This window comes from Muntiacus reevesi, chromosome X (genome assembly GCF_963930625.1).
Source record: "Muntiacus reevesi chromosome X, mMunRee1.1, whole genome shotgun sequence".
Classification (NCBI taxonomy): Eukaryota; Metazoa; Chordata; class Mammalia; order Artiodactyla; family Cervidae; genus Muntiacus; species Muntiacus reevesi.
In genome coordinates, this window is record NC_089271.1 from 43,833,588 (window position 1) to 43,905,676 (window position 72,089).

At 39.6% G+C, this 72,089-nt stretch overlaps 1 long non-coding RNA gene across 2 annotated transcripts; it reads right to left on the reverse strand.

Annotated features, from left to right (window-relative positions):
* Window positions 1–10,003: 10,003 nt before the first annotated feature.
* On the reverse strand, window positions 10,004–33,811 carry LOC136154179 (uncharacterized). Of its 2 annotated transcripts, none has more exons than XR_010660498.1 (3): window positions 32,605–32,731; window positions 32,303–32,471; window positions 10,004–10,330 (listed from the first exon to the last, which is right to left on the reverse strand). It is a non-coding gene; the product is annotated as an uncharacterized lncRNA (long non-coding RNA). The 2 variants fall into 2 exon arrangements; XR_010660497.1 differs by lacking the exon at window positions 32,605–32,731 and adding an exon at window positions 33,676–33,811 and having other exon boundaries at window positions 10,006–10,330.
* Window positions 33,812–72,089: the final 38,278 nt, after the last annotated feature.

Below are 72,089 nucleotides of genomic sequence, written 5' to 3' on the forward strand. Positions count from 1 at the left end.
GAACTTGTACCTTACCAAAATGGAGGTATAAATGGCCAATGAACATATAAAAATCTGCTCTATCTCATTAATCATAATGTTAAATTCACCATAAATACCACTAAATACCTAGCAGAGTGGCTAAAATTAAGACTTACAGTACTGTGTTGATGAGTATGTGGAGCAATAGAAATTCCTGCACATGGTTGGTTGAAATGTAAAGTCTAACAATCACCCATAACAGTGGCATTATCTACTAAAGCTGACTTATCCAAACTCCATGACCTAACACTTCTCTTCCTAAGTATTCTCCAATAGAATGAGTGTACAAGTGCCATCAGGCTGTAAGTAAAAGAACATTCATAGCAAGGTTACTGGATGTACAACTGGAAATATCCAAATGTTTACTAACATGGATTAAAATGCAGCAATGAAAATGAACAAACTACATCTACATAAAGCATGGATAAATCTCACACTTTTTGAGAAAAATAAGTTAAACACAAAAGATTATGTGCTTAAAATTCCGTTTATAGAAACCTCATTAGCAAGCAAAACTAAGCTATACTTTTAGATTTTAGGATATGTTTCCTTTGGGGAGGGGAAGGGATGGTGAGTGGGATGGACATATTGGAATAGTGTTTCTGAGATACTGGCAATATTCCATTTCTTGACCTGGGTGATGGTTACACAAATCTGTTCAATGAGTTGTTCACTTATTTTATGTGCATTCTGTACTTCAGAATTTAAAATTTTTTTAAATGGGAAAAGATATGAGCAGGAAATTTGTATTAAACTCCCAAAACTCAAATGCATATGAAAAGATGTTCATAATCATTAGTAAATAAAGAAATGCAAACTGAAACATTATCACTTTACACCTTTCAGCTTGGCAAAATATCTCCAGTGAATCAATTTTTGGCAGGGATATGCATAGAATGTCTCATTCATTGATGTAGGGAGCAGACTGATCAGGCTATTCTAAGGGGTATGTTATATGTGCATGCAAGTGTGTGTCTGCCTGTGTATCTATTATGATCGAACAACTCCACTCACTATATATTCCAAATAATTTCCTACACAGATCCAAAAGGAGACATGTATTAGAATGTTTATTATAATGTTATCTGTGGTGACAAGAAATTGGTTCCCGTTTGGGGTCCATTACTGGAAATGGTACAGATATGTGTTAGTTGCAACATCATATCATAGAGTGTTATACAGAATTAGAAGCAACAAATTAGACAGCAAAGTGGACTGACCTTAAAAACATAGTGCTTAATTTAAAAAAGAAACAGAATGAGCTATAATATAGTATCACTCATGTAAATTAAAAATACCAGAACGCCAAAAAAAGATATATTTTTTAAGAATATATACAAATTAAACGATGTGTATTAAACATAGTTAACCTTGGGTGGGGAGTGAAGGAAAATGGGAGTACAGGATGGTGATAAAAGGAAATTTTTTTAAAGCAAGCAAGAAAGAATGCAAATAGCCAGGATCAGACACCAACTTAACCAAATTATCAAAGTTAACATCACCAGTAGTGGGACAAATTGACATAACGTGCCTTCTGATATGGTGGACCAAGGACACAATGTCACTTGTGTAGTATTCCTACCAAAAACACAGAACTCAAATTTAAGCAGAAGGAATGACCAGAAAAATCCAAATTGAGGGACCATCTACAAAATAACAGGCTTGTACTCTTCAAAAGTGGCAAAGTCATGAAAGACAAAGGGGAGGCTGAGCAAGTGTCCTGGGTTAAAGGAAACTAGAGACAGGACAACTAGAGACATGGCATCTTAGATTTGATCTTGAACCAGAAATAGGACAATGGTGAGACAAATTACGAAAGCTGAATAAGGTGTCTTTATCTTATCATATTGATGTTATTTTACTGATTTTTATAACTGTAGTTACATGAGATATTAACACCTGGGAAATCGAAAAGGAGTATGTGAGTGTCTGTATTTTTGAGATTTAATTTACATACCATAAAACTCATCCTTTTAAAGTATACAATTCAGTAGTCTTCAGTATATTTACAAAGTTGTGCAACCATTACTTGGACATGAATTTGAGAACATTTTCATCACTCCAAAGAAAATCCCTCTACCCATTAGAAGTCACTCCCCACGCCCTTCTTCCCCTAGCCCCTGGCAACCATTCACCTACTGTCTGTCTCTCTAAACTTGCCTATTCTAGAAATTTCATACAATGGGTTCATGCAATATTCATTTTTTTTGGGGGGGGGGTGCTTCTTCCACTTAGTGTAATGTTTTCAAGTTTCATTCAATATTGTAGCAGCTATCAGTACTTCATTTCTTTTTATGGCTGAATAATATTCCATTGTATGGATAGACCACTTTTTGTTGATCCATTTGTCAGTTGATGGGCATTTGGGTTTTTCCCATCTTTTGGCTAGTATGAATAGGAATAGTGCTGCCGTCAACATGTATTTGTGTAAGTATCTGTCTTCAATTCTGCATATGTACCTACGAGTGGACATGCTTGGTCATATGTATGGTGACTGTTTTAACTTTTTTGAGGAACTGTGAAACTTTTCCAAAACAGTTGCACCATTTTAAACTCCCACCAGCACTATCTTTACATTTTTTTAGGCTTTCTTAGTGTGAAATTGTTTCAAAATGGAAAGTTAAAAAATAATCATACAGTGGGTGCTATGTCTTCTCTAGGAAAAGTCAACATACCAATGTCCATCCTTTCTTGGGTACCAGAGTAAAAGATGAGAAAAAATGAGAGAACAAGTTCTTGGTTATTTGCACTTTTATTCTTGCTTTGGGGATCAATTCAACGCTGGTCCATCAAACTTGAGAGGGAAATGAAAACTTGACCATGTAACTAGGGAGTTCTTCTTCACAATAGGCTCCACTGTCAACATTGTCTTGTTTAAGAATAGTCAAAGGGACTCAGAACATCACAAGTGTAAGAGTGAAGAGAGGAGAAAGAAAACTATCTCCTTGACAATTGTAATTTAATAAACATAATCATGTGTCCTAGAGACTTTTCTCACTCTTCAAAGGTTGTCAAGTAACTCAAGTAGAATGACTTTCTCTTAGAGGGCACAAAGCCCAGTGACTTATGTACAAAATAGACAATGGATTGGAAGTTAAAAGATACACAAACATACACTGTATTTTAAAAGCTTCAAGTCATTGACTTTATTTTTACTGATCCAGCACAGGGTGAAAAAAATACATTATATCATTACAATCAACTATTACATACAGACATATATCTTCGTGTTCCTTATATTCATTTTCTGCTTTAAATCTGTTAACTTGTATTCATTTAAAATTCATATTTTCTTACTAAAAGTCTCCAGTCCATCTAACCAAGGGTTTATAATATCTCCTTTAAAACTTATATTCTTTTATTATTGAGAATTTAATGGTTTAGATTGATCTTTTTTTTAACACTGAGAGATTTAAATTTATTTACCAGGAACAGACAAACAGAACATAATGGAAAAAAGTTTTCCAGAAGCTATTTCCAACATTCTTTTCTTCTTTTTCTCCTGAAAACTGGTGGTTTATCTTTACAAGTTCTTTTTCATTCCATAAGAAAGCTGTTCTTCTTCCGGTTTCATAAGAGATGGTGAATAGTGGCAAACAAACAAAAACAAAAAACCCACTTTACACTTCACATCAGGGAGCAAATGATGGGGTGGGATGTTGGGGCAGAGAGATATAGATTCTTCTGAGATTGAAAGTCATTGAAAAAAATTACGGGGCTGTGGAAAAAGAACAAAAAGAAACTGGGCTCCTGTAGGTGGTCAAGAAGCCAAAATGAGGAGGAATGGTGATGTAGCAGGGCAGAGTGATGAAGCCCATAGAGGCTATGCCTTCTGATAGTAAATAGGAATAGAAATCAAATAATAATACTAATAACATGCAGGTGACCAATCCTTGAGAGTTGAGGCAGAGAGAAAGAAGGGCAGCATTATACCTGGTCCCTGGTTCATTGAGCTTCCCAGGCTGATGTGTGACCATCTTGGTGAAATCATAACAAAATCACGTTTTGCTAAAACGATCAGCTTTCATGGGGTCCTTTCACTGCACTCTGTCCAATGATTAAGCCCAATGGTTTACGCTGCCTGCAAAAGTTATTCCAAAACAGTATAGGTGGAGCATTGATGAAAACAGCCATGAAGAAGGTGTTTCCAGGTAGCCTGAAACCCAGCAGACAATGTAGCTGTTGCTCAACAAACACAGAAATCTACATTGTATGCCAGGTTCATGCCCTAGACCTGGATGTTGGGCCTGTAAGACTTCCCACGTATGATTTCAATAGAATTGCCTGCTGCATTTAAGATTTCTGGCATTTTTCTTCTCTAACAAAGGGAAAAGACAACCACAAGTCAGAAATGCACTGCTGAGATGTATCTACTACAGGTGGAACTTCCTTAAAATAAAATCACTCATTATCAGAGAAATGCAAATCAAAACCACAATGAGGTACCATTACACGCCAGTCAGGATGGCTGCTATCCAAAAGTCTATAAGCAATAAATGCTGGAGAGGGTGTGGAGAAAAGGGAACCCTCTTACACTGTTGGTGGGAATGCAAACTAGTACAGCGACTATGGAAAACAGTGTGGAGATTTCTTTAAAAACTGGAAATAGAACTACCATATGACCCAGCAATCCCACTTCTGGGCATACACACTGAGGAATCCAGATCTGAAAGAGACACGTGCACCCCAATGTTCATCGCAGCACTGTTTATAATAGCCAGGACATGGAAGCAACCTAGATGCCCATCAGCAGATGAATGGATAAGGAAGCTGTGGTACATATACACCATGGAATATTACTCAGCCGTTAAAAAGAATTCATTTGAATCAGTTCTAATGAGATGGATGAAACTGGAGCCCATTATACAGAGTGAAGTAAGCCAGAAAGATAAAGAACATTACAGTATACTAACACATATATACGGAATTTAGAAAGATGGTAACGATGGCCCTATATGCAGGGCAGAAGAAGAGATGCAGAAGTACAGAACAGACTTTTGATCTCTGTGGGTGAAGGTGAGGGTGGGATGTTATGAAAGAACAGCATGTATATTATCTATGGTGAAACAGACCACCAGCCCAGGTGGGATGCATGAGTCAAGTGCTCGGGCCTGGTGGGCTGGGAAGACCCAGAGGAATCGGGTGGAGAGGGAGGTGGGATGGGGGACTGGGATGGGGAATACGTGTAACTCTATGGCTGATTCATATCAATGTATGACAAAACCCACTGAAAAATAAAAAAATAAAATAAAATAAAATAAAATTACCATGTTATTTTGAGAATGTCATTTAAAAGTCAAGAGATGAAATGGATGGATGGATGGGTAAGATAGATGGACAGGTAAGATAGGTAGTAGGTAGATGGATGATAGATAGATAGACTGATTTATAACCAAATGCTTGATAGATAGTCTTGTGAACAAATGATGGAAGCACATGGGAGAGAGAGAAAAAAAGATATATAAACAATCTATGGATAAACTATCCAGATTCCTCCCCTTCGTGGTGTTGAAATTCAATAGACCTTATCATTCATGAAAGCTTGATGGTTCCCACACTCCAGCTAATAAGGGAAGACTTACCAGTCACCCCAGAACTTAACTCTGTGTGTATACGTATGTATAAATCAAGGTAAAGCTTTATTATTGAGGACTTCTCAATAATCTCACTCAGGACACAGTAACTGAAGATAGAAGATGCCATCAGAGACCCAGTAGCCAGATGTAGCTACTGATTACAAAAGACAGGATCTACACTGGCTACTGAGCCCTTGAGGGTACCTACACATTCCAGCAGCTAGATGATATGCAGCCTTCAGGGTGGGGCTCTGTGGAAGGAAAGAAAAGACATCAGTCCTGGAAACTTAAGTGGAAATGGTATCAGGAGGTTTCAATTGCATATTTTCTTTATTGGCAGTCTGATTGACACTAATTCCACACATGCAATTTAACAGTCTCTAGGTTTTATTTACTTACTCAACATATATTGAGTGATATTGAGGTAAGTGCCAGATAGTCTCTCAGGTGTTAGAGAGTCAGCAACAAACAAAATAAAAGATGAAACTCCCTGCCCTTCTAGAGCAGGCATGATTGCTTGTGAGAAAAATCTACACTTGATTATGTGGCACATTTTTGCAGTAAAATGTATATGTGTGTGTGAATAAATGCAAAATATTTACATACATAAAATGGGAAAATATATATGCAAAACAAATGAATTAATAAACAAAAACGCAATTCACCATTTCATTGTGGCCTTGGAGAATTTTCATTAGCCTTATACCACTTTAATTTAGCAACGATGCATATATGTACAGTAAATTGCAGGAAAAACCATATCACTTCCTCTATATAGGATGATAGTTATTTCCACCAAACACCTAAAACACCAATGAAAACTGCAAAGAAGATACGTTACAAAGTATTCAAAGGAGCAGCTCACTAGTATGTCAGTTCCCAGCTTTCCTCCCATAATGAAAGTGTTAGTCACTCAGTCGTGTCCAACTCTTTGTGACCCCATGGACTGTAGCCAGGCTCCTCTATCCATGGGATTTCCCAGGCAAGAATCCTGGAGTGGGTAGCCATCCCCTTCTCCAAGAAATCTTCCCAACCCAGGGATTGAGCCCAGGTCTCCTGCATTGCAGGCAGATTCTTAACCATCTGAGCCACCAGGAAAGCCCCTCCTCAAATAATACCATGTAGGTATAAACAGTTAGAGGATAGGTGTCCTCCTCATTGATTGATTGATTCATTGATACATTCACCCCAGAAATGCCTACCGACTGCTTTCTTATTAATTTCTTCCAGGCACTGAGGATGTGACATTGAACCAAGACCCTGCACTCATGGAACTGAGAGCTGAATATTTAGAGTGGAGAAAGACAAAAAAGAAACTCAACAGGTATGGATGATCATTTCCATAAAGTAAAGCAACAGAGTGAAGAGGAATGTTCAGAAGGTAGTCACAGAAAACCTCATTGCAGATATGACATTTGAGCAGATTCTTGAAGGAGAACTGTGTACACACCTGCAGTGAGATAACATCAGAGAGAGAGGCAAGCTTCAGAACAAAGGCCCTAAAGTGGGAAGAAGCCTGATGTTTTGCAGAAGGTGTTCTTATATCAGCACATGACCACTGTAGCCAATTACTGTTTCCAACTTTTGGATTTTTGTAGAAAGTAAATGACTGTGCAACTTTGGTCCAAGTATACGTTTTAGAATCTGACCTTCTTATGAATTTAAAATGCTTTGGCTATCACTTGGAAAAGATTTAGGAAAGTTATCATCAACTGGAAGAAAGGATATACTTAGAACTTTACATTAGTACAATTTGAGTGGACATGCAGCTGGATGCAAATATTTATTGCCTAAAAAAGGTAGCTTTAAAAATGTTAGGCAACATTGTAACTCAACTCTACTCCAATATAAAATAAAAATTAAAAAATAAGAAATGTGTTAGGTATAAGATGACTGGTTTTCTGAGAGCTTTAAATATGTTAGTTTCAAGGGAATGATTTAACTATATAATCACAGATGTCTAATTTTAAGAGTGAACCTACTTGCCAAGTTATAATGATAGTGTTTCGCCAGGTGGTTAGCTCTTAGGAAAGAAGGATGGAATTTATAAAGTGAAGTAGGTTTTTGTTTTGATTGTTTTGTTTTCTTTTTAGATAAATTAAAAACAATTCCATCTATGAAGTATATTTTGTCATTACCTAAAAAGTCAGGGCATACATACCGAAGTAAGAAAAACAAATTGCTTGTACAAGTTTGGCTGAATCTTACCTTCAATATAAAGTAAAGCATTTATAGAACACACAAACTTGCATTTCATAAACCATTAAAACTAAATGTTCATAACTATATGAATAAGAAGACTAACAATTAAAGTGAGGCAAGGGTTTAGTTTGGTTAGTTTTAGCACCAAAATTCAAAGGATTATCTTTTATAAATTTTGGTGTATATTTAGATTAGAAGAATGGTACCTTTAATTCTCAAAGCTCACACTATTCTCCAAATCTTCCTAAATCTAAAGAACTATAAAGTTAAGACGGCCTTTTCCCCCAACTTTTAAGTTTATCTAGGTAATACAAAAAGGAAAAACTGTAGATAAAATTTAATGGAAGGCTACTCTATAGATTAGAAATAAAGTAAAGTGAAGTCACTCAGTTTGCAACCCCATGGACTGTAGCCTGCCAGGCTCCTCTGTCCATGGGATTTTCCAGGCAAGAATACTCGAAAGGGTTGCCATTTCCTTCTCCAGAGGATCTTCCCAACCCAGGGATCGAACCTGGATCTCCCACACTGCAGGCAGACGCTTTACTGTCTGAGCCACCAGGAAAGCTCTATAGATTAGTGTCAACCACTAACCAATAATACACATTTTAAAGATTAATAAAATACAGGGACTAGAATATATAAGGAATATACTGTAGCATAGACTATCAACCAATAATACATTTTATAAGTTTATAAATAAGTCAAACTAATCATGGCAAATTATACAATTCTATTATCTAACAATTAAGGAGACAACTAAACCCCAGGGACGAATAACTAAACTATAACCAAGTTAGTCACTGTTCAAGTCCTATTCACAGTGCAAAAAAATAAAACAAAGACAGTCATAAACCACAACCTATCCATACTGGATGAAGACCATTTATTTGAGGTATACACAATGGGAAAGAGCGTTAAAAGGGAGGAAAAGACTTATTAAAAGTTAAGCCTGCCACCTGCTGTTGGAAAGCCTGCCTGGAACAGGGATAAAGACCGTTTCTTGAAATGTTAACCTAGGATTTGAGACCAGGGGCAACCTATAAATCCAACCAAGAGGTCAAGACACCCACTGATGTTTAACACCAAGTTTCCCTGGAAATGAATGAAATGCTGCTTCAAGGGTTATTCAATGAAAAGAAGAGTAGACTTCCCGGTTTTTTGAGGGATTATCTGGATGATTCTACTTTGTCTCCCCAAAGTATCCCTAGGTTTACAAATTATAATTTGGGGAAAGAAATTTTGACCCCAAGTACTATATGTACAGGTAGTAAGTGAAGAGGGATGAACAATTTCATAGCACTGCTAGAACATTAGCTTTACCAAGTCAAAAACTGTAAAGTTTGGCTCTAAATTTGGCGGGGGCCAATCCTCATCCATGATTTTTCACATATTTTAGCACATGCACTAACAGCTTTCTGGAACTAAGTAGGAAGATAGTCGATTACTGCAGCATATTTATGGATTTGACAAAGCACACACCAGTATGTTACTAACAGAGTTTACTTCAAAAGTAAACAAAAATTGCCTCCCATGGAGTAGATCCCATGGTAAGTGTTCTTACCACACATATATTTAAAAAAGACAGAAGGAAGCTATGTTAGGTTTTAGATAGGTCTATTACCTGGATTGTGGTGATGGTAATGGGTGTTTGCATAAGTAAACTCATCAAGCTGCAAGCATTACATATGTGTGGTTCTCTGTACATCAATGAAGCTGTTTACAAAAAACAAAGAAACTGCCTCCCACGTGGTTAAGAACAAAAAGTCGAATTAACTCTAACTGTAGCCCAGGAACGAAAGGCACAGGGTGAAACTACGCCTGAGGAAAATCCCAACCTTTTAAATACAGGTGTCTAATTAAAGTAAGTTCTTGTGAACTCGGATTCCTTTTGTGTTACATTTGAGGATTGAAGCCAGGGTCTCACCATAACCAGCACATGGTTGCAGCCTGTCCAAGTCTTGCATACCTGAGGTCTTGTGACTACACTGACCAAAAACATTTAGACCAGCTGATGGTCACTTGATTTTCCTATCTCTTATTTAGTAAATTGCTCAGCAAGCAAGTCAACTTGGAGATTGCCGTGAACATTTTCTGATGTTCCTGCTCAAGACAAAAAAATCCTTGCCAGATAATTCTAGTCTGAACAGGCCTGTTTTGGCATGAGATCCTAAAACAAGCTTCTAAAGACGAAACCACTCACAGCCCATAAAGAAAGACTCAGACGAGTTTTTTAAAAATAATATTTAGCAATTAGGCACATGCCTTTAATCCTTCTCAACGAAAACCAAATTCTTTTAAACAACCATTCGATGAAAACATGAATCATTTTACTCATCAGAAGCACTCAGAGGAAAATAATAGTTTTCACCAAAGTAACTGCCTTTTTAAGGACAAGTTCCAGAAATTAATTGCTCTAAATCCATGTGCAAATATCTCTTTCTTTGTCACTCTCACTCTCTTTGAAAGAAACTTCTAAATTCTCTTCATACAATTGTTGGTGGGGTGCAGTAATGGTGAGGAAATTCTTATCGCTGAAAAAAAAAAGAAGTTAAATAATTTGCACCCTATCAATGATAACTTAAAAAAACAGTATCGAAGTAAGGTGACTGTTTTCTGAACCTGTAAGTAGTAGAGAAAAGCTCTCTCGTTTTTCAGAATCCCTGACATAGACTTTTAATCACAATTAACCCCTCACTATTCTATACCATTACTGGAGTCTTCCTAAAGTTGCCCTCATTTCTAAGCCTTGTGCTATTTTATAAAGGCATCAACATCACATATACCTAATACTTCATTTATAATCAAATCTCCACCAAGCCTCTGCTTTCACCATTATACAGAACTCCTTTTGTCACGAAAGTTCTCATGGTACAAAATTCTTCATTTGGTCTTCCTTGACTCTTCCCATCAAGTTTCACTCAGTTCAGATGGAGTAAGAAGCAAATCCTTGACCTCTGCATACTGCTTGCCCAGCTCCTCTTCTCCTTCTGCTGGGCCCAGCTCAAAGAGATTCCCGAAGAGCCTAGAAGAATTCTAAAAGGCTTTCCTGGAGTCCTCTGCAAAGTTAGCGACATGTCACTCAGGGCCAGCTCCCTCATCACTCAGTCTGTGTCTCAGGCAGAAACACAAGCCAAATGGTTCCTTATTTAGAAATATGTCTCCTCATTAGAATATGAGTTCTATGAGGGTAATACCTTTGAGATTCTGGAGTATTAGCAGATGCACCAGATCATAGTCATCTTTTAATAAATATTTGTCAAATAAAGAGACCCAAGTGAAATGTCTGGCACCTGTACTGATGCACTTCAAAAAACAAAGGGAGACCATCTCCATTTCAGGAAAATTCTTCTATTTCTTTATCCTTTAAACATCATTCACTTCCTAGCTTAGTTTTATGGTACTTTTCTATAATATTTGAGGGTGCCTATAGGATCGAGCTCTTTGTAAAGGAGGATATTTTCTGGAGAGAAGTGTGAACTAGTGAAGGGTGTGCCTCAAGGTGCACATTTCTATACAATCCCTTGTGTTTGTGTTAGTTGCTCAGTCAGGTCTGACTCTTGTAACCCTGGACAGGATCCTCTGTCCATGGAATTCTCCAGGCAAGAATACTGGAGTGGGTTGCCATTCCCTTCTCCAGGGGATCTTCCCCATTGCAGCCAGATTCTTTACCATCTGAGCCACCAGAGAAGCCACAATCCCTTGTAGCACAAGGAGAATAACCTTGTAGCACAGAAGAGTCCTTGGGGCTCAGGAATGCTATTCTGTCTTCATTCCATAGGACAAGCAAACTCTGATGAAATGGAAAAATTGAGACAATTGAATAGGTAATGGCAGAGGATGGGAGAAGAGGATAGAAGGAAGAACAAAGGGAACATCCAGAGGTTGCAATTCCTTTTGCTGTGATGGCTATGAAATGAAGTATACTGTGAGCAAATGAAGTCTCTTTCAAAAATCATACATGTCTATCAGCAGCTAACACTGAGCTTTAATTATTATGAGGTGTATGGTAGCACGCTGATTTTTAAAATTATGTGGTTTGTAAAATGGTTCATACCACAAAGGAAGAGAAGGGGAGACTATTAGATAAGTATGAAGATGTGGAAGGACTAATACAAATTATTAGAAAATGGTGGAGTGCAACTAGAGATTATCATGCTGAGTGAAGTCAGTCAGAAAAAGTTAAAAACTATATGATATCATTTATATGTGGAATCTAAAATATGACACAAATGAACCTATCTACGAAACAGAAACAGACTCACAGACATAGAGAACAGGGGGAGAGGGGAACCGATGGACTGGGAGTTTGGGATTAGCAGATGCAAACTATTATACATAGAATTCATAAACAACAAGGTCCTACTGTGTAGCACAGGGAACTATACTCAATATCCTGAGATAAACCACAATGGAAAGGAGTATTAAAAAGAATGTATATATGCATAACTGAGTCACTTTGCTGTACAGCAGAAATTAACACAACATTATAAATCAGTTATACTTCAACTAGAAAAAATAAATTAAAAAAGATTTTTTTTAATCTAATGTGTTGACCAAAAAAAGAAAGAAAGAAAGAAAATAGTGAAAGGCTGAATGTAGCATATTTCATACTGACACTATCTAATGACCAAGCAGTTACAACACCCAGGAGACATTCAGCAAAAAAGAACAGGATGAAAATGTGAATGCTACTTGTGCAACAAAGAGAAAACAGGAATGTGGAGATTTGTAGATTGCTCTGATATATGTTAAATAAAGGAAAAAGCGAGTAATTGGCTATTTTCAAACTTCTAGAGAAGGGAAGAAAGATAGCTGTACAAAGTCCAAACCTACACATCAAGTATTTGCTCAGAGTGGTCACCACCCAGGGGATGTGTGACCAGTTTCTCCAACTGGTGGTAAGGAAACCAAAAGTGCTTCAATGGTAATAACTCAGCACAAACAAAGGGCCTATAAAAGTCTTGCTGACAACATTTTTTCTCCCCCATTCTTCTCTTCTTATTAGTTGATGCTCACCAAGAAGGGTTTTTGTCAGGGCCTTTGACAGTATTGTAGAGCAAATGAGGGTGTTCAGAGAAACACTGTCGATCTAATTAAAGTCAGATCAAAAAAACAACAGAGGAAAATATCAACAGATCAAGCTCTCAGATTACAATTGAAGATGGATTTTTGAGATGGTCACAGAAATAGTCTGGAGTGGAAGAAGGCAAAGGGATACCAAAGAAGGAGGGCCACTGAAAAGTGACACAGAGGAAAGATATAGGTCAATACAGCTAAAAGATGGGTAAAGGAGAAGCCCAACACTGACCTACAACACTGAGACATCAATCAATGGGACAACAGCTTCATAGGCGTCCTTTGATGAACTAGGTAGAAGAGGAAGTTTATCAGATGGAGAAAACCGCAAGGATTCAGGAGTGACTCTCGGGTGTTTTTTCTTTTTTTTTAAAAAAAAAAGAAAAAGTGAGCATCTGGAGTCCAAGAGAAAGGGAAGATTATTCATAGGCCTGGGCAAAGTCAAGCAGTGAAGGAAGGAAGTCTTTCTTCCTGTGTCGGGTGGAGAGAGCAACAGTGGCAAACTTTATCGCTAGGTTGAAAGGGGAAATAACAGAAACAAAACTACTGTTTATATTGATGGTAAGTAACGCAGGGGAAATCTGGTTCCTTTTTCTATGAGTGAAGAAAGAGACCAGGAAAGGTACTTAGCACTGAAGGATAGTATAGCCTTGAAAAGACTGGCTCAGAGAGGACAAGAGAAAGTGTGTATGTTGTGGGGTATGGGGGACATGGTAATTGGGTGAGTATAGGTGGCGATGTGCTATAGAAGTCATTTTCAGTCAGAAAGGAACAGCAAAGGCCTCTCATTTAGAGAAGAGGCGGGGTAAAAGGAGCTCAGAAATGAAGGGTAACCCTTGAGGTCTAATGAGAATACACTAGATGTAACATGGCAATTCTAAAAGAGTGGTCAACCTCAGAGTTCGATGAGCAATCCAAACCACAAGCCCAAGCTTTCCTGGAGTATCTAGCCTGTGGCTATATATTCTATGGACATGTTGTTGTTGTTGTTTAGTCACTAAGTTGTGTCCAACTATTTTGCGACCCCATGGACTGTAGCCCGTCAGGTTCCTCTGTCTGTGGGATTCTCCAGGCAAGAATACTGGAGTGGGTCGCCATTCCCTTCTCCAGGGGATTTTCCTGACCCAGGGATCAAACCCTTATCTCCTGCATTGCAGGCGGATTCTTTACCACTTAGCCACCTAAGAAGCACCACATACATATTACAAGCCAGAAATGAACCCCATTTACCTGTTCCCTCTCCTGACTCCATGTCCCTAGCCCCATGTTTGATCCCCTGCCTCCCATTCCTTGCTGGTCGGCAATGGCATCGAACTCATTCAAATTTCTCACTGACAATTACTATTCATTCTGACACTCTCTTTTAAGTCCTAGCCTGATTATTGAACTTTTTATAGTCTGGGGAACAAACTGTAAAAGAACACATCCATACCACGATAATCCTTTTCATACTGATAATTAAACTCATCCTACTACTGGGAACACTAAAAGTTAATGCAAACCCTATGCTGATATAGAAGAGAGCTGTTAGGTACATACATCATCACTTTTCTTTCATGCCTGCTCCTATGGAAGCCAGGATGGGCCACAGAATCAGGGATGGAAAAAATGAAAGGACTTAAAAGGGTAGAATCTAGAGGATTTGGTGAAAAAAATTAAAACAAAAAAGTATTTCCTAGATTGAGTTTCATTATTAGACGAAATCTTACAGTCTTTGTGTGCTCTTATATCTCCAGCTTTTCTAAGGTTAAAGGAACCTCAATGAATTTTAAAATCATGAATAGAAAATTGAGAAGCCGGAATTCTCAAGACTCAGTCAAGAAAACATGTCATGTTTTGTTTTAGATATGCCAGTAGGGACAGACAGAAAACTCTTAAGAAAATTGCCATTTTACCAATATATCAAATAACAGGTTACAAAACAGCATTACTCAAAGTGTATTCTTTGGAGTATTAAACCAAGAGATGATTCACAAAACCCCCACAGTTCTTGGAATCAGATTTGGGAAATGTTGATGTACCATATGCCCCTTCTTGAAGTTTCGATACAAACATGAAAGGTTCTGAAAAGTCCTACAGGAAAGGAACCTATTTAATGTTGTTCAACCCAGTTTTCCCGAACTTATTGGACCACAGAATTTTTTTCCCGATCTCCTGAAAATCTGTTTTGTGAAATGCCATCCAAGACAGTATTAAAGCCTATATTGGTTGCCTCACAGTTTATCACAGGCTTCCCCAGAGGCTCAGCAGTTAAGAATCTGTCTACAATACAGGAGACGTGGGTTCAATCCTTGGGTTGGAAAGATTCCCTGGAGGAGGGTATGGCAACCCACCTCAGTATTCTTGCTTGAGAAATCCCATGGGCAGAGAACCTAGTGGGCTACAGTCCATGGGGTCGCAAAGAGTCAGACACAACTGAAGCGACTGAGCATGCACGCACACAGTTCATCACTTACTCTGGGGAGAAGTCTGTCAAGATTTGTGCCAAGGCAGCTGCTCGCAAACCAGGAATATGAAAAGGAAGAGGGATACTGAAGAGAGAGGGCCACTGAAAGTGACAGAGAGCAAGGAGAGATGTCAGTCAACACAAACAAGGAGAAAGGGGGTGCCAGGAAAGGGCCAACCTTCTTGGCTATGTAAACCCGCATGTGCTGTGCTTAGTCGCCCAGTCATGTCCAACTCTCTGCGACCCCATGGACTGTAGCCTGCCTGCCTTTAGCTCTGTATTGTCTCCTTTCCCAGCTACCAGTTTGTGGCTGGGACAAAAAGAATGCTTTCTGAGACCTTGGAAAGGAGAATTTAAAATTAAAGTAATCCAATGTACCAGATTTCATTTATTATGAAACATGGCATGGATGGATGGCACAGTGCAAATAGAGGAATTAAGCTCTTGTGTTCCCCTGATAGTTTTACAAAGCCACTTGCTCAGTACTGTGCCCTCAGTAATCAGGTCAGATGAAGGCAATCATATAGTAAACGTCAACACCCGCTGTGTGTACAGTACTGTCTGACTATCACAGCTCTTTCACATCTGAGTCTTTGACTCTTATAACAACCTTGTGAGGCCAGTGGTTGTGTTATTATCTATTTATAGATAGGGAAACAGGATTAGATGGGATCACAGCCATGAACACCTCATATACAAATAGATGGGACTCTACTAACTGCCTGACAAATTGATGAGCGAAAACTCCTGGCCAAATACTCAAAGACGTGAGTTTGGGGAAGTAGCAAGGTGCCACAGGGAGAATGGTGACCTCTGCCTAAGAAGATGGGGGCTCTGTGATCCAGGTAAACAGCTTGGCTTCACTGGGTCTCAGAATGCCTCCCAACCAAATGGGGATAATATTTATCCTACCTATAATGGGATCATTGAGATGACCCCAAAATTGAAATTTATGAAAGTACTATACCGATTTTCAAGCATGATGCAGACAGAAGAGATTTTATGTCTCTCACAAAGGTAGAATACGAAGGTAGCACCTTCCTGTCTTCGCAATCTGAACCCTGCTTCCGATGTTTTAGCCCTCATCATAAAGTGTGTTTAAGTTCAAATGCTAATAAACCAAACAGGCAGCTGTCCCCACAGGGCTGGACCAGATACCTTCTGAACCACTTGTTTCAATATCTTGTAAACAGGAGGAACTAAAGTGATGGCAACTATTATGTTCACAGTTTAACTTGGTTTCTCATCTATACTACAAGGTTATATTTCTATACCCAAATCATTAAAATTTCATCAGTTTTTTTTCCTCCTAAAAGATGCCAAGTTTTTATTTTATCAAGTAAGGGGCATCTTTAAATCCCTCCATAAAGATTGCTCCCTTTTTTAAATTGAGGAAGAATTAACACACAATAAACTGCACATATTTAAAGCATACAATTTGATGTTTTGGCATATGTCTGCACTCATGAAACAATCTCCACCATCAAGAGACTGAAATTATCCACCAGCTTCAAAGCTTCCTTGTGTTCTTTTGTAATCACTCCCACTTGCCCCACCAACTCCCCCACTCCAAACAACCACTGATCTGCTTTGTCATTAGAGATTGCTTTGCACGTTCTAGAATTTTATATAAATGGAATTATGCAGTATGTACTTCCTTGGGGGCTCTGCTTTTCTCATTTCTCATTCTACTTTTCTCATGTGAGGTAATCTGTGTTGTTCACTATATTAATAGCTCACTTCTTTTCATTATCGAGGATAATCTACCATATGTATACACCACAGTTGGTTGATCCATTCATCTGCTGGTGGATGTTAAGGTTGTTTCCAGTTTTTAGCCATTATTTATAAAACTGCTGTAAACATTCATGTACAAGTCTTCATAGAGACATATTCTTTATTTTCTCTAGGAGTGGACTATCTGGATGGAATAGTAGATGTGTGTTTATCCTTTTAAGAAACTATCAAACTGTCTTCTAAGACTTTTGTGCATTTTCACATTTTGACTTACATGTATTATAAGGATTCTAGATTCTCCAAAACCTTGCCAATACATGGTATGATCAGCCTTTTCAACTGCAGTCATTCAAGCAGGTGTGTAGTATCTCATTTTCTTCTTCATTTGCAAGTTCCTAATGACTAATGCTGAAACTCCAATACTTTGGCAACCTGATGCAAAGAGCTGACTCATTTGAAAAGACCCCGATGCTGGGAAAGATTGAAAGCGGGAGGAGAAGGGGACAACAGAAGATGAGATGGTTGGATGGCATCACCGACTCAATGGACATGAGTTTGGGTAAACTCCCGGAGTTGGTGATGGACAGAGAGGCCTGGCGTGCTGTGGTTCATGGGGTCGCAAACAGTCGGACATGACTGAGCGACTGAACTGAACTGAACTGAATGACTAATGCAACATTTCACGCAATGACTAATGACTACTGAACATTTCATGCAAAGATGGGCTCGATAAAGGACAGAAATGGTATGGACCTAACAGAAGCAGAAGATATTAAGAAGAGGTGGCAAGAATACACAGGAGAACTGTACAAAAAAGATCTTCATGACCCAGATAACCACAATGGTGTGATCACTCACCTAGAGCCAGACATCCTGGAATGTGAAGTCAAGTGGGCCTTAGGAAGCATCACTACAAAGCTGATGGAGGTGACGGAATTCCAGTTGAGTCATTTCAAATCCTAAACAATGATGTTGTGAAAGTGCTGCACTCAATATGCCAGCAAATTTGGAAAACTCAGCAGTGGTCACAGGACTGGAAAAGGTCAGTTTTCATTCCAATCCCAAAGAAAGGCAATGTCAAAGAATGCTCAAACTACCACACAATTGCACTCATCTCACACGCTAGTAAAGTAACACTCAAAATTCTCCAAGCCAGGCTTCAGCAATACACGAATCGTGAACTTCCAGATGTTCAAGCTAGTTTTAGAAAACACAGAGGAACCAGAGATCAAATTGCCAACGTCCGCTGGATCGTTGAAAAAGCAAGAGTCCCAGAAAAACATCTCTTTCTGCTTTACTGACTATGCCAAAGCCTTTGACTGTGTGGATCACAATAAACTGTGGAAAATTCTTAAAGAGATGGGAATCCCAGACCACTTGACCTGCCTCTTGAGAAACCTGTATGCAGGTCAGGAAGCAACAGTTAGAACTGGACATGGAACAACAGACTGGTTACAAGCACGAAAAGGACTATGTCAAGGCTGTGTATTGTCACCCTGCTTATTTAACTTCTATGCAGAGTACCTCATGAGAAACGATGGGCTGGAAGAAGCACAAGCGGGAATCAAGATTGCTGGGAGAAACATCAATAACCTCAGATATGCAGATGACACCACCCTTATGGCAGAAAGTGAAGAACTAAAGAGTCTCTTGATGAAAGTGAAAGAGGAGAGTGAAAAAGTTGTCTTGAAGCTCAACATTCAGAAAACTAAGATCATGGCATCCGGTCCCATCACCTCATGGGAAATAGATGGGGAAACAGTGGAAACAGAGGCTGACTTGATTTTTCTGGGCTCCAAAATCACTGCAGATGGTGATTGTAGCCATGAAATTCAAATAAAAGACACTTATTCCTTGGAAGGAAAGTTATGACCAACCTAGATAGCATATTAAAAAGCAGAGACATTACTTTGCCAACAAAGGTCCATCTAGTCAAGGCTATGGTTTTTCCAGTAGTGATATATGGATGTGAGAGTTAGACTATTAAGAAAGCTGAGCACCAAAGAACTGATGCTTTTGAACTGTGGTGTCGGAGAAGGCTCTTGAGAGTCCCTTGGACTGCAAGGAGATCCAACCAGTCCATCCTAAAGGAGATCAGTCCTGGGTGTTCATTGGAAGGACTGATGCTGAAGCTGAAACTCCAGTACTTTGCCACCTGATGCGAAGAGCTGACTCATTTGAAAAGACCCTGATGCTGGGAAAGATTGAGGGTGGGAGAAGGGGATGACAGAGGATGAGATGGTTGGATGGCATCACTGACTCAATGGACATGAATTTGGGTAAACTCCCGGAGTTGGTGGTGGACAGGGAGGCCTGGCATGCTGTGGTTCATGGGGCCACAAAGAGTCGAACACGACTGAGCAATTGAACTGAATGACTAATGCATGCAGGTAGCATTAAAGTGCTGGATTTAGGCTCCAGTCTCTTCGGAGGTTATTTTTTGGGTCTTCCCTTGTGGCTCAGATGGTAAAGAATCTGTCTTCAATGTGGGAGACCAGGGTTCATTCTCTGGATTGGGAAGATCCCCTGGAGGAGGGCATGGCAACCCACTCCTGTATTCTTGCCTGCAGAATCCCCATGGACAGAGGAGTCTGGCGGACTACAGTCCATGGGGTTGCAAAGAGTCTGACAAGACAGAGTGACTAAGCACAGCACAATGACTAATGATGCTGAATGTCTTTTCATGTGTTATTTGTCATTTTTGTCTCTTCTTTAGTGAAGTGTTTGTTCAAGCCATTTGCCCATTTTTTCTATGTTGTTTTTTTTTCTTATTATTAAAATCTTCAAGTTTTTTTTTTTAACAGTTGGTACAAGACTGGTAACTAAGAATTCAATCAAAATTTTACATAATTCATGGGTATCCATGAAGGTAAAAACTTGACAATGATTACTTCCTAAAGCCTACGCTGAAGTAAAACATTCTCTAAATGTTAGGGCAAACTTGAAATTCTTCTTAAGCTTGAAAAGAACTTAATTATTCTTTTTATCAGTATTGCTGCTAAGTCTACACAGGTTCAACTTAGTAAAAAAAAAAAATTGCATTTCCATGTACTCTACTAGTGCCCAAACCATCTTAGTTCTTCCTTTGTACATTAGCTGAAAATCACCAAATTTTGTCTTGAAGTCGAATTTCATACTTTGTACTAATTATGTTCTAATATCATAAGATTCTACTTTTCAGAAATGATGTTTTTATGTCAAATGTGTGCCTACATTCACAAAGTGACAAAGGCTAAAACCTCTGTCACACTATGCCAGCAGCCATAGCTAAAATGTGGTTTGCAAGCATGAAAATGAATTCTCCTTTAAGGTCTGTAGAGTAGGCTAGACGTGAGGGCTGCTACGGGCTTTCCTTTGAGGAAAAGCAAGCCCAGTTCTGCTGTGCAGGGCATCGGTTCGCAGCTCAATTGTTACAGTTGATGTGGGTTTCCTTTTAGATGCCTGGAAAATGACTCTGCTGACCACATCCACATTCTGAAATACTTTTTGAGAACTTGTAACCAAACTGCAGGAACTGACTCATTTTGCAGTGCCCAGCTACCACACAATCGTACCAGAATAGACTCCAGTCAAAAGCAGAAATAGCGAGGTCTCAGAACACAGGCAACAAATTGTCTCTTTACATGGTGGGGAGAGAGGGGGAAATCCCAGGGCACATGGGATGAAATGGCTCAAGCCCTAGAAGACCGTCAAGACGTGACCAGTCTGAGGGGAAAGACCAAACAGAACACATGACTTCATGGGCAATATAGGTGTTACCCTCAAAGCTTAAAGCCAGAGGCTGGTGAAAAAAGGACCTGAATGTCTAGGTCCCTATAGTGCACCTAGAAAGTAGATTCAGTTGAGAGAGATATGTGCAGGAGAATCTGCAGGAAGATAGTGTGTCTTGAATGCCCATTCTGAAATTCCTTGCTCAAGAGGTTAGGAGCCTGCCCCTCGTCTCCAAGGAGATGAGCAGGAATGGAATCCCAGCAAGGATGCCAGAAAGAAGTCAGGCCAGGACCCAAGGACACCAGCACTTAGGACCAGAGATTTGCTGGTACTCTAAGGTTCCCCTTCATCCTTTGTTATTTATTTCTACTTCTTTCTTTCTCAGTTCCCAATGTGGTCCATCCAACTGGGTCAGCTTCCTCGTGATCTGCTAATTCTTACTCCCTCTCTCAGTGCAGTTCCTACTTAAGGGGCAGGATGAAAAGGAGCACACGAGGCCCTCCTCCACAAAACACTCTATGTTCCCAAATTACTGATTTCTCCTCCCCACAAGGGAAACTGCCATTCTCTCAGTCAGTTTAAGCCAGAGGCAGTAAGGAAATCCGGTCCAGTTGAACTAAACTATAAATGACAAAAGCAGTAACTCTTTCCTGCAGGTGGGTCTGTGGCTACAAGAATACCAATGATAACCTAGATGCATAACTAACTAGTCGGGCTAGGGGATAAAATTTAGATGTGAAATCTCAGGTGGTGTAAAATAAGATAAACCTGGACAATACCTCCAAATAGCTACCAAGTACATCTGCTAAGCCCTGGTTACATGATTCAATGTTTGATAAGGCGACCTCTATACATACTTTATGTCTCATCTCACTTCACGCCTCTTAACAGATACAGTCCCAGAAAACAGAAATTGTGTCTACCTTATGCAAAAGGTAGAACTTTAGTATCAGATGATGAAAATAAAAGAATGACAAGGGGATGCAACACATTTACAGCAGTCAACGCTATTTTTAAGAAACTACAATTGTTTTTAACACAAATTAAAAGAAAAAAATGTAGACAGAACCCCCTTCTTCTCAACTGGTCAACTGGTATGACTTTCCCACAATCCTGTTCTGCCTCCAATTGTAAAATGAACATGTATGACACGACTTCTTAACCTATGTCAAACAGTAAATTTTCATACAGATTTCTAAGAGGTAAACTATCAATTGGTTGAACTGAAAACTAGGAGCTATATAAATCACTTCGAACATAGAATTAATTAAAAACCACACAGTTCAAAAGTCTAAACTATTTATCACTGAGTGTAAAATCAGCAAAGATAGGTCTCTTGGAAAAGTGAGTTTGGGCTAAGTATAAATGGAATTGAAATGGTTCACTGCTAGAAAACTGAGTACTCCATGCCTCTAAGGAATAGATGTGACAGGAAAAATTACCCACTTATGGATCTTCAGCTGATAAGGAGTTGATAGCTCAACTTTATCTTTCTTTACCAAGGTTTTCATATCATCATAATTTAAATGACAAAAGTAGCATTTCCCTACACAACTTCTACACACTCTGGTTATGAGGGACAATGGACTAGACTCTCTAGGATCTTTACAGAAGTCACCTGTCCCTTTGGAACACCATCTTCCTTCTCTTCAGTTACCATTTCCTATCTTGTAGCTCCCCAAGTGGCTCAGTAGTAAAAAATCCACCTGCCAAGCAGGAGATGTGGGTTCAATTCCTGAGTCAGGAAGATCCCCTGGAGAAGGGAATGGCAATCCACTCCAGTATTCTTGCCTGGGAAATCTCATGGACAGAGGAGCCTGGTGGGCTCCGGTTCATGGGGTCGCAGAGTCAGACACGACTCAGCAACTAAACAACAAGAACAACTTTCTTGCAGCTTCTTACTACGGCCAATAGGGCCCTACGTGATCTGCAACTTACTACATCCCACTCCTCAGCTACTACTTTCCCCCTTGCTTGCTGCTCCACACTGACCTCTTTATTGTCCCTTGAACACACCAAGCTTGTTCCCTCCTCCAATACAATGGTTTTGTTTTCTCTGCCTAGAATCCTCTTCTCTCACATTCACGCATGGCTCTCTCCTCGCTTAAACAATTAAGTCTGCACAAATATTGCAACATCAGAAAGAACTTTCCTGTCAGTTCTGGACGAAGTAGCTCTTTCTCAGACCCCTGGGTACTCTCTCTCTGTTGAAACAGGCTTTGTTTTTTCTCTCTAGCATCTTTTAACGCCCGGCATCTACTTATTTGTTCAATCACTGTCAGCCTGCCCCATCCATGCAATCCTGGAGCTTGTTCACTGTTATATTCCCAGACCAGGAACATCATCTGATATATGGTAGGTGTGCAATACATTTTGGTAAAATGAACGTTCCCCACCTGACAGCTTTGTCAACTGTTCTGCTATAAGCCTTACAGGGTCTGGTTGGCACCTGGAACAATTTTTGTTAACATCTTACCAAATACCCCATACTTCAAGGGCCAGGTGGATAGGAGCTATAGGAAAGTTTTCTTTTTTTTCCCCCAGCCTGAAGAGAAATTGTGCAGAGGTTTTGGGAGAAATAACAGTTTCTTTATAGTCTCCCTGCTATCCAAAGGTAGAAGATACGTGAAACTCTTTTCGAGTATCATTGCCAAACAGGATGGAGGAAAAGGTAGAAATTTACTATCTTTACCAACTTAACTTGTCCCAAACTGTCCTTAGGTGATCTAGCTCAGAGAGAAGAGCCTTGAGATTATGAGCCATCCTTTTAGAGGCTGAATGATTTTGCTTTTAAATTTACATTAAACATTTCCTTCCATTGGGCCATATATATCGCTGTTGATGTAGACTTTGCATGTCATGCTGAAAGATATAAAGCAATTTCATTGCCTTTCTTGCTATAGTCACACCTGTATCAGAAAACAAAGTTTGCGCCATTACAAATAATTTGAAGGGTTAGTTATGTGTGTTTTGAAAACTATGGAAAATAACACTCAGGTTTAAAGCACAAGTAAACATAATGACTGTCTTGAGAAAGAGTATTCCTAACTGTAGCACAGTGACAAGTAACACTTCTTTAAATGTTGGTAGTTTAAGCCCTCTTCTCTATCCTCATCTCCCCCAGAGAGAGAGAGTATCCCTCATTTTTCCCACCTTCACTTACAGATATTTTCAAAAACTCCTAATATATTTAATTGAGGGCAGGACAGGACTTCTGACATCAAAATTGATTTAAATTCTATTTTTAAATTATTTTCCAAGACACCATTGTGGAACCCTTTGTTGTCTCATAATTTTCTTCAGAGAAATGAGTCAAAAACTCAGGGGAATTCTTAGACTGGATTTACTGATGGATTTCCTATTATGAGCCCTTTTCCCACCACCATTAAAGAAGGAAAGAAAAATCATTTCTCTGCATTATTTTCCTGTCAGGAGCCCCTTCTTCCCCTTACTTTAAAAAAGAAGTCCAAGCAAGATGCTTAGATTTTGATGAATGTCAGTCTGTGAAATGTGCCTTGTCTCCAAGATGGCAAAGTATCAGATAAAAGATGTAGTCATTGAGGTGAAACAAATAAAGAGTGAGTTTGTAGTTACTCCTCTTCCTTCTCCTAATGGACCTCACTCTGTCCTTTCTTTCATCTGTCTGCAGGTAAGGACTGAATGAGTTAGATGAGAATACAGACAAATGAATGAATGAGTGAACAAATGAAAGAATAAAGATAGGTATGCTTTAATATATCCTCTTACAGGCAGGCTCAAACCAAGGCCAGGATAATTTTTAAAGAAATTTCTAAGCATGCTGAACCCACAGGGTAGGGCAGCCTGCCCTTGCCTTCTAAACCTAATTCTCAAGCTATATTTGAAGAAGGAGGAGATTCTCAAGGTGAAACTCCTTTCCCATATTCTGAAAACTAACTCCTCATCCAAACATGGGGTTTTATGCACATAGATGGCTTCTTATAAATCTTTGCTTAGAAATTTTGCCCCTCTAGATCGTTCCCAGAATGAGATGAAGATAAAAGAGAAAATACGAGTAATTACTAATTCTTACTCATTTTATTTTCTATGGGTGAATGCTATATCAGATAAAAGAGTCTTCAGAAAGGTTGACGAAAGTGCATCCTGAGGACCCAAATGCTCACACACTTCTCCCTTCCACCCCCACCTTCAAGTGAAAACATTAGAGAAAAAAATAGGGGAAGTTACATGAGTAAGTGTGTTAGTGCATGAGATCAACTGAAAACAAGGAATTCCCCTCTTGGACTTCAGTGGCCTAATTAAAACTCATAAAACACAAATGACTAAAACTGCTCCCATCTATTTGTGAAATAAGCAGCAAAAAAGTCAATTCTGTATTTCAATATTGAGAGGGCCAGGCCTGGAAGATGTGACACTTTGCAGAATAGAGATGAGAAGACCATTTCTGAGACTTTCAGGTTCAGTCAACTTTTATTCTGCTTTCTGTCTGAAGTACTTACCATCTATACTAGTGACACCATTTGGATATAGATTTTGGTCCCACAGCTTATCATCTGAGTGGTCCTAAGCACATTCCTTTACCTCTCTGTGCCTTAGTGCCCTCATCTATGAAATGGGCATAAGAATTGCACCAATGGATAGTCAAGAGAACTAAACAGGTTGATGTGGGCAGAGTCCTCACAACTGTGCCTACCCCAACCATTGGAAGTGTGCCAGAAATGGCAGCCACCATTATCATCACTGTTTCACTTCATCTGATGTGAAGAAAAGCATATCACTTAGAATGGATCCATAGACTTTGAGACTAAACTGAAGTCTGGTCCTAAAAGGATCTGGGAAGGAACTCAAGTGTGTGAAGTACCATCATTCCAGGAACCACCACATGTGCTTTATGTGTGTTCTCTTATGTCAGTCCGGGGAGCTAAATCCGTTCTCTGGGGCTTAGGGGCAGAAATGGGAATCTGGTTCCTCACTCAGCCAGTAAAGGGCCAAGTAAGCTTAAAGCATAAGTCTATTTGCTTCCAAAACCTGGGTCGCTTAGGAAGCAAACACATCAATGGCTGCTGTGAAAAGGCACCTTCTTTGGGTTATGGGAACCACTGTCACATACTTGATATCCACTGGAAAGTGTATGGATGTGTGGAGATTTTTTTCAGGTAATCAGAACTTTGAAAAAATCTTATAACATTTCACTGGGCCTGTACAAAATCACTGAGTTTCTCTCATTGTTATGAACTCTAATCTTGCTTTATATCTCTTACACAAATCCTAATTGAGAGAAGTCAATGGGTTCTCATTTGAAAAGTCTGTGTCCATCTGCTTTAAGAAAGGTGGGAAAACTAAGCTTTCTTCCAATACTACCACCAGTCATGGGCTTTCAGTAGAACAGGTGCTAAAGACAGAAAGACAGAAAGGGAAGATGATTTAAAATAAAACCTTAGCTTGCTTTCCTTAATCAATGACTCCATCTTCTACCTTAATCAGCTATATTTTGCTTTTAAGCAAGTTATTACTTTGATAGATTGACAATTTAAAAGAAAGCAACTAGAAACTATTTTGTTATTAAAATATAGCTAAGAAAAACAAAAGGTCTTAATTATATTGACTTAAAAGAAAATTTTATATTCAACTTTTATACACATCTGTTCCTTTAAGAATTTATATTCATTATCCTGACTGTAGTGATGATTTCACAGGTGTATAAATCTCTCAAAACTTATCAAGTTGTATGCTTTTTAAACTGCAGTTTGTTATATCTCAATTATACCTCAATAAAAATGTATGTTAAAAACCTTAAAAAAATTAAGAAAATCAACTCCATGAGAGCTCTAATGGTGAATATATATGACAACATTGTTTACAGTTAATAATATCTATGTATTTTTTAATTTTATATTTTAGACTATCCTAAACACTTTGGCATGTATAAACTAGAATAAATATAAGACTGAAAGAAAATAGGTTACACAGTTGAGAATTTAAGAACTTGAGGCAGGAAGTGTCCAAAATTAAATCATTTACGTCCTTTAATATATAGAATGATTATTCTATATTAATTAAAATTTTTTTTTTCAAAGAACAGCAAGTAGGCAAGTTTAAGATGTTTTCACTGTACAGTTCTCCAGTTCCTTATCTAAATTGAAAGTAGTTCATAAAATATAAAAGTAAAGTAATTACTTCTCCTTAGTAATTTAAAATTGTCATGATTTTTAAAACACTCAATGATTATATTCAAATTTGGCTAAGTTTCCTCTCCTAAATGAAGACACGGGTTCTCCAAATTTTGATTGCACAATCAAAACAGTTTAAGAAAAAGAAATTGTCATGGTTGCAAATATAAAAATGGTAACAGTAAGAAAAATCCAATGAGCAGAAAAAAATTCCACTATTTCTAACAGTCTGAGACTGATAGGAAGAGTGAGTTTGAGTAAGGACATCAAAGAGAAATAAATCTAAGACCCTTAGATTTGTTCCAAGAAAACATAGCTGCTAGTGCTTGACTGAAAGGCCAAACCAATAAACAAGCACAAATATAGCGTGTCAGAGGTAAGCGCTCAGAGGGAAATTAAGCAAGACAGTGGGATAGGGAAGTTGGGAAGTAAAGGGGGAGGTTGCTATCACCTTGGAATGAATTTTAACACTAGAAACACAGAGGTATTGGAAAGATACCTTATAACACTTCTTTGAGAAGTATTGTTAAAAGCATCCTTTTGTGGATACAGGGTCCTGCAGCTCAAGGTCCACAGGGACCTGTGCTATGTCCAACGTGGCTCGCATGCCAAGGAGCTCATTCCCTCTGAGGTGATCCATGCCCTTCTCAGAGCCCAGACCTCCTGGTGGATTAAAGGCCCAAGAAATGTCTCCAAAAGACTTTCCCCACTATTCAAGATCATTTCCTTGTGGGTGGAGGAAAGAGTTATTCTGTGCATCTCCATTTTTTCAAGATAAAGAAGTCAGACTGACTGCTGATGGAGCGCCTATTGGGAAGCCTGTAATGACATGAAGAGCCTCTCAGAGCCCTGGAATGCCCACCCTCCCACCCAGGAAAACCATTCCACAGCAGGCCCTTGGTAATGACCATGATGGTGATGTCATCAGCTGCCAATGATACCAGGTGCAGGGTGACCAGGAATAAACAGCTGAAACTCCCCGGTAACTCAATGGAGAGGTCCAGTGCCATATCTTTAAGCCTCCCACATACCTGAAGTGGATTCACTAAGAGCAGACTGCAGCTAGACTGCTTGCTTTCTGATCTTGGCTCTCATCACTTCCTGCCTGGGACACGTTGGGTAAGTTGCTTCACCTTGTTTCTCCATGTAAAGTGGGAATAACAGCCCTATCTGCTCTCTTCAGTTTTTGTGAGAATTACATTAGTTAATAGGTGAAAGCATTTTACATCAAAACACATCTACTGAGCATCTGCCATGTGCCAGACGCTGTTCTAGATGCCAGTGCCTGGTATATAATGTGAGCTCAATGTATACCAGTAATGAGAAGTCTACAAACCCTTATCTGACTCTCAGATTGATTATGATGATGGTGAATTTAAACCCCAGTACTTCATGACCAAACACGTTAATAATTTCTACAGTAAAACATACAAACATTATACTAAGTAGGATAAACAAAGACTATAAATAGCTTCATGCCAGTTTAGGTCAGGATTTGCCACCAAAATGTTTACATTCAAACCTTTTGCTTGTCAGATGTTTTAATTTCAGAAGCAATGGTGGACCTATATAAGGGGCAAAACCCATTGAAATCTGCTTTTCCTTTCTAACTTCTGGACATGCCGTGTGTGAAAGTGCTAGTTGTTCAGTCATGTCTGACACTGTGCAACCCTATGGACTGAAGCTCACCAGGCTCCTCTGTCCATTTAGAAACAAAGACCTGGGAACTAGGTATACTCATTGCTACCAAGGTGTCACTGCTTCTGTGTTCTCTCAGTGGATAAAGCTGGGCCATGTGTGTTTGCATGGGCTGTGCTGTGATTAGTCATTCAGTTGTGACCGACTCTTTGTGATCCCATGGATTGTAGCCCACCAGGCTCCTCTGTCCCTGGGATTCTTCCCATCCCAAGGATCGAACCCAGGTCTAGACATGCTAATGACTGAATAAATAGTCAAAACCATTTAGGAGCAGAAAATAGGAAGCCCTTCAGGCATGGGAAATCCACAACTGCACAATTAATCTATGCTAAATATAATTCAGGAAATCAGTCTAGAATATTCATTGGAAGGACTGATGCTGAAGCTGAAACTACAATACTTTGGCCATCTGATGCAAAGAACTGACTCATTTGAAAAGACCCTGATGCTGGGAAAGATTGAAGGCAAGAGAAGAAGGGAATGACAGAGGATGAGATAGTTGGATGGCATCACCGACTCAATGGTCCTGAGTTTGAGTGGAGTCTGGGAGTTGGTGATGGACAGGGAGGTTTGGCATGCTGCAGTCCATGGGGCCGCAAAGAGTTGGACATGACTGAATGACTGAACTGAACTGAACTGAAATATCGAAACAATCCTTCACCCCTCCAACAAAGTGTGCCATAAGCTTCTCTGTCAACCAATTTATTTCCGCAAATGGCAGGTCTTGGGTTTAGGTTCATATACTTAAAATTTACCACTATTTTAATAATACAATCCTATCTTTCCTATGGAAAAAAGACAAGTTATTAAATGATTTTAAAAGCTGACTTAAAAACATAGACCTTCAAAGAATACAGGATGCTCTGTAGTTAGTCTAGGGGAAATGAATAAACGTTACACCAAAGAGGTAAACTATCTTGCTACCAAAGGAATTTTCTCCACATTGCATTTAAAGAAATATTTGCAGCTCTTGAAGAGCTATACAATAACTGGTTCAAGATGTTCACACTGCTGGTCAGCACTGGATAAAGGACTTGCACAAACGCATGGAAACTGGCTTCTCTTGCCTCTTTGTTACCCCCATATGTTGTTATTTACCCTCCCCAACTTCTCTGACCCCTTTCCACTTATTTTATACTCAAGTATTGCTTTGTTCAAGACTTCTGTTTACCACTCCCATGGCGATCGGTACACAAAGGCAAGTCAGGAAAACATGGAAGGAACGGAGATACTTATGTTGCTTCATGGTTTTTTCCCCTTCTCATTATCCTCCTACTCAGTGAGACTGTAGTGGGAGGTCTGAATGACATTTGCAAACCGAGAACTTAAAGTTACATTTCAACACTCAGCCCCTCAGTTGTCATAGGAACAACACTAGGAGGCTTATCTAGGTTCTGACAAACAGTCACTTGTTCTGCTAGTGATTAAAGTTCCCCCTTCCAATCAAATATATACACACATACATATCCATACCTCAAAACATTTAGTTGGGTAGACCTGTATACCACACCAAAAATGTAAAATACAAGCCCAAAGGGAAAGAGTTTATATTCCTGGATTTGCAAATATCAATACTATTTGAGAGAAACTATTTTGAAGTCTGTCCCTTGACCTGAGTTCCTTCAGTTTACAACTTTACATACCCACATAGAGACATGTGTGTGCCATTAATATCTTTTAACAAGATATACAAAAAATTTAATACTCTCCATAATCCCAGCAGAGAATTCAGGGCAGTGCTCTGTTATTTATTTTACATGTATTTTTTAAAATTAATAAATGCTAACAGAAAAGAGCACACAGAATTAAAAACATGAAGATTTATTAGAGAAATGCTTCTGAATACACTTTCTAGCATTTACTGTTTCAACCTGCTTCTGTCATATTTTTGTCATTCAAAGCAATGGCTTCTAAATGGATGAGTAAAACCTAAAAATTATATAGAGGCTTTCTTTGCATTAAGCACAGCAGTATTTAGACAGATTATTAAATCATCATGTTTCTCCCAAGTATTTACATGAAATACAGAGCTGAAAACAATTGTGAATCACTAAACACAAGCTAGCAGTTGGATATAAATTACCTGTAAATATCTTAATGTCTTGTCACCACTTCTCTGTCTCTAAGACTTTGAAACCTACAAATCCATGTACTTCAAGAAAAAGAGTAGCATTTTTCTGTATCCTCAACCACACTTTAATTAAGTCAAATAAGCTGTAATATTAACAAGTTTGGATCACCAGTCTGATTTATTGGAAGACCTGCCCTTAATGACCACGCTTACCTTGCTTTTTATCTATTTCTTTGAAAATAAATACTTCTACAGAAGTCTTGAGAGCTACTAGTCTGAGAAAAATGATCTTAAAAACTCTTCAAGTATAAGCTGGAAAAAAAGACCAATTAACAGATCCCACTAGATTCATCTTTCTCCCTTCCACTCTCACCTCACTCTAGTGCCAACAAGAGAAACTGTAGAACTGCTATCCTGCTTTTTACTATACATTTTCCCCTTTTGAGTTAAGGATTTCAAGATTTTGAAAGTGAAAACCCAAAGTCAGAAACGCAGATTTAATTTTCATTTTGAAATAAGGTATTTTTGAGAAGTAAATTAATAATATTGTATTCTCTATAACCCCAAACTTACAATTCTGTCACTAATAGTTTTATTATACATATTCACATTCATAAAGGGAGATCATCAAAATAACCTACATGTTTACTGGCAGTTAAAGGACAAAATATTTTTCATCTGATTCTATAAGTGGACATCACATGATTACTTCTACAGACCAATAAGAAACTGGTAAAATCAGAGAGCCACCATCCATTCTGGATTTATTTTCTTATTTTATTCAACTTTTCCAACACAGTCATCCTTAAGAAGCCAAATCAAGAAACCAGACACGCATGCTTAATGTAAAATTGTGTTTCCTTATGGTTCATGAACAAGAAACTATTGTATATAATACAGTTATTCAAAGCATTATTGTATTTCTCTGGAAATTTAAACATAAGGGCCACTCAGGTTTAAAATTAGAAAAGTGAATTTGAGGTTTCAGAGGGAGACACAGGCACACCAGTAAGAACTGCTAATCATGATTTCTCAAAATGTCTCTCAAAAATAAACCATATAGAAATAACTACCCTTTCATTGTATTAATGTAATCAAATGGGACAGTCTTAAAATTCATGTCACAAATGTAAAATAAAAAATCTGTTACCATCTGCCTTTCATAATTGGTAGGAAATTTTTTGAATGCATTACTTAAACTTTCATGTTATAGAATTCTAACTGAATTCTGGACATCCTGGGGTAGAAGGAGGAAAAGGAGGGCAAGTTGACTAATTCTGAAAGCATCTCTTCAAGTATCTATCACACATACGGTTCAGACTAAATGGAAATCTATATCCATGGAATGCTAATGCCACAATTCTACCAAAAAACTCATTTTTCTTTTCTTTTCCCTCATATTTGGCTAAACTGGTAATGCTCAGCTCATCTTTGTTAATTACCTGGCTTCTTCTCAGCCTTTATGCTATATTCTCGAGCTGTTCCTTTTTAGAATTCCGCACTCTGTTTATATGTTCTTTAGCTCAACACAGTTGTTAGGGGTCTGTGAACAATTTTACAATTCCCACACACAGCATATGATATCTATTAGGGAGCAATGCCACTTTTCACTTACCAATTCTGGATAAAGCAGTATTTCCTGGTGACAGAATGCTGCTGCTTCCGTTCGCTAAAACTCCCTCTTCACAGCTTGATAAATCTGATTAGAAAATGTCTTTGTTCCAGATCACACGAGGCGCTTTTTTCCTATGAAAGTTTTCTAAAGAGTTATCTGCATTTCATTCCTGTGACAAAACGAATAAGAACAAGGGGGTGGGGGGGGGGGGACAGGGAGTAAGTCCACACAAGTTCCTGGCAAAGATTTTTAGCTGCATTTTTCTGAGTTTAATCAGTAAGCTACATTAAAGTGACAGTTACCAGTTCAGGGAGCCAGAGTTTGATCAAGGCAGCCACAACCAATTTGGGTGTCTTCCACTGATGTGCAGACCCCAAGGAAGTGGTCCCTTGGTCATCTATCACATGTGGCTGAATCACTGGACACCCATCGCCACCCCCGCCTCCTCCCCTCCCACCCCCGGCCCTTGTTGAGCAGCAGCTCAGGCAGGAGAGTGACTGGTCGCCCAAAGCGGGACTTCTTATAGGGACCCGCCAATTAGCTGCTGACCAATCGCAGGCAGCACCTAGTACCTAAGTCACGTGACAGGGCAGTCCCTATGACTGCAGGATTTCTGAATTACTGGGGTTACACAAAGGACACTCATTCAGGAAAAGAGGGGGGAAAAAAAGCCATAAGCCGAAACAGAAAACGCCCAGGCTGTGACAACTCCGGCTTTAAAATAGGGAACACCCGAGCCTCACACACACAGACAAAAAGCCACCACCAAGCCAGGATGGAAATCAGAGGAGTGCCTGGCACATATTAAAAAATAATCCCCAAGCCGAGGCTGAGTTTACAAACCCACTTCAGCTATAAATCTACTCCTCCTTCCCCTTTCTCTTCAGTCTCCCCAACAATTTTGCATTCTTAACTTCTTTATTCTAAAAAGCTCTCCGGTGAGCCTCCGCACAGCGGCTGGAGGAAAAAATGGGTGAGACACAAGAGCCCCCGCTCTTTTCAGCCCCTCCAAATACCACTAAAGGAGATTCAAAGTCTGCTGTGAAAAAGTTTCTTAAACGAAATACATTTATCTCAAAATGGTTGCACAGTTCAGACAAAATTAAACACAGTCAGGACCAATTTGCACCGTAACGACCAAATCATCAGTTTCCCCCCACCCCTTTCTTTCTCCCACTCTCTCTCATGTAATCATTTTGGACTGTTCACATTGAGAACATTCTCGTTAAGTAAATGAGCCCCCCGCTTAGTGAGCCAGCTACTAATTTATCTAACACCCCCAATGAAGTTCTCAATTATTTTTTATATCCTAGGAAACATTCAACTGTGAACACCCTACCATTTCATTATCCCCCACCCAAAATGGTACTTACATTTGTTCTTTGTTTAGTCTGTCCGGTTTCTCCCTCTCCCCTGGACATTTGAAGCCAAAATATGGACATAGCTTCAACCTTCAAATCTAAAAGGCCCTATTTTGATCGTGCAAGGCTGCAAGAGCTCCTTCTCCGAGGCAAGCCGGGAACACTGTGCTGCTTGCCATTCCCAATTTATGGAAGGAAGCGTATGTCAAACAAACCAGGTGATGACTCAGACTGCCTCCCCCAGCCACGTTTTCCCTAGAATGGGAGGGTAGCGTAAGTGCAGCCCATTTGGATGTGACTCAGTTTTATTAGACTGATGATTGTAGTTAATCTGACAAGCTCACATTTTTTTCTTTTATAACTTGTACATTTCAGGACCACAAGGCAGATTCTAAATGGTTTCAAAGAACTGGATCATGTAAAGGAGAAAGTCGCAAGATTATTTTGATGGTATGGTGAGGCTTTGGTTCTAGTCCCAAATATTTAAACCATCCTAATTATTTGTTGAAAATATTGCAACTGAGGCAACTGAACGTTTGAGTTCACGTGAACAGCAGTAAACAGGTTTTATAATTTTAGATCTACTGGAGACTTTTATCATGGAGGACTAGGACTCTTTGTATCCTGTGGATCCAAATTTAAGTCTGTAAGTCTACAGCCCACGTGGCATGTTCTTTTGGAAGTGGTCAGGGGCATGGGAGCCATGTTGCAACTTTCACTTTTGCATTTACTACGGTTCACATTCTAATCTGAGCCACTCACACACAAGCACATATGCAATATAACCACATCTTTTTCTCTCTCTCACACACACACACAAGCATCTGTACTGTTCTTAAATCCCAACCTGCCTACAAGCTGCAAAATAAAAACCTGAAAATCTTTCAATGTCATTTGAGAAAATTCTGATTAAATACATTGGCATGCCTGAAAGTCTTCCTCTTCAGCAAAAAAAAAAAAAAAAAAAAGTTTACTACCAAGATGGGGGTGGGATTACATGGAATAAATTGTTCCCAGGTATTACACAGACAGGAAGAATGCAGTAATAAAGAGTGCAAGTCCCCACACAAAAAATCTGGAAGCCTCGGTCTGAGCAGTTTAACTTCAGTTATCTCCTTTCAGCATACTTCCTTTAACCCTGACAGAGTTAGCAACTGCTCTGACCAAGGCTTGACATGCATTGCTGATTATGCCTTGATGGAGAACTAATTTTGTTTTAATATAAAAAAATACTCTATTTCTATAATATATCAAAATGTTCAAATATCTAATTTTCAAATTGGTAGAGGAAGTCAGAGAAAAGGTATATACCTTGTAAATCCAGTTGATTCAGGAGCTGACTATTCACATTACAGAAAGAGTCCCTGTACTCTTTTGCTGGAATAAATCCCACACTAAATTTATAGATAGAACTGACTTTCTGAAGTTAAATCCACACGAAACAATTTAGAAGTGCATTTCCAAATTGTACTTTTGAAACCTTTCTATTTTAACTATGTGCACATATTTCTCATTTGGTTCTTAGAACTTATATTTCCATAGGGATGTATTAATCTAGCCACTGACTTTTTTCTGAGTAAAATTTTATTGGTTTAAAGAGCCAGTTATCTTCCTACAATACATAAAGACCATAAAATCTATAATTACACAGTTTTCAATGGAAATAAACACAGCATATTAATAAAATTGAACGCCTAAAATTTGGGCATCTAACAGAATCCGTAACATATTTTTAAAGCCTAGAGCCAGACTTGCTAAGGTTTGAATCCTGGCTCTGCCATACGTAGCTGTGATACCTGGGTTAAAAATACACGTACAAGTGAAGGATAGTGCCTGACAAATAATATGTACTGTGTAAGGATTGGCTGTTTTGTTATCACTGTCATCCAATCTCTACGCTTTAACAGCCCTCTACACACCATCATTTTAGAGTAATACATAGTCATTTTAACATTTCTGCATGAGAAAAATACAATTCCATAACTTTTCTTAAAAGAATCACTTGACAAACACCTAGTCAATCCATATTTTCCTCCCAAAGTTTCAGTGATTTTAATATTTGTCTGGTTTTACATTTGACATCTGCTGGGGCCTTTCTGTCCAAACTTCTTGGAGTTTCCAAAAGACAGTGCAGAATCAGGCTGGGACCTGCTAGGGAGGACATTCAAGAAGATTTTCCATTCCAGTCAGCCCAGATGGGTCAAGACATGGAAACTCATCGGCCAGGAAAGAAGGTGAATGGGTCAAAGACTGGGGGAAATACTACAGTCCTGTGGGTGTGGAGCACCACCCTTGACATCAAAAAGGGGCCCCTAAACAGAGGCATGAGGAAGTGGTTTCAGACCCAGGAAAAAGAGATTCACTGTTTATTCTCTCTGCAGGGTCATGACATAAGACTCCACCATAGTTACCCTCAGGGAAAACCAAGGAGTAAGGGTGTGTGGGGGGTTCAAAAAAGAAACCTCAGCATGTACTCTCTCCCATGCTGTCTTTTATTAAGGAATTTCATTTCTTAAAGGAGAAAACTACATGGATTTCCATCTGAAAACTCTGTGAAGAAATTCAAGCATCCCACAAACCCTCCAGTAACAAAGCTAATCGTTTCCAGCCAGCATAGAACATATTTGAAGAATGATAAAATGGACAGCAACCAGACATCGCTGAGATGCAGGCAAGTTTTATAAATATGGAACTCCTCAAATATGGTGCTCGGCACTGCTCTGGGGGAAAAAGAGAAATAATTCTATGTTTTGTTGGAGGGTGAGCAACTGCTTAGACTTGTCTTTATCCAGGCAGTGTTTCTGAGACAGATGGTAACAGAATGGGGGGAAAGCCAGCAAAAATGGAGAGAAGGTGATTAGGATTACAAATGAGTGTTTGGGGGAAGGCTTGATTCCATTCCCCTCCATGCAGGAAGACACACAGAGACCTGATTCAACAATTTAGTTAAAGCCAGGTTTGGAGCTCGGGCACAGAGCTTCTTCTTGGTCACCACTCCTGTCTCCAGGCAATCTCTAGAACACCAAATGATCCAACTGTGTCAGATTCCTACAAACCGGAACTACAGGTCAGGATGCAGTCAGACAGCTTGAGTTCTAATACTGGCTCTGGGACTATATAACCTGTGGGGACTTAGGAAAGTGACTTCATTTTTCTCACAGCTTTGGTTTCATCTGGAGAATGGGAATAACTGAGAAAATATGAGGAAGGAGCAGAAATCACTGCATCCATAATATGTGCCACAATCATCAGCTCACTAAAGGGGAGGTTATCACCCCCAGTACCAATCTTCCATCTCCTCCGGGATGGGAGGGAACTCAACAGTCTTAGGCTTCTAAATCACACTGTTCATTTGAAGGCTGACAAAATGACTTTCTCACTTACGTTTTACAGTGATCAAACATCTTTAGTTCATGTTGATATCTGGCAGAAACCAACACAATACTATAAAGCAGTTATCTTTCAATTAAAAATAAATCTTTGGGATAAGTAACAAGGACTTAGCACAGGGAACAATATATTCTATATCCTGTGATAAGCCATAATGGAAAAGAATATAAAAAAAGAATGTATATATACATGTATAACTGAATCACTTTACAGCAGAAATTAATACAACCTTGTAAATCAATTATACTTCAATTTAGAAAAATCTTTAGATAATGGCTAGATTCACTTTTTGATTATAGCAAAGTGATATACTTTGAAATGAGAAGATCAGTTTTATATCCAGTGTATATAAAATTCCCCAAATAAGAAAATGTTCATAGATGCCTGCCTATGTGGCTATGTGTCTACCTCTACCAACATGCATGTGAACTATGTCTAGAATTATATAAGACACTCTTAACATCTCTTTATGAGAGTTGCCCTTTGTTCCATGCTTTTCCTATTATATAAGCAGCCACTCTGCCCGTCTTCCTGCAATGATTTCAGATCTAAGCAGTACACTTTGCTCAGAAAAGTTTTCATTAGTTGTCTTTTTTCCCCACCCATTTTAAAGAATGAACTGACTCAGTTTTTGATGGCAACGCCACTGGGTGGGAGTGAATATGGGAGTGGGCAGGGTGGGAGAAAGGGGGGAGGAGGAGGGGGAGGTGGGGGTAAGAGCCAAGAGCTGAATCACAGCCATGTGAGTAATCTCAGGCTTTTTTTTCCTCTTCCTAAGGGTATGAATCAAATTAAGCTTGTTTTGCTGTGGGTGAAGGAAGAGGAATATAATAGCGTGAATCAGAGCAATTATCAAATATGCGGCACTCACTAAAAATTAATTACAATCACTGCTTTCTCTCACATGTCTGCCAGAAGATGCCGGAGAGCTTTTGCTAATCAATATAATCCTTTACGAAATTTCTCAAGAGTTTGAACTTGATTCTCGCCCTCTTCTCTTGAAAAATTTCCTTTTACACATACATTGCAGACACAGGAATTATTTCGGAGCTTCTGTGAGATAATCTTTGGCCCTTAGAGATAAGTGTGAAAACAATGTGGCTAATACTGGGTAGAGACCAGGTTATACACTATCAAGCCATGAGGGCTGGAAGCAAAATTCTGAGTTTATGAAAACAATCACTCAGACGTGAGTTTAACCTTTCAAAAGCACACCGATGGGAAGGCTGTAAGCAACAACAAACCTGCGGTGCAAAGTGGGCATTCCTTTCATAATACTAGTTTTTGGTGAGAAAAGAGTTGTCATATGAAACTTCCGAACAGTCCTATGCTGGAATAAGTGGATCCTCATCCTTGTAAGAATTTATTAGGAGTGATATGGAGAAGAAGGCGGATGGAAACGTATGAAATCAGGTTGCTTTTTTTTTTAAATTTACATGGAGAGTAAGGACATAGCTCAGCTATTTACAGTCAGGATGCATATCTAACCAGACTTACAGGAAAGGCACTTCCTATTTCTGCCATATTTTTAACCCAATCTGTTTAGTAATTTGTGGAGTATAAATATTACCATGGGGAAAATTGCCTACCTTAAAAAAAAAAAAAAGGCTCCAGTGATGGAATATTTCCTATTCCAGGGCAGGTCTATGCTTTAGGAAGTCAAGAGGGCATATTTTGAACTTTACTGACAAATTTACATATTTTCCTACACCAATGAGCTAAAATGCATTGTCCCTTTGGGTTATCTATCCATGGTGGGTTTTTTTTTTTCCCCTTTTAAACATAGGTATGGACATTCTATAGATAGGCAAATGCTCCCAATGGATTTAACACTTATACAGAATATTCCACACACAGGAGCTCAAGGAGAGCAGTGTCTTTATCACACTGTCAAGTTTTCCAAAGTTCATTTCTATTTATGGGACAGTGTTTTTGTTCTAGCACAACCTTTCATAAGGTCACCAAATAAATTCTTTTAGGACCACTCTGAATAGGCAAAAGCTTTTATTAATAACTTTTCCATGTCTATGTGTTTCTCAATTTGGAAATTTTCATCTATAATGACAAGCTCTTTAGGGATGACAGTTGGTATGCCCAGTTTTACATATCTCCAAATCTGCTTATATAAAGGAACATTTTAGAGATTTTATTCAAGGTCTATTTACATATCTACAAAAATATATCAACACTGGGTCCATATAAACTGAGCTAGATTGGTTTTCAGACTTGGTGACTTGGCTTTCTACTCCCAGGCCTTCAAGTTCCCTGCCACCTGACTCCACAAGCTCACTATGTCACAGTATTTGACTTTCAAGTCAATACTCTTCCTAATTAAAATCTTTAGTTTCTTATGTAGTAGAAATAATATTCTCAAATCTAGTTTTCTCACACCCTGACCTGTGTCTATTGCAAGGGAAAAAGTGTCCATAAACTGCCAATTCAGATTTTAGTCCTCTCTCTTTAAATGATTGAAATAGTAACTGATCAGGGCGTCTCTGATGGCTCAAGTGGTAAAGAGTCCGCCTGCAATGCAGGAGACACCTGAGACACATGTTCGATCCCTGAGTCAGGAAGATCCCCTGGAGGAGGAAACGGTAACCCACTCCAGTATTCTTGCCTGGAGAATCCCATGGACAGAGGAGCCTGGCAGGCTATAATCCATGGGGTCACAAAAAGTCAGACATGACTGAGCAACTGAACACACAGGGTAACTGCAGAAGACACTGAAAAATCGATCTTATTAATCCTCAGAGTTTCAGTCCTCTGAAAAGAAGAGTCCTTGGAGTACTCTACATGGGTTTTTTCTGCTCCTTAATATACCAAAATGTTTGGGGTGAGACTGAGAGTGGGGTGGGTTACCATTCTGATGTTTTCCATGGAAAGAAACAGAATTTTCAAAGGCATAATTGATGCTAAGTGTAAGTGAACTTAAGACTTTGTAAATCAATCACCAACTATACTGAGGTGACCTGGTTCTCATCTAACAATAGGGAAGAAAAACGAAAAAGAGCACTGAAATAAACTTGGAAGTCAGGCATCCAGGCAAGGTCAGGGGTGGAGGTGGAGGTGAAGGTGCTGGTGGTGGTCTTGGCTGGGAGGTGATAAGGTCACGGAGTCAGTGAGGCAGAAAACAGGAAGTGAGTAGGAGGCTCAGGCTGGGGAGAAGGGGGTGTTGGGACCCCTCAAAATGCAGACCACCCCCTAGCTTGTGAAAGAGGAACAAATAATAGACATGGGAAAGAGAAACAAGAAAAGGAGGACACCGTTTCATGTGAAAAGCATGATTTTAATAGTGAGCTTTTGTTTCCAATCTAGCACTAAGTCCTCTTTGTCATTATTTTTCCAAAAATGTATCTCTTGGCTCTCTCTAATTTATCTGATCCATCATCATCCTCTCTCCAGGATGTGGCCAAGCTCTCAAAAACTGCAGCCTGTGAAGGAGCTGTAAGCAGGGTAGTGAGGGAAACTGCTTAAACTACTGCAGTATTAAAGGATTGAGGCTGATTAAGCGGAAGGAAGGAGAGAAAGCACTGAAGTAACTGTCTGTGGTGTGATGTGTCCGTAAAAAAGAAAAAACCCTACCATATGGAAACTGGAAGGAGGCCCTAAGCAGAGAGAAAAAGCCTTCAGAAGAGCTGGACTAGGAACCTGTCAGGGATGGTAAAGGGGAAGTCACCTTACTTAACCAGTGGTTGACCAGAAGTTCCTTCCAACTGATTCTAGAACTCCAAGTTGCTTTTTCAAGAGTTTTGCAGAGCATTTTAAATTGCTTTAAAACAATTCCTTAAAAGAAACCTTGCACTGAAAATAAAACAAATTGATGATGACCTTCTCTGTTGGAGAGTTTTAGCTCACAAATTAATTTAACCTGATGACTTCCTCTACAAGGTAACCATCAATGTATGACTCTCTCTAGAACATTGCTCCTCCGGTCTCACCTCCTGTGACCAGGAACACTCCTTAAGTGGTTGTACAGTATAACAAAGTTACTTTTCCTTCCCCAGCAGGTCATTGGAAGAGTGCAAGATGATCTATTACAAACTGTGGCTGTGCATTAAAAAGAATTGAAATAATGCCATTTACAGCAACATTGATGCACCTGGAGATTCTCATAGTAAATGAAGTAAGTCAGACAGAGAAAGACAAATATCACATGATCTCACTTATATGCAGAATCTAAAACAATGACACAAATTAATTTATTTACAAAACAGAAACAGACTCACAGACTTAAAGAATGAACTTATGGTCTGGGGCTGGGGGGAAGGTTAAGAGGAAGAAACAGATTGAGAGTTTGGGACTGATGTGTACACACAGATATACTTAAAATAAATAACCAACGAGAACCTACTGTATAGCACAGGGAACTCTACTCAATATTCTGTAATAATCTAAATGGGAAAAGAATTTGAAGAAGAACGGGTACATATATACGTATAACTGAATCACTTTGCTATACACTTGAAAATAATGCAACACTGTTAATCAACTATACTCCAATATAAAATAAAAACAAAATTTTTTAAACTGTAGCTGTGCTATAGTTATGATAACTGAGATGTCACCATGGTGGGAAGTTGGGTGATAGACACTCAGAACCCTCTCTCTATTATTTTTCTGTCTTCTTGGGAGCTTGTAATTAATTCAAATGAAAAAGTTGAAAACCAGAAACATGCAACTGTCTGAAAAAATTTATCTTCAAACCAATCATAACCAACCAAAGTCAAATTTCACTTCTGGATAATTGTTCCCAAAGATGCTAACTCTCTACTTAATGCTGGAGAAAAAACATTCAGGGGGAAAACCAAGAAACCAAAACACAAGTTTCTAGCCAAACTTCTCCCTTTTTGTTTAATGTATATGGAAGAGTAAATTTGGCATCATAAAATCTAAAAGGTAAACTAATAACTATAAATGACAAAAGAAAGAGAAATTGGTTTTGTAAATTTAAGATCTAGAAAAGAGATCCACTCTATTTCATCCAACCTGACATGTCGTTGATTGTAAGACACTCAATTCTTCTATGCATCATTAGGTAAGAGACGAACTTTGTCTATTAACTATGACACAATCCCTTAAACATAGTCCTGAGTGACAGTCAAACTAGCTTTTCATTGCTTTGTTCTGTGAGGTTTGGCGATTTCTCCTGCCTTCAGTTACACAGCTTGGTGTGTAACTGGCAGTCCTCCTGCATGTATCTCAGCAACAAATAACACAGCTTCAACTACTTGTATTTTCCTAGTTGTTGCTTTGAAAGAAAATGTGGGATTTCAGTCATTTATCCAACAATGAACATTTGCTTCACTAATATCAAATTTACTCCCTGCTGTTCTCATGCCTTTCTTTCTGGGTACACAATAACATTTTGTCTCAGTGCCAATAACATTTTATTTTATTAAGTGTACCTCCTTTTTGAGGCATGGCTGATGTATGTTTCTGGTGTACAGCACAGTGATTCACAATATTTAAAGGTTATACTCCATTTATAGTTATTTTAAAATACTGGCCATATTCCCCTTGCTGTACAATGTATCCCTGTAGTTTATTTACTTTATACAAAGTAGTTTGTACCTCCTAATTCTCTACCTCTATGTTGCCCCTCTCCCCTGTCCTTCTCCTCACTAGTAAACACTACTAGTTGTTCTCTATATCAGTGAGTCTATTTCCTTTTCTTATATTCACTAGTTTGTTGTATTTTTTAGATTCTACATATATCACTGTGTGTGATAACAAACAGCATTTGTTTTCCTCTGACTTACTTCTCTTAGTTTGATAATCTCTAGGTCCATCCATATTGCTACAGATGGCACTATCTCATTCTTTTTTTTTTTTTTTTATCTCATTCTTTTTTATGACTGAGTAACATTCCATTGTACATCTTTATCCATTCATCTGAAGGACAATAAGTGTACTCTTATTTAAAGTGCATCAAATGATAGGTACCCTCAGCCATATACAGAGCCAATAATATACAAGACAACTCAACTAAGTTGTTGGCCATGTGAAAAGCTATGGCCAACTTTGTAAATGCATGGGCAACAGTAACTGCATGGCAGATGGCACATGGGACAGACTGTCCATTCTAATAAGTATTCCAGTTTTAGAAACAGTCAAATATGAAGGATAGGTAGAGGAGGTCTCTTGGAACACATAAAATTTTGTAGATGCTGTAGGTCTCCTTCCAGCCTGGGAAAATCCTCATTTCCCATAGCCTGTTTCTGACTGCCTTGTTCAGATGATTAATTCACTTGCTCATTTAAAAAAAAAAAAAACTTATTGAGTACTCAACTTCCAGGTACTGGGCTAGGTTCAAGGGACAGCAATTAACATGAGACAAAGTCTCTGACATTGTGGAGTTTCCAGTCCAGAGGAGAAGGACAGACAATCAAATAAATGCAAAATATGCCAGCAGGTGATGAGATCTCTGGTAGGATACAGAGGACCAACAATCCAGGGGTGCAGGTGGGGGTGGGAGTGTGTGGTTGACTCTTATTTTGTTTAGGGTGATCAGTGAATAAGTCTTCTTGGATCAAGAAGGTATTTGAACAAAGTTCTGAGAAAAGGGAGGAAGTGGGTTCCATGGAGACCTAGGCAACAAACGAAAGGGCAAGGCAGAGGAGAGAACTTGTACAAGGTCACTGATATAGGATTATACCTGGTCAGTTAAGGGATAGCAAAGAGGCCATGGCACTACAACGGAATGGGTAAGGGAGAAAGACAAAGGAGATGACACTGATTCAGTTGAGCAGGAATGAGGGGAGTAAATGACATAGAGCTTTCTAGGCCATTATCTTTCAAGGACGATGGTCTTTACTCTGAGAAAAAGAAATACCTAGGAGGCTTTTGGTCAGGAAGAGTGGAAAGATGGAAGAGGTACCACCTGAGGCAAGGATGGAACAGAGTGCTTAGTTGATTAACCCAGATGAGATAGATGCCAGTAGCCTGGCCTAAGTGATATTGGTGGGAGATAAAGGTGACTGGTCAGATTCTGGATACATTTTAAAGGAAGAGCAGACAAGATTTGCATACTAAGTCACTTCAGTCCTGTCTGACTCTTTGCAACCCTATGGACTGTAGCCCACCAGGTTCCTCTGTCCGTGGGATTCTCCAAGAATGCTGGAGTGGGTTGCCATGCCCTCCTCCAGAGGGTCTTCCCGATCCATCTCTCACATTGTGGGAGGATTCTTTACTTTCTGAGTCACCAGGAAGCCCACTGATGGGGGATATAAGCTAAAGAGAGGAGTCACTGACTACTCCAGGGTTTCTGGCCTAGATAACTGAAAGAACAAAACTGCTATTTCCCAAAAAGAGGCAGGCTGGGTATGGCTGGGACTAGGGAGGTGTGTAGAGAGGGATGAAGAGTTGGGTTTTAGATATACTAGATTTGAGATGCCAAGTAGACATCCAAGCAGAAATGAATCTGAAATTGAGTGAAGAGTTCTGAGATGAAATCATTAGCTTTTAAGTGGTATTGAAAGCCAAGAGATTAATTTGACTTTGGGAGTGAGGACAGATAGAGAAGTGGTAGGAGAACTGAGGCACTTGAATAAGAAGAGGTTGGAGCAACGCCAGGAGGATTCAGCAAAGAAGACTGGCAAGGAGCACCCTCTGGGAAGGCAGAGCACCAAGTGTGGCCTCAAGGAAGCCAAGGGAAGGAAATGATTTCAAGGAAGATGGCAGGAGCAGCTGGGTCAAACCCTGCTGGCAGGCTGAATAAGATAAGGACTGGGGACTCATCAGTGAATTTGAAATGCAGAGGTCTGGGAATGCTTGATGGGAGCCATTTTGGGGGTACAGTGGGTGGGGACACAAAGTGTAACTGGAGTGGAGACGATGGAGCAAAGAAAGAGAGGTATTTGCAGCAGTAAATAAAAACAACACTTGCAAAGAGAAATGGCACAGTGGCTGGAAGGGGATGTGTGCGTGTGTGCTCAGTTGTGTGCTCAGCAACACTGATCACCCCAATTAGAGGTACTAGCTGTATAGCATCTCTCAGAAGCTGACGAGTTGGTAGTCATCAGGTAGAGTCTCTCTGTGGCCATGAACTGAGGCTGACCAAGTTCTTGGTAACAGAAGACATTAAGCCCAACCATTGAACTTCTGGAGCTCTAGAAAAATTAGTTATCTGCAAATGACATTAAAGCTTATTGCAAAAAAAGCTGTGAGTCAGGTAGTGGCTGTGAAAAGCAGCACCAAAATTCCATAATCAATTCCATTATCAACAACAAAAAATCAATTGGTTTACCTGAATTAACTGACTTTAGAGACAGACAGCAGAGTGAGGTTAAGATCACAGACTTCGGAGCCAGACTGCCCAGGGCCAAGTCTCAGCTCCACCATTTACAGACTGGGTAACTTTGGGCAATTCACTGACCATCTCTATGTCTGCTTTCTTGTCTGTAAAATGAGGGAACCAACAGTACCTATTTCATAGGGTTACTGGGAGGGTAAAGTGAATTGCTATGTGCAATGTTTACTATAAAGTCATCATCTCTATCTTGGAATTTAAAACTGAACAAAAAAATTAGAAGTAATATGAGGACCCTCTCGGGAATTTGCAAAACCAGAGACATCAACTGTACTCCAAAATTTGAGGACAATAAATAATGTAACTCAGCAAAAATAATTTTTAAATTGTTTTAATTTGGAAACATAGGCATCTAGTGAAGACTGAAATACAACCTTGACATTTTAGGATAAGGAAGAGACTTAATCAATAAATTACATGTCTGCTCGCCTCAGGACTTTTCATCCTCCATGGTCTTTTAGTATTCTCTTCTGAAACTTAAGGGGAATGCTGGAATGGGTTGCCATGCCCTCCCCCAGGGGATCTTCCCAACCCAGGAATCAAACTCACATCTCTTACATCTCCTGCACTGTCAGGCAAGTTCTTTACCACTAGTGCCACCTGGGAAGCCCATTTAATCTCTAACACTAGACAAAACAGACCTGGAAAAGTTCACTGAGGGGTGGGGGTGAGGGGGGGGAGGAAAAAGTTCAGTGACTGCTAAAGGTTAAAAAATAGCAAGTGGTAAAGTTAACAAATAAATCAGGGCCCCCAACAGCCAGTTCAGCCATCCTTCCACCATGGCCTGGAATGTGGAGTCTCCCCTAAAGAGTACCTATTTGCCCAATGAGAGATGCCATGCTGTAGGTACAGTGTTTCTTGAAGAAGAGTCCGGGAATCCCCGGGGCATTTCTGAAAAGACTGTGGTCTCCACCCTGAATGCTGTCAAAGTGCCCATCCCTCCCTACCTTCCCCACATCAGGTGGTTTGAGGCTCCAAGGTCTGTTCCAATCAGGCTTGTCACCACCTGTCCCTTACTTTTAGCCTCAGACTTAAAGAGACAGAACCTAACAGATAAGGGAAATAAAGTGACGGTGGTATAGATGCATTCCATTTTCGAAACTATACATTTTAAGAGGCGCAACGAATGGGTATGCCCTCAGAAGGAGAGGGGTCTCAGGGTATTAATATTTAAATTCAGATAATCTATAAACTGTGCTCTGACAATCAGTAAATGAAATCATCTGCTTGTGCAACAACTATCTATTTTTGGCTATGTGCAGTCCCAGGCTGGGCTCTGGAACAGTAGAAGTGAATTGGACAGGACTCCTGTCCTCTAGGATTTAAGATGCAATTGTAGAATGCAGGTATGCGGGTTAGGAACGATAATGAATACTAGGAAGTAACTGATAGACTCTAAACAAATGAAAAATATCTGAAGCTCTGGAATGCTTTCTTCAAAGGAAATTAACAAGAAAGCCCAGTATGTAAAACAGATCAAAGTAAGTGATCTGGCAGAAGCCACAAGGGCCCCTATAGGCGGCTCTATTCCCTGCTGCCTGAACCTCACCACTGCCCAGCCTTCAGAGCCCTAGAGAAAGCGAGGCAGGGGATGCTTTCAAAGGTGAGCAGCACCAATGAGCAGGTAGGAAAAGGGCTGACTAGGTAAGAAGAACTGTAGAGACACAGGTGTGGAGGCGAAAACAATGCCACAGTGTATTTAGGGAAGAAAAAATAAAGAACCCAACGGTCGGGAATGGAGGCTTCGTGGATAGGAGGGTTAGAAAAAGCTGGAGCCACGTTTCCCATTTCTGACTTCAAATTCTAATCCTGAAGAGTGCACAGCAACCGTGCAGCTATTTTAAAAAAAGCTATGCAGCAGTGGCTTGGGAAGGCTTGGATGGAGGGCGTAACTCCATCCATCGCCCAAATGGCAGGGAGAGCAGTGGGAGCTATGCTTCCCATCCCAACCTGGCTTCTCATTCCAGCTCTCACCCAAGCCTCCCCATCCCACAGCGTGATCCCTGTGAAAACGAGGAGCATGACCACAGGAGATTCCAACCAAGATGTCCCCGGGGCTGTAGTACCAAAAACAAATGAGAGGCCAAGGCCAGGGCAAGTTGTAGAATCTGTGCCTCTGCTTACCATGGCAGGCATTTTTTCACACTACCCCTCCCCAGCTTCCCTGACTTTTACCACTTGAAGATATAGGTCCAAGAGACCAAATCTCCCAGTTTTTTCAAAAGAAAGAAACACTGCAGTGTTTATAACACTGTGTGAGCCAAAGAGAATATACCTATAGGCCATGGTGCATTCTTACATTAGAAGAGGAGTCTGAATCTATCTTGCCTACTGCATTAGCCCCAGCCAGCATCTTGCCCAGCTGTGTTTATGTACATATGTGTTCAGTATATATCTGTTGAGTACATGAGAAACAAGTATTAGATTAGGCAGCAGTTTGTAACCCAACTTCTTTTGTCTTTTCTCCATTAGAGAAACACCACAGCTCAGGGGAAGTATACAGGGTAACAGGTTCTATGTAAAGGGAAATCTATGGATAAATTACTCAAAGGTCACTATTAACAGAGCCAGTGTTACTGGATTTGCCCTCCACACCTCAGTTCTTCAAAGTTTTTTGTTGTGATGTTATGATTACCTCAATCTCAATCTAGTTCTTTCCTTCCTCTTTTCCCTTCTTTCTTCCAAGATTTCACTCAGGGTTTTAGGAAGAGAAAAAAAAAATCAAACCACTAAGAAAATGGGGAGTGTATGTGCACTTCCATATGAGGGTGGCAGGTGGCGCCACATCTATCTCCAGCTTCAGAAGATAGTTAAGACCTCTGAGGTAGGAGACCTCTGAATCTCTGCTCTTCAGCACCCTGGTCCTTGCCAGAAAACTAGAATGGATGCGTATGTAGTCATGGGGTTGTCAGGAACATCTCTGGAGCTCTTATATTAAAATGTATTTCCAGGGTTTTTGAGATATCCCAAGTCTGTATAGTCAAAGCTATGGTTTTTCCAGTACTCATGAATCTATGTATGTATGTATGTATGTAAGAGTTGAACCATAAAAAAGGCTGAGCACCAAAGAATTGATGCTTTTGAATTGTGGTGTTGGAGAAGACTCTTGAGAGTCCCTTGGACAGCAAGATCAAACCAGCCAATTCTAAAAGGAAATCAACTCTGAATATTCATTGCAAGGACCCATGCTGAAGATCCAATACTTTGGTCTCCTGATGGGTAGAGCCAACTCAGTGGAAAAGATCCTGATGCTGGAAGAAATTGAGGGAAGGAGGAGAAGGGGCTGACAGAGGATGAGGTGGTTGTATGGCATCACTGACTCAATGGACATGAGTTTGAGCAAACTCTGGGAGACAGTGAAGGACAGGGAAGCCTGGTGTGCTGCAGTCCATGGGGTCACAAAGAGTCGGACACGACTGAGGGCCTGAACTACAACAACAAAGTCTCTGCTCTCAGTAGCTCTTGTTGGGATTCAACAGAAAGTCAAGTGTAAGATATGAGGATCAGTGAGTTCCAAGATGGACAGGGTAAAAGTTCTACCTAATGTGTGTCTTGTACATCAGAATAAATAAAACAACTCTTGCAAGGTAATAAGGAGATGGCTTCAGAAACCCAACCACTGAAGTGAAGCACTTAATCAGAACTTCAGGACAAAGACTAAAGTGTCCCAGAAACAAATGCACAGCTCCCAGAAGTGTTGAGACAGAAGAAACTCTTGATCATCTTGCTGAGGGCATGCAAGACTTGAGATGGCACCATATTTCTGTATTTATGAACATATAACATTGTTCAGGGCAATGGGACGTTTGGGTCAATTTATAGAGGAAAGGAGGAGGGAAATGGGGCTGAAGAGGATGAGCAGAGGACAGACTTCATTACTGGACAGTTTATAAGAGCCAGGTCAGGATTCACTCATCACAGCTAAGAAATTTCAATCTATACCCCTCATCACTCACATCTACTCCCTTTATCTTCTACTGATCCCAGACAGTCCTGAGCCGATCCCATACCACACATGCCTGCCTTTGAACTTGGCCTCTGGGTATGTTCAGATCTCCCCCAGACCTTTTAAGAGCACCAATGATAGTTCTGGAACAAGATTTAGTATCATCTATTTCTGTTGCCTCCTTTAAAAATATTTTTATTGGAGAACTCTTAAAAGCATCTCCCAAAGTAGAGAGAATAGTATAATGACTCAAATTGACTGCAAAGGTTATTTTTGCCAAGCTTGTTTCATCTATCCCCATCCACCATTGTTTTTACCCCCTTGTTTTAAAAGTTAATAAAATTGATATTAGAGAACGAGTGCCTCACTCAAAGTACCCTATAAAAAGAAGATATAAAATTATAGCTCAGGCCAAATTTTTTTAAAAATTATAAAAAGTTCTTTTGAGAGATTAAAACTGAGGAAGAACAAAACATAAAAGATAAACCCAGCCTGAGTAAAAGTCACTTTCCACCCTTGTCAGTAGATCCTCTGACCTTGGCAAATTAAAAGATCAGTTGTAAGATAGGTAAGCAATATAATATATACACTTTTTCAGGCCAAGAGATGTATTTTTAAAATATGACTTAAAATGGTTAGGTTGCTTTCTATTTTTCTGTGGAGTTTAAACTTTTAGCAGATGAAAGGATAATGTTCAGTGAACCACAACGACAAAAATCTGCATGTCCATTGTTCAACATTTTTTAAAAGGTAGTATGGGGAAAATACTTATTTTCTTAAATTGCAATTCAATGTCTGTCATTGAGAAGATAGCTCCATTTGTGTGTTATTTATACCCATATAGCCCGCTCTTTTTTTTTGGGGTAGAGTTAGTGGTAGCATCTTTGTGAAATATAATTTTAAGAGGGCAAAGGTAATCCTTTTCAGCTAACTAAAGCACACTTCCTAATTAAAACTGAGAGGCAGACATCTGGTCTTCTCCTAGGACTATGAGAAAATGTTTTATTTTATAAAACCAGCAGTCTAGATTATCATATTTGCTGTTCCTTCCATCAGCCCTTTCAGTTCTAGCTAAATCCCATCCCTTCTCTCTCTCCAGACTGCACCACCAGTGCCTAAAGAACTCACATTTTCTAGGTGCTCAAAAATATTTCAGATATTGCAGAATGAACCACTATTGGTTTATTTGACACTCTTCCCATTGTCCGCAAACCTTACCTTTCTTGGCTTTCCAGCTTTCTTGTCCCAGCTCTATTCCATCTTTTCATTGATTGCAGTGTTCTGACATTTTAAAAAGTGGTGAAAAGTAAAGAGAAAGTGAAAGTCGCTCACTCGTGTACAATTCTTTGCGACGCCATGGACTGTAGTCCATGGAATTCTCCAGGCCAGAATACTGGAGTGGGTAGCTGTTCCCTTCTCCAGGGCATCTTCCCAACCCAGGGATCACACCCATGTCTCCTACATTGCAGGCGGATTCTTTACCAGCTGAGCCACAAGGGAAGTCCAAGAATACTGGAGTGGGTAGCCTAGCCCTTCTCCAGGGGATCTTCACAATCCAGGAATTGAACCAGGGTCTCCTGCATTGCAGGCAATTTTTTAACAACTGAGCTATCAAGGAAGCCCAAAACAGTGGTAAGTGTTCCAAAATGTCTAAGAATGACGTATTGTGCCAGATACTATGGGTGTATATCACCTTTTACAAATCTATGGTCACTTGAAATGGTGAAAAGGGGAAGGAACCTGTTTGGGTGGCAAAAGGGAGCAGAGGACCTCTGAATTGCTGAGGCTTTGGAACTCAATTTCTGAGTCTCCAGGCACAAGCCAAACATCTAAAAATAGAACTTAAGTGTTTTATTAACAAGAACTATATATTACTGTCACTTGATGCTAACAAAGCCATATCCTTACAGTGCGTTATATTCTGACTTTGCAACCCCTACTATTTTTGATGCTTAGTAACAATTTGAACATAGCCAGTATACACTGTAGCACTCTGCACTGGATGATGGTACCTGAAGCTCAGTTTCAATGTAATAGCAGCTTCTAAATACCTTGGACAAAAGAATACTTCATATAGAATGGCTGCCAACTGACTATTACCTCCATGATGGAGAGATCAAGTGGAAGTGGAAGAAGACAAAATTCTACTATGAGAAAAGCAGAATGGAGAAGAAGCAGTGTACCTTGAAAGTGAAACCCTAAAAAACAATGGGCCACAGATAGATAAACAACAAGGACCTACTATATAGCATAGGGAACTATACTTAGTACTTTGTAATAACATATATGGGGAAAGAATGTGAAAATTATATTTATATATATAAGAATATATAAACCCAGGAGACCTGGGTTTAATCCCTAGGTTGGGAAGATCCCCTGGAGAAGAGAATGGCTACCCACTCCAGTATTCTTGCCTGGAGAATTCCATGGACAGAAGAACCTGGCAGGCTACAGTTCATGGGGTCACAAAAGAATTGGACATGACTTAGTGACTAAACAAACATATATGTGTGTATACACACACACACACACACATATATATATACACAACTGAATGACTTTGCTGTATATCTGAAACTATCACAACATTAAAAATGAACTCTACATTTTAAAAATGATTAAAATAATGGATCCCAGAGATCATATATAAATCCTTTTTGTAAGTAAGCTATAGTTTCTACTCCTTGAGATATTTAGAAAAAATATTTAGATATAACTCTTTGCTAAGGTGGGTGACTCAGGCTAACATTTCTTCAACACATTTCAGTGAAGCAGGAAGAATATTTAATTTAATTTCTTTTCTATTTCATTTCAAGTTATGGTTGCTCAAGACCAGTACTGTTGACATTTGGGGCCAGACCATTCATCGGTGTTGAGGCTAGGAGGGCTGTCCTGTGCATTGTAGGATGTTTAACAATATCCCTAGTGTCAAATCCACTAGAGGTCAATAGCATCTCCACTCCCCAGTTGGAACAACCAAAAAACCTACTCCAGACATTGCCAAATGTCCCGAAGGAGCAAAGTCATTCTCAGCTGTTTTAAGTCCCCAAACACACCTGTCTGTTTAGCCTCTCCTCCTTCTTATCATCCCCTATCCAACAAAGGCCAAACTCACCATCCTATTCATTCACTTTTTTTCAAGTCTATAAATTTACTTCAGTGAACACCTGTGAAAATTAAAAAAAAAAAAAGCCATAAAAGGAATGGGTGACCACTGAAAAACTGCTGATTTCCACTCTCCCTTTCTGTTAAAAGAATTTGTAGCTTCTAAAGCAGACAACTGTCCCTTTCAGGCCCCTTATTTCGAAGGTAAGATCACATATTTTGAATATGGCATTACAATCAAAATAACCTAACTCAAGATGATGACTTCTTCTACTTCTACCTTTCTCTCTGTAGGAGGAACGCAAGTCTTAATTTTTAGGAAGAACACCAGAACTAAGTAAATACTTAGCACTTTAAAGGAAACTCATTTTCACTTCAATGAATCCTTGCCAGGAAACACGATCTTAAAAACACAGAATCTTCACCATGATGCCTAAGGATAACAGCCCACAGTACTTACAGCCTCCTACCCAAGTTTCTATGGTGATGCTTGAAGGCAAAGGGTTTGAATTCAAACTGCCAAGTAATCTAAAGAAAACCCCTTGCCTCATTCCTCAAAGGAGTTTTAAAATAACTTGTTGAGGGAGGGAAAAGATTTATACTTTATACTTTTAAATACAATTGGTTTTTTCCTAAATTAAGACATTAATTTTCAAGTGAGACCTCCTGAATTCCTAATGGGCTAAGGATAAGAATTCTAGACCAGTTTTCTAAGACCCATTTTCTTTTTGACAATCAGGAAATACTAGACATTGTTTAAGTAGAGGCCGAGTTTAAACTTGCCATGTAGCTAAAAAATCATCAGCAAAATATTAATCACAGCTGAAACCTGATATATACTCTCCCATGTTCCTTAGGTATAATACATTCCAGCGATTAAAAATACATTCCATTTCCTCTAAGTGCACATTCAATCTGTCAAACTGGATGACAACGCCATAAAGCTGCTGAAATTCTGAAACCCAACCTGCTAAACATCCTGAATAGCCCTTTTCCAAAGAAAAGTTACAAGCAATGTACGTATCCTTTTCAGATGTGAAAACGTCTCAAAATTCCCTAAGAAGGATTTCAAAATAGTCCCCTATTAAACTGCTGAATATGAAGAGCATTTCAAATTTCCAGCTTAATTTAAAATTTCCATATTCGTTGTCAATGGTACTCAAAAAATTTTTCCTTGTGCTCCTAGGAATGCTGCAGGGTTTCAGATCCCTCTAGCAGACATAGGCAGAAACCCTTGCAAACCGTGGGTTGTATCTTTAAAAGGTGTCAAAGGAAAAGCAGAAGAAATGCTGTAATCTCCACCCACTGTCACTTAAAGACATAGCAGCCCACGCTCTCTGCATGCCTAGCCAGCATCCTGCATCCACCCTTTCTTTCAAACCCACTGCATTAGACTATGGAAACTCAGGATGTGTGGCCACAGCGGCCCCTGCTCTGGCTCCAGCTGGCCCACCATGTGGCGTGGCCGTGACCTTAGTCACACTTCCCCCTAACATCCTGTGAGTGGGCTCAAGCTGGAGCCAGACCTTCCCACCGCACTGCCAGCCCTGCTCCTGGAAATGACAAACCCCCACTGCCTAAAACATTCCATTCTCCTCTAATACCAACAGAGTTTCCTGCTCCCCACCCCTCCTGAACAACAGGTCTTTGAAAATCATTCACCACCCTGGTAATACCTTTAACCATTTAGCTATAGAGGGAGACATTTACAACTTCACTTCCAATCCTCATACATGCTTGTTCTCAGATTTTTAACTCAACTATTTTAACTATTAGCATAATAATCACTTCTTCAGGAATTATAAGCCCAGCTAACATTCAGAATCTAAAACAGAGCACTGAAAAATCTGCACAACGAAGCTCTCTTGGTTCAAGAAGTATTTCATTGCCTCAATAGGGTGCTTGCTGGATTCAGATTTATAGAAGCACTGCCTCCCTGGTCTTTTTCTAGTTGGATAAAAGGATTTCAGAAAGCCCTGACTTGTATGTATAACTCTTGTGCTTGAAAAAGAACTTTCATTGTATAAATAGGTCAATGAGAAAAGAAAAAACGCTCCCCATTTAATTTTAGTGGTAGTGTTGAGAAAGAAGCAACTTTAATTTCATTGAATGATGGAAATAACACTACTGATTGGCAGTATTAATCCCACCTTCCTTCTAAAATGCACATCTCGGTCCAAAGATGGTTTTTCAAGCAAAGATATAAAGCTGGGTAGAGTAACACCAAGGAGACAGTTCACGTATCCGTATCCATTGTTTAAATTCATGCTATTCTAAATATTTGAAAACAGACAGAGAGCTTCTGGGTCTGCTTAAGATGTTGACAGCCCACTCCACCCTGTCTTTCCCAGGGAACACAAACTGTAAAGCCTGGAAGGACTGCCTGGAGCAGCTCTTTGAGGACTGAGGAGTAAATAGTAGCAGGCAGATTAAGGAAGACCAGAATTCAAATACCACCGAAGTGCCAGTGAGTTTACCATGACTTTTTCCTCTAGTATGCCCCAAGACTGAACTCAATACATTGCCAGCAGGCACCAGGCACAGACAGAGAGCCAGGAGATGCCCTGTAGCTCTGGCTCAGGGAGCAGGAAAGAAAACTCCTGACACTCAGAGAGTGGGGGAAATCCCTCATTTTTTTCCTCCTCTCTGTTCTCAGGCCACAGCCCCCAAGAGCAGCCTGGGGCAACAGGAGCCTGCAGGACCAGAACTCTGGAGGGGGAGAACATTCTTCTGGGTTCAGCAGAACAGTGGTTCCAAGAGGATGGGGCCAAAGCTCGCGATATTTTTTCTCTCTCTGGTGTTTCTCTCTGTTTTTCTCTGTTGCTTACACTGGGGATGTGGGCACAGATGTGGAAGTACATGGTGGAACAGAATAATGAAATCCAATTTTTTGGTTAAAAAAGGGAAAGTCTGGTGGAATTAGAAACTACTGGAAGACAACAACGTCTTACTGTATAGCACAAGGAACTATATTCAATATCCTTTGATCAACCATAATGGAAGAATAGAAAAAAGAGTGCATATATATGTACATATACATATAGCGTCTCAGGTGGCGCTAGTGGTAAAGAATCGGCCTGCCAATGCAGAAAATGCAGGATACATGAAAGATGAGGGTTCAATCCCTCGGTTGGGAAGATCCCCTGAAGGAAGGCATGGCAACCCACTCCAGTATTCTTGCCTGGAGAATCCCATGGCCAGAGGAGCCTAGCGGACTACAGACCATGGGGTCGCAAAGAGTTGGACATGACTGAAGTGACTTAGCATGCACGCATATATGTGTATAACTGAATTACTTTGCTCTACAGCAGAAATAAACACATTGTAAATCAACTATACTTGAATCAAATAAAAATTTTTAAAAAGTACTGTTGAGATCACAGAGGAAGGAACTTGGGAAGAGGCCCCATAAATGGTTTCTGAACTCTTAAGACTCACCTGTAAGCTTTACCTGCATGGATTTCATCCTAAACAGCCTACTGAAAACTCTAAGAACTGAACTTCCTAAGTCCCAGACAGGTCACTGGGGAGCATATATATCAGACACATCCAAGTACCACTGTCAAGGCTTGGAAACTTGAACTGACACTGGGACCAGCAGAAGGTGGGTTAGAACTTGCTCTATGAACCTAACCAAGTAGACTGTCTGCTAAAACAAAAACAGCAACATTCTCCATGGGCTTTCAACAAGATACAGAGTCTCATAATACTCAAAATGTGCTGGATAAACTCCAAAATTACCCAGCATGGGAAAAGACTATCAACAGATGCCAATGTCGAGGTAACAGAGAGGTTTGAACTACCTGATGAAGAATTTAAAATAGTTATTATAAAAATGCTCCAGCAAACAATCATGCGCAATCTTGGAACCTATAAGTGAAAGTGAAGTCGCTCAGTCGTGTCTGACCCTTTTCGACCCCATGGGCTGTAGCCTACCAGGTTTCTTCGTCCATGGGATTTTCCAGACAAGAATACTGGAGTGGGTTGTCATTTCCTTCTCCAGGAGATCTTCCCTACCCAGGGATTGAACCCAGGTCTCCCGCATTGTAGGCAGATGCTTTACCATCTGAACCAAAATCTGAACAAAGACAGAAAATATATAAAGAAGAACTGCTGGAAATTTTAGAATGGAAAAATAAAATAACTAAAATAAAAACTCACTAGATGGGCTCAGTGCTGTGTGGAGATGAGTCAGTGAACTTGAAGATAAAACCATAGAAATTAGCCAATCTGAACAACACAGAGGAAAAAAAAATTTAAGAGCAAAACCACAGTGCCCCAGGGATTTGGGGGACAATAACAGAAGGTCTGTCATTTGTGTCATGGGAGTCCCAGAAAAAAGAGAAAGAATGCAGTGCAGGAAGAAAATCTAACAACATAATAACTGAAAACTTCCTAAACTTCTCAAGAAACATAAATCTAAATATTTATTGATTGATTGATTCATTTGGCTTTGCCAGGTCTTAGTTGTGGCATGCTGCATCTTTAGTTGTGGTGTATGGGATCTAGTTCCCTGACCAGGGATCAAACCCAGGCCCCCAGCATTGGGAGCACAGAGTCTTAGCCACTGGACCACCAGGGAATAAATCTATACATTCAAAAAGCTATCCTTCAGGAATGAAATACTGATATCCTCAATTGAAGGAAAACTAAGATCATTTATTGGCGGCTGACTTCCTCTAAGATAACAGCTAAAGAAAATTAAGAGGGAAGTGATAACACAAGGAACCTGAAGACTGAAGAAAGAGCAAGAGAATTGGTAGCTATCTGGTTAAAAATAAAACATGATACTTTTCCTCTTGAGCTCTTTGTTGAAAGCAAAAATTATAACATTGCCTATGGGGTTTTCAAAGTATGCCAATATAACAGATCAGATGAAAGTAACAACAGAAGGGAGGATAAAGGGACCTTTACTATGGTCACAATTTCTACAGGAGGTACTGAATAAAAAGACACAAACAGAAACACAAAAGATCAAGTAAAATAAAACACTAAGAAATAAAGAAGACAGGATACAGGAAACAGATACCTGAAAATAGAAGGAACAAACAGAAAACAATAATGAAATGATAGGCATAAATCCAATATCAATAATTATGTTAAACTCAAATGGTCTAAACAGATGAAAAGACAAAGACTATGAGAATGAATAAAAAATATGAGCCATATGCTAACAAAAACCTCACTTGAAATATAATACTATCAGTAGATAGGTTAAAAGTAAAAGGATAGAAAAAGGTATACTATGAAAACACTTCAGAAGAAAGCTGGAGTGGCTTTACATCAGACAAAACAGACTTCAAAACAAAGACAATTGCCAGAGACAAAGAAGCACACTACATAAAAGGGTCAATTTGCCAAAAAAAGATGTGACAATCTGAAATGCATTTGTATCTAACAACAGACCTTCAAAATACATTAAGCAAAAACTGACATAACTCAAACAAGAAACAGATAGATCTAAAGTTATAGTTGGAAGCTTCAAAACTCCTACTACTCTCTTAGTAATATATAGTAGAAAGAGTAGACAGAAAATACCACCAACCAACTGAATCTCATATTTATAAAACATTCTAACCCACAAAAGCAGAATATGCATTCTTTTCAAGTACACATAAAATATTCACCAAGATAGACCAAACTCTAAAGTATTAAACCTCAACAAACTTCAAAGAATTTAAATAATGCAAAATATGTCTTCTGATCATAATGAAATTAAACTAGAAATCAACAATGTTACTTCTAAAGTAATGTATGGGTCAAGGGGAAAGTCTCAAGTGAAAAAAAATTTAATTGAACAAAATAAAAATATAGGCTTATCATGGGACCTCCTGGCAGTCCAGTGGTTAAGAATCCATGCCTCCACTGCAGGGGCCATGGGTTCAATCCCTAGTCAGGGAACTAAGATTCTGTATGCTGCATCGTGAGACCAAAAAAATAAAAAAATACAAGATATCAAAATATGTGTGATGTAGTTAAAATGCTACTTATGGGGAAATTTATAACAAATAGTTATATTAGAAAAATGAGAGGTCTCTAATCAATAATCTAAGCTTCCACATGCAGAAACAAGAAAGCAAAGAGCAAAATTCACCCAAAGCAAGAAAACGACAAAGAGATGAAATAAATGAAATTGAAAGGGAAAAAAAGGCAAAGAAAGGAAAGAAAGAAAAATCAATGAAAACATACACTGGTTATTTGAAAATATCAATAAAATCACTAAGCCTCTAGCAAGACTGACAAAGAAAAAAAAAACAACTTACTAACATCAGGAATGAAAGAGGGAATATCACATCATTCTCATACATTAAAAGGATAAAAGGAAATATTACAAACAATTCTAAACATATACATTTGATAACTAATATTGCTAATATTTTTTATGTTTTTTTTAATCTATGTTCTTGAGGTGTATGGGTCTGTGGTTTTGTCTTTGTTTTGTTCTTTTTACCATTTTTGGTATCAGAGTGATGCTGGCCTCATAAAACAAACTGGGAACTTTTCCCTTTTCTGAAAGAGATTGTCTAAAATTGGTGCTATTTCTTCCTCAAATATTTGTTAGAATTTACCAGCAGAACCACCTGAGCCTAGAGATTTCTTTTTCAGAATGTTTTAAACTATGAATCCAGTTTTATTAATGATTACAGAACTACTTAGGTTATTGATTTCATCTCAGATGAGATTTGGTAGGCTATAGCTTCCCCCCCACCCCAGGAATTGGTATAATTTCTTGTTGAATTCTCAAATTTGATTCCCCTTGCATTAGAGAAGAGACAATTGGATCCGGGATTTTCCAGATTGTCACAGAGAGGGCTCCAATCTTCTTGGCAGTAAATCAGATAGGGGGAGGGGAAGGGGGAATATATAGGGGGTTCAGGGGAGGGGTTTTGATATGGTAAATTTCAGGCTCCTAGCTTCTGAGACTGGTCTGTCACACACCACTGTACTTACTACAGTCATCTAAATCCCTATTACCTGGCCAGGCAGAGGATCTGAAGTGTTATGAGGTGGCTAGAAACTGTGGTGCTGGAGAGGGGGCAGGTGGTGGGACGTGGGAGTGGAGGCTGAGGTCAATTATAAGTCCAACCAGCAGGGGAAGGCCAACGTCTCCACCCTCCTCTCCCACCAGAGCAACTGCCCGCGAACCACCTCCTGGGATTCCTCCATCTTACCTGCAGCAAACAGCCAGGCATAGGTTAAGGTTGACAAGGCTTCTGCCCACAAAGAAGCAGAAGTCTTTTTAATTCTTTTATTATTTTGAGGAGAATGGGGCTGCAACAGGAAAAGTGTGGAAAACACTGCTCCCAGATGTCCCAGAGGAGGTGACGGGTTCTGGCCTGGGCTCCAGAGGAAGGCCCTGGGCCAGCCCCTCCCAGCCCAGGGCAGGGCACTTCAATGGAGTCAGCCGGGGTTTGGAAAGAAAGTCGTGGCATTCAACGGACTGGCTGCAATTCTTCCTCCATTTAGTCAGACTCACACACTGAGACTCATAAAGCTGAAAGTGACTGCATGAATCCCCCTTCCTATGGTCTTATTTCACAGATGAAGAGACTGCAGTCCAGTTATGGGAAGTAGCTGGCCCAAGGTCACCTATGCTGTTGAGGCAAAAATGGGATTGGGGCCCAAATTCCAGGTTCCCACCAGTGTTCTTTACCCTACACATAAAAACAAGAATTGACTGTACAGCTATTATATATATATAAGGCAATGTGACAACAGTTCCTGTCATCATGGAATTTGAACTTCAGTGGGGAGTCTGGATATTCAATAATTACACAGGTAATTGTAACTAAATTGTAACTAAAATGAAAATGAGTATTAAATAAGAAAAAAACATAATGAGTATAAATACATTAACTTAAAGTTTTCCCAAAATACAAACCCACCACCATCAGCACAACTGTCATAATGATCTCAAGGGAAAAGTTTCACTTTGAAAAACTGGGGAATTATCAAATGTGAGGGCTTCCCAGGTGGCGCTAGTGGTAAAGAACCCACTTGCCAATGTAGGAGACAAAAAAGACGAAGGTTTGATTTCTGGGTTGGGAAGATCCCCTGGAGGAGGACATGGCAACTCACTCCAGTATATTCACCTGGAGAAACCCATGGACAGGAGACTAGGGGGCTACAGTCCATAGGGTTGCAGAGTTGGACACGGCTGAAGTGACTGAGCAAATGTGATCTTTCACTGATTGAGTGAAACTGCATGTTGTTCAAGTCTGCAATCCAGACTGCTTTTGTCCCTAATGTGAAGCACGATCTTAGACAGGTACATGGAGAAGAATGTTACATTTAGTATACTAAGGAACTAGACAAAAAGCTGGACATTGAAAGGAATAATAGTTCTTGCCATGAGTCCTTTCTTGGATCAAGATGAAAGAGCCAGTGTAAGGTAATTCAAGTCAAGCATGGCCCAGATACTGCAAGGAGGTAGCACCACAGCCACCAAGGCCCTGAAACATGCACCAGCATGACATACTCCAGAGAGCAGGAGCCCTCTACTCACTCAACTGGATAGTTCTGCAAGGTAGAGAATGAATGCCTGTAGGAATCTATTCCAACAGCTTGCTGATGAAGAAAGAACAAGATGAAACATGCACAGATAAAGCTTCTAGTTTTATCTCAGAATCTGATCAATGTGACATTTTAAATGGGAAACTTTTATGAAAGTTTAATAAGTTACACTTTGGGGAGATATTTCCCCTACAACTGGTGCTCTCATGATGGAAGTATTTAAAGGGTCTCTGGTTTTCCCTTGTACTTTCTTTTTTTTTTTTCCCCTCATACTTTCAAAGGATAAACAAAATCATGGAATATGAGACTTGAGGTGAAAAGTGGCCATCACTGAAGCTTTGCACATGGTAAATTACCACATGAGGAAAAGGAAATGGCAACCCACTCCAGTATTCTTGCCTGGAAAAGTCCATGGACCGAGGAGTCTGGCGGGCTGCAGTCCATGGGATTACATGACTGAGCATGTGTGCACGAGGGTGGAGGGAGATGGGTTGGTAGCAATAAAGTGGTAGAACTAAAAAAAAAAAATTACCACAGGAGAGAGTTTAATAAAACAGACTCAAGGCTAGAGTCCATGAACTGAGAATTCTATTGTATCAGGAGGTCTTTTAACCATAATGATAAGGATTGAAATAGGTGTACAATTCTACATGAAGCATAGAGCCTTCCATAAGAAAAAAAAGGTCAACTTACCTATGAAGTGGCAAAGATAACTACTAAAAGAGATGTTTCCAGAAGCATCTATTCCAGACTGAGAAGTGGGGTAAACAGAACACGTAGTTTCTGACAGAAAAGCAGGAGGAACTGTCAGACAGTCACAAAGCTTCTTGCTTTATCTCAGAATGCATAGAATTCAGGCCACAGCTATAGAAAAACAGGTATGTGACCATGCATCTGGGCTCTCTGCTCATCATCCCAAAATGTCTAAAGGTGTTTATTTTGGTTAAAGGTATAGAATTTAAGATTTTTAAAAATTTCTTAATGTATCCACCTTAAAAACTCAGATTCACACCTGCCAACTCTTATGGGGCAGAAATAATTTATCATCATCACAACAAGCTGTAAAAGTCTAAAGCGGGTACTACCACCACAAAGGCTTAATGGAATCTCCCCCTTGACAGTTATTAATAATAGAATGGTTTAGTTCACATTTCCCTCACACCTCAGGAGCTGGTGTAGTAACCTCAGGAGTACCTTGTTAGTTCAGTGATTCTGTGAATCAATGGAAAAATGATGACGACTAATCTTGGGCTCTATGTTTCAATGCCTTGATAGAAGAAAGGACAAGATGAAACACACACAAAGCTTCCAGTTTTTAATCTCTTGACAAAAAATACCCCTTATTTTGATATATGTTTACTGCTGTATCCAGAGCACCTAGTACAGAGTCTGATATATAGTGGGACAGCAAAAAACATGCTTTTTGGAATAAAGAGACAGTCTTAATATTAGACACAAATTCTGTCAAACTAAAAATATATGCCCTGAAAAGTCACTATTTTGTTATTCAGAATGATATACAAGGAAGGGAAGAAATAGCAAACCAAACATCCATTTTGTTATTTTTTTCTTGGTATGATTTGGTGAAATAAAACAAATGAGGATACCTTTTATTGTTTACTATGTATGTGATTTGACACAAATGATTTGAATGCCGCTCTTAATTATCTATGTATACGTGCGTGCTAAGTCACTTCAGTTGTATCTGACTCTTTGTGACGCTATGGACTGTAGCCAGCCAGCTCCTCTGTCCAGGAGGCAAGAATATTGGAGTAGATTGCCATGCCCTCCTCCAGGGGATTTTCCCAACCCAGGGATTAAACTCACATCTCTTATGTCCCCTGAATTGACAGGCGGGTTCTTTACCACTAGTGCCACCTGGGAAGCACCAATATCTATGGCCTCATATTTAAAATAAGGCCAATAATTTCTCCCTCACAGTATCACAGTAAAGATTAAATCTGTCCATATTATTTCAGAGCCTAGCACATAACAGCTGTTTTAACAAATGAAGACCTATGAGAGAGTATAAGAAAGTTTCTCACAGTCTTCTTTGACCTCAAACACAGAACCCAAGTAGAGGTATGTATCATCCATGTCACTTTCTGAGTTTGAAAGTGGAACCCCAGGAAAGCTTTCCAGTCAGGTGATCTGCTCACTGTAGCTCTTTAGTGGTAGATGGGAGGACAGAGGTGACCAGTGGGATTCTCCACCTGGCCCCGAACCCCCAGGTCCTGTGCCCTCAAGGAAGGAGTGAAGGTGCTTGGGAACAGAGGGGCACTGGAAAGGATGCCATCAGTAGGTACACAGGGAGCATGATGCTTGAGAGCAGGTGACAGGTAGACAAGCATAGGGAGCACCAGGGAAGGATGGCTGGCCCCAATAAGGAGCATATGACCTCTTCCTCCGAGAAGCAGCCTTCATTTAACCAGCAAGTAAAAGGACATTTGGAAATAACTTCTACAAGCTGTGATTTGACAGAAAGTTCTAATGAATGTATACCGAAGCTTTCCAAAAAACAGCTCTGAAATTGGCTGGTTAATTTGGCCTAAACCGTAACATACGGATTGATCTAAATGCTGCCGAGAGTTTCCATTTTAAAAGCAAGATATATATTTTTTCAATACAGGTTTTACATTAAAAAAAAAATTGTAAGTGATGTAATCAGAAGGTCAATACTCACCAAGCTGAGCAAAAGTATTTCTCTTCAAGAGGGCGCCAATCAAGCAGAAGCGATTCCCATCTTCATCTCCTAGATAAGCCATATGCTATTTTAGTTCTTTGCATAACTTCAAGGATGTTGCAACCTTTTAGGACTCAGTTTCTCCATCTGTTCAAAAAAAAAAAGCAGGGAAGGATGGATCTAGCTCATTCTAAAACACTATGCTTCTATTCTGAAAACAGCAATCATTGGTACTTCCCTCTAGGCCAGGAATTTTATTACTAAATATGCTTACCTTTTAAGATGTGGTTACCAAGGAGGGACTAGAGTTTAAAAAAGAACACAGTGAGTTAACACAGGCTTAAAGGAAAACTTCAGAGACACTCTGTTTATCCTAAAACAAGATAGACTACATCATCTCCTTTTTCCTTTAATCTAATTTCCATAAACCCATGTCCCAAATGTCAGAAACATCTCTCACATTAGGTAGTGTGTGTGAACGTGAAAATGTTAACTGTGCAGTCATGTCTGACTTTGCAACTCCATGGACTGTAGCCTGCCAGGCTCCTCTGTCCATGGAGTTCTCTAGGCAAGAATACTGGAGTGGATTGCCATTCCCTCCTCCAGAGAATCTTCCTGATCAAACCCAGGTCTCCCGCATTGCAGACACATTCTTTACAGGCTGAGCCACTATTAGCTAAGGCCCATCTTAAGATAAAATAAATCCACTTATAGGCTGGGAATACTCTTGCTAAGTATGTGGTTGTCAGAACACAAAAGATGAGTACAGTATTGAATCAATAGCTTATTGAGGATCCAGTGCAGCATACTAATCTCAATATTGCTTAGCCCATAGCTAGGAGTGCAAGTCAGTCAAAGCTGTGGTTTTTTCCAGTAGTCATGTGTGGATGTTAAGAGTTGGTCCCTAAAGAAGGCTGAATGCCAAAGAATTGATGCTTTTGAACTGTGGTGTTGGAAAAGACTCTTGAGAGTCCCTTGGATAGCAAGGCGATCAAACCAGTCAATCCTAAAGGAAATCAATTCTGTTTATTCATTAGAAGGAGTAATGCTGAAGCTGAAGCTCCAAAACTTTGGCCACCTGATGTGAAGATCTGACTCATTATAAAAGACCCTGATGCTGGGAATGACTGAAGACAGGAGGATAATGGAATGACACAGAACGAGATGGTTGAATGCATCACAGACTCAATGGACATGAGTTTGAGCAAGCTCCGGGAGATGGTGAAGGGCAGGGAGGCCTGGAGTGCTGTAGTCCATGGTGTGGCAAAGAGTCAGACATGACTGAGCGACTGAACAACAAGGAATGCAAGATGCTGACAAAAAAAAAAATCTTGAAAGAGGGCTCTCATTTAGTACTGATGATGGAAGAAACTCATCCATTTTTTGTGATCAGTTCAGTTCAGTCACCCAGTTGTATCTGACTCTTTGGGACCCCATGGACTGCAGTATGCCAGGCTTCCCTGTCCGTACTCAGACTCATGTTCATTGAGTCGGTGATGCCATCCAACCATCTCATCCTCTGTCATGTGAGATTTTTTTGTTATACATACAAATTATAATCAAGTTAACATATCAGCAAAGGTCTTATTTTGTACCATTCTCAGTAACGGAGGACAAGTCATAAAAACAAGGTATAGACAAAACCAGCCTGGTTTAAAAGCATGGGCTATTTAGAGTATATGAAGAAAAATGGATTTTTCATAAGTTTCAATATACAGAATACCTTAATATTCATTAAATACTGTAAAAAATCTTCCATAGACCTTAAATTTGATAATACTGCACGCTCTAGGAGCCCAATGTAGGTATAGAAAATTTGATATTTATCAAACACTAATAACTGTACAGACTGAAAAAGCAGAGAGCACTCACTCACAGAATAAAGATTTCTAAAGCACATAATAATGACCAAGACAGGGAACAGTTGAACAGTTTTACTCATTATAATGGCCCTGTACTATAACCACTTAAAGTGTTCTTGGTTTGTAATCATACAAGTTCATTTCTTAAAACTGGAGAATTATTACTGTAGCCAAAGGTCAATAAGCACCTATGTTGAGTCACTAAAAGAAAATCCATTTAGGAAGAAGTAGATTTGTACAATGTCTGTGAAGCAAAACATCAACTCGATATTTCTAAGGGGAACATGAAGTCCTCTTTTTTCACTCCATCTCGTTTCTTTGGACCTTAACACCGCGCATAAAATGTCTAACTCCGACCATTTTGAAAGCATTCTCCTAAAAGCACAAAGAAATTTTTAATTACAAAAGAAAGAAGAAGTGGTAAGATTTTCTCCCACTTATTTTAAGAGAGGAAATATACAAAGGAAACCAAAATATTACTTAAAATTCCTGATACTAAACTCATGTTGTCAAAATAAAATATGGAGGCTCATGGAAAATAATCGCAACTTTGCTAAATACTAGCATAAAAATTATTTTTAATGTAAAAACTATTTGTTAAGGGTTCAGTCTTGAATGAACATATAGAAATAAAACCTTCTTGACAGAGATAGCTGGGCAAATAAATTCTTTATTTCTCTCATATTTTTCAGAATATGTTCACATAGTTCTTAATTCACAAGGCATAATGTGGTTTACTCCACTGTATAAATGGATTCATTTGGAAAGTCTCCTTTCATTCACAGGCTTAAAAATGCTTGCTTCCTGTGTTCCAGGAGAACATATTTATAATTAGTAGTTTTTCTAAGATTTACTTTGCATGCTTTTCATGTGATTACAACACTGACAGGGCTAACCAGCACAGGGTAGCAACTGAACAGGGGCAAAATCCTCACTTACTAGAATGTTCACAAGCCTGTACTGGTAAGTCCTTGGCCTTCAGTGTTTATGTCCCTGAGGCTTTGGTTAGGTTTTAGAGAGCATATTAAAAAACAGAGACAGTTTCACTTCTTCTTTTCCTATCTGGATTCCTTTTATGTCTTTTTCTGCTCTGATTGCTGTGGCCAAAACTTCCAACACTATGTTGAATAGTAGTGGTGAGAGTGGGCATCCTTGTCTTGTTCCTGATTTCAGAGGAAATGCTTTCAATTTTTCACCATTGAGGGTGATGCTTGCTGTGGGTTTGTCATATATAGCTTTTATTATGTTGAGGTATGTTCCTTCTATTCCTGCTTTCTGGAGAGTTTTAATCATAAATGAGTGTTGAATTTTGTCAAAGGCTTTCTCTGCATCTATTGAGATAATCATATGTTTTTTATCTTTCAATTTGTTAATGTGGTGTATTACGTTGATCGATTTGCGGATATTAAAGAATCCTTGCATTCCTGGGATAAAGCCCACTTGGTCATGGTGTATGATTTTTTTAATATGTTGTTGGATTCTGTTTGCTAGAATTTTGTTAAGGATTTTTGCATCTATGTTCATCAGTGATATTGGCCTGTAGTTTTCTTTTTTTGTGGCATCTTTGTCTGGTTTTGGAATTAGGGTGATGGTGGCCTCATAGAATGAGTTTGGAAGTTTACCTTCTTCTGCAATTTTCTGGAAGAGTTTGAGTAAGATAGGTGTTAGCTCTTCTCTAAATTTTTGGTAGAATTCAGCTGTGAAGCCATCTGGTCCTGGGCTTTTGTTTGCTGGAAGATTTCTGATTACAGTTTCGATTTCCTTGCTTGTGATGGCTCTGTTAAGATCTTCTATTTCTTCCTGGTTCAGTTTTGGAAAGTTATACTTTTCTAAGAATTTGTCCATTTCATCCAAGTTGTCCATTTTATTGGCATAGAGCTGCTGGTAGTAGTCTCTTATGATCCTTTGTATTTCAGTGTTGTCTGTTGTGATCTCACCCTTTTCATTTCTTATTTTGTTAATTTGGTTCTTCTCTCTTTGTTTCTTAATGAGTCTTGCTAATGGTTTGTCAATTTTGTTTATTTTTTCAAAAAACCAGCTTTTAGCTTTGTTGATTTTTGCTATGGTCTCTTTAGTTTCTTTTGCATTTATTTCTGCCCTAATTTTTAAGATTTCTTTCCTTCTGCTAACCCTGGGGTTCTTCAAAACCACAATGAGGTACCATTACACGCCAGTCAGGATGGCTGCTATCCAAAAGTCTACAAGCAATAAATGCTGGAGAGGGTGTGGAGAAAAGGGAACCCTCTTACACTGTTGGTGGGAATGCAAACTAGTACAGCCACTATGGAAAACAGTGTGGAGATTTCTTAAAAAACTGGAAATAGAACTGCCATATGACCCAGCAATACCACTTCTGGGCATACACACTGAGGAATCCAGATCTGAAAGAGACACGTGCACCCCAATGTTCATCGCAGCACTGTTTATAATAGCCAGGACATGGAAGCAACCTAGATGCCCATCAGCAGATGAATGGATAAGGAAGCTGTGGTACATATACACCATGGAATATTACTCAGCCGTTAAAAAGAATTCATTTGAATCAGTTCTAATGAGATGGATGAAACTGGAGCCCATTATACAGAGTGAAGTAAGTCAGAAAGATAAAGAACATTACAGTATACTAACACATATATACGGAATTTAGATAGATGGTGGCGATAACCCTATATGCAAAACAGAAAAAGAGACACAGAAATACAGAACAGACTTTTGAACTCTGGGGGAGAACGTGAGGGTGGGATGTTTTGAAAGAACAGCATGTATATTATCTATGGTGAAACGGACCACCAGCCCAGGTGGGATACATGAGTCAGGTGCTCGGGCCTGGTGCACTGGGAGGACCCTGAGGAGTCGGGTGGGGAGGGAGGTGGGAGGGGGGATCGGGATGGGGAATACATGTAACTATATGGCTGATTCATGTCAATGTATGACAAAACCCACTGAAATGTTGTAAAGTGATTGGCCTCCAACTAATAAAATAATATTAAAAAAAAAAAAAAAAAAAAAAAAACAGAGACATTCCTTTGCCAACAAAGGTCCATCTAGTCAAAGATACGGTTTTTCCAGTAGTTATGTATGGATGTCAGAGTTGGACTATAAAGAATGCTGAGCGCTGAAGAATTGATGCTTTTGAACTGTGGTATTGGAGAAGACTCTTGAGAGTCCTGTGGACTGCAAGGAGATCAAACCAGTCCATCCTAAAGGAAGTCAGTTCTAAATATTCACTGGAAGGACTGATGCTGAAGCTGAAACTCTACTACTTTGGCCACCTGATGTGAAGAACTGACTCACTGGAAAAAACCCTGATTCTGGGAAAGATTGCAGGCAGGAGAAGGGGACGACAGAGGATGAGATGGTTGGATGGCATCACCGACATTGTCAATGGACATGAGTTTGAGTAAACTCCGGGAGTTGATGATGGACAGGGAGGCCTGGCATGCTGCAGTTCATGGGATCGCAAAGAGTCGGACACGACTGAGTGACTGAACTGCACTGCACTGATTTTACCAGAAAGGAATAATGTAGCTAACAGTCACTAGTATATTAATATATGACATGCTAATTTATTTCTGTCAGCAAAGAGGACACCAGATGAAAGGAAATTTAAAGGGCCTCTCCACTCCCTCCTCCCCTCCTCAGTGGCCCAGCTGGATTGCCTGGGGTCTAGGAAATCAAAGGAGAAAAAGGCAGAGGGTTCATAATACTGGGTGAGAAACTTGAAAGACTGATTTATCTACTTCCCTGGTTTGCTTTACAGGCCGGCAATTCTATTTTGTGTTTCGTTGAACTCTCAAATAACTTTACCAAAGCACACAGATAAAGGCAGAAATTAACATGTACAAAGCAAAAATATATATGGAACATTCACTTACACAATTCATGGAAAAGCAATACATTTCCATCTCTCTGTCAAGTGAAGCATTCTGGGAAAGCAGACATCCCGGCTTCCCAAAGCCCCACAAGCCCCTGCAGCCTGGCTACTTTAGGGGTGGACCTCGGCTCCAAAGACCTTTTTGCATCTTGGAATCATAGCACATCCATCCTTCCCTTATTCCCATGTTAACTCAATGATGAGTTTTCTGAGTAAGGTGATTCTGTTGGCCAAAGGAGGCCCCCCCAACGCATCATTTCCCCTTTGTTTAGAAGGCAGTTTCATTTTATACAACACCAAACTGGGAGTTGATTTGGGAAAGGTGAATATGAAACAGCAGTAAAGGAAACTGATATAGCTTCTATGGAAATTCTGGGTCTTTTTGTTGCTTTGAGGTCAATCTGAATTCACGCCAGTCATCACATTCAAGAGGATGCTCAGACAGTGCAAAAGGAAGTATTCTGGCTAACAAGCCCTAAACAAATGAAATAAGGCTTGAACTGTGTCTCTTCAATTTGTTATTCTCAGCTTTCAAATACAATACAAACTCCCCTATGGCTTGATTTCCTTTTAAATAAAATGAGAAAATTGTCAAAAATTACTCCCTGCTTCTCACTAATTTTCAGAACAAGTAAAACTTGTAAAGCATTTTGCAAATATATATTAAAAAAGATATTTTAAAAGACTGGAGGGGGGATGAAATGCATAATCAGGATAAATACTTCTAGATGAAAATTCTTTTATAACTACCTTGTAATTTTTTGAAAGTGAAGGTGAAAGTCACACAGTTGTGTCCACTCTTTGTGATCCCATGGACTATATACAGTCCATGGAATTCTCCAGGCCAGAATACAGGAGTGGAGTGCCATTCCCTTCTCCAGGGGATCTTTCCAACCCAGGGACTGAACCCAGGTCTCCCTCATTACAGGCAGATTCTTTACCAGTTGAGCCACCAGGGAAGCCCAAGAATACTGGAGTGGGTAGCCTATTCCTTCTCCAGTGGATATTCCCGACCCAGGAATCCAACCGGGGTCTCCTGCATTGCAGGCGGATTCTTTACCAGCTGAGCTACTGTTTCAGTTCAGTTCAGTTCAGTCGCTCAGTCGAGTCCAACTCTTAGCGACCTCATGGACTGCAGCACGCCAAGCCTCCCTGTCCATCATCAACTCCCAGAGCTTACTCAAACTCATGTCTATTGAGTTCGTGATGCCATCCAACCATCTCATCCTCTGTCGTCCCCTTCTCCTCCCATCTTCAATCATTGCCAGCATCAGGGTCTTTTCAAATGAGTCAGCTCTTCGTATCAGGTGGCCAAAGTATTGGAGTTTCAGCTTCAGCTTCAGTCCTTCCAATGAATATTCAAGACTGATTTCCTTTAGGATGGACTGGTTGGATCTTGTTGTTGTCCAAAGGACTCTCAAGAGTCTTCTCCAACACCACAGTTCAAAAGCATCAATTCTTTGCCACTCAGCTTTCTTTATAGTCCAACTCTCACATCCACACATGACTACTAGAAAAACCATAGTTTTGACTAGATGGATTGCCCATATAATCAAATGTATTTTGCAACAGCCACATTCCTAGAAAAATCAGTTAGTATCAGTTCAGTCACTCAGTCGTGTCTGACTCTTTGCAACACCATGAACTGCAGCACGCCAGGCCTCCCTGTCCATCACCAACTCCTGGAGTCCACCCAAATCCATGTCCATTGAGTCAGTGATGCCATCCAATCATCTCATCCTCCATCGTCCCCTTCTCCTCCTGCCCTCAATCTTTCCCAGCATCAGGGTCTTTTCAAACGAGTCAGCTCTTCGCATCAGGTGGCCAAAGTAGTGGAGTTTCAGCTTCAACATCAGTCCTTCCAGTGAATATTCAGGACTGATTTCCCTTAGGATGGACTGGTTGGATCTCCTTGCAGTCCAAGGGACTCTCAAGAGTCTTCTCCAACATCACAGTTCAAAAGCATCAATTCTTCAGCGCTCAGCTTTCTTTATAGTCGAACTCTGACATCCATACATGACTACTGGAAAAACCATAGGCTTGACAAGATGGACCTTTGTTGGCAGAGTAATGTCTCTGTTTTTCAATATGCTGCCTAGGTTGGTCATAACTTTCCTTCCAAGGAGTACACATCTTTTAATTTCATGGCTGCAATCACCATCTACAGTGATTTTGGAGCCCAGAAAAATAAAGTCAGCCACTGTTTCCACTGTTTCCCCATCTATTTGCCATGAAGTGATGGGACTGGATGCCATGATCTTAGTTTTCTGAATGTTGAGCTTTAAGCCAAATTTTTCACTCTCCTCTTTCACTTTCATCAAGAGGCTCTTTAGTTCTTCTTCACTTTCTGCAGCCCTAGAGAAATATTTTTCATAAATATTCTTTGAACTGAGGAACTGTCTCGGATTGGAGACTATAAAGGACACAAGATGACTAAAAAGCACTGTGGGATCCTGGATGGGATCCTGGAACAGAAGGAGGACATACATGGAAAAACCGGTTGAAATGTGAAGAGAAGCCTGGAGTTTAGTTACAAGTTTTGTACCAATGCCCATTTCCTGGTCTTGATGACAGTTCGTGGAAGATTGAGGAAGCTGGGTGATGGGGCTATGGGACCTCTCTGTACTGTTTTTGCCACTATTCTGCAAATGTAAAATTAGTTCTAAATAAAAAGTTTTAAAAAACACTCTTTGAGACAGAAAAACCATTGATAAATGTTTTATTAAGAACCTCAGCAACAAGGA